This window comes from Neomonachus schauinslandi, chromosome 16 (genome assembly GCF_002201575.2).
Source record: "Neomonachus schauinslandi chromosome 16, ASM220157v2, whole genome shotgun sequence".
NCBI classification, from domain to species: Eukaryota; Metazoa; Chordata; class Mammalia; order Carnivora; family Phocidae; genus Neomonachus; species Neomonachus schauinslandi.
The window spans coordinates 32,241,543-32,308,360 of NC_058418.1; the positions used below are offsets into that span (position 1 = coordinate 32,241,543).

A 66,818-nucleotide genomic window follows, 5' to 3' on the forward strand; every position below is an offset into this window, starting at 1 on the left:
TAATGCCTACCACAGAGAATTAGGTACAAAGCTGGGTCAGGAATGCTAGTCTCCTAACTCTGGGGCTGAGGATCTTTCTTTCTTTCTTTTTTTTTTTTAAAGATTTTATTTATTTATTTGACAGAGAGAGACACAGCGAGAGAGGGAACACAAGCAGGGGAAGTGGGAGAGGGAGAAGCAGGCTCCCCGCTGAGCAGGGACCCCCATGTGGGGCTCGATCCCAGGACCCTGGGATCATGACCTGAGCTGAAGGCAGACACTTAACCGACTGAGCCACCCAGGCGCCCCGCTGAGGATCTTTCTACTATTATCCTCTGTCTCCAAGGCTCTTTTCTGTAGAAGCCTCAATGACCAATAATAATGTAATGTGCTTTTCTCCCACGGATGGTTATCCTTAAAGAGCGTAATGCCTTACCCCAAGGGGACCGAGCATTTATGGCAGAAACAAAGGCATTGTGTCAGACTGACAGGGTGGACACATTTGAGGGCGAAGGACTTCCCCAGAATTATACCACCTAGACAGTCCTCACTTCCACCTAACACCTTGCTGTCCTGGCTGATTTCTTTATGGGCATCATGGACTTTGAACACCACAGCCCAGAAAAGAAGCTGTGCCCTAGGCCATAACCACACCCTCTGACCAAGATAACACCAAGTCCAGGGACTTAGTCCTTGTCTGGTGCCATCTAGGGCTCCAGGGCCTCAGAAATTTACTGACCTGACAGGCAAGGAATCTCAGTTCTGAGCCTGGCTCTGCCATGGACTTGCAGTATGACCTTGGGTACAGCCTCGGCCTTAGTCTTCGTATCTGTTCAGTGGGGATGGTGATCCCTGCCTACCCCATGGATGTGAGCATGTTTCATGAATTCTAAAGCTCTGTGGCTGAGCGAAGAGCTATTGCTTTGAGTAGAGTTGCCAAGGTGTGGCCAGAGGGGACTGGGGACACATGCCTTTGTTGGGAGTCAAGGGAAGCAGCTGCAGTCTGAACCTCAGGACATACAGTCCTGCACCCCAGCCTCTGAGAGTTGGTAAGACTGCTCCTCCTGGGTGAGCCTCCCACTCTTTTCAGAGTTGGACGTGGGGTCTCTGCAGTCATGAGGATTCTATGAGACACATAAAGCACTTAGAACAATGCCTCACCCATAGTCTGTGCTTTCTAAGTGTTTGCTACTATTCTTAAGGAAATAATACCAGAAAGTAGATTTGGAAATGTTACAGCATATTCCACCATGTGATGGACCACCAGTTAGTTAACAAATCCCCAATTTTTAGACATTTAGGTTGCTTCCAGTTTTTATCTATTATACATAAACTTGCAGTGAAACAGCTTTGTAATTAAAATTTTTATGTACACCCATAATTATTTCCTAAGGCTAGAGTGCTAGAAAAATAATTGCCGAATCAATTTTTTCAAAATTTTTTTAAGCTTTGGGGTGCCTGGGTGGCTCAGTCGTTAAGCGTCTGCCTTCGGCTCAGGTCGTGATCCCAGGGTCCTGGGATCGAGACCCGCGTCGGGCTCCCTGCCCGGCAGGAGGCCTGCTTCTCCCTCTCCCACTCCCCCTGCTTGTGTTCGGGCTCTCGCTGTCTCTCTCTCTGTCAAATAAATAAATAAAATCTTTAAAAAAAAAAAATTTTAAGCTTTGCTATGTAAGTACCCCTTGCCTTATATTGGTATTCCTACCGGCAGGTGGTTTGAGAGTGCCAGTTTAGAAGGGGAAAATTTGCTGAGAGAGATAGTTTGTATTAGCTAGCGTTTAATTTCACTGTAAGTAGCAGAAAGCCCTAAGCAATAGTGCTTTGAATAGAAACGTATTTCCTTGTCGTGTCAGAGAAGTTCAGGACAGGTGGAACGCCTTCCCCATTGCCTTCTTCCGCACTGGCTTCCACCTCATGATCCAGCATGGCTGCCCAAGGTGCAACCATTCAGTTTGACATCCCAACCAACAGGAGGAAGCAAAGAAGGATATACAACACTTCTACCTTTATCCCGTTGGCCAAAACTTAGTAAGATGGCCTATTCTAACTGCAAGGGAGGCTGGGAAATAGAGCTTATTCCAGAAGACCAGGAAATATTCAGGAATTCCAATACTAAGGAAGAAGTGGAGAACAGATTAGGGCTGTGGGGACAACTAGTTGTCTCTGCTATGAGATTAGCTCAGATAGAGAGCAGCACAAATAGGTCCATGGAAATGAGAAAAAATAAAGCATTCTCAGGGGACCATCCACAGGGATGAACTGGACCCTTCCAGAGCCAGGACACAGGCACAAATAAGCAGGGAGTTAAGGAGTACAAAAGAAGCGGACTATTCTCTGGGACTGATCCCTGGGCACAGGCAGGGAGACTAGACAAAGAAACCACTTGTCTGCCTATCTACTGCCCCCCAGATGCGGGAGGTAGTTCTTGACTACCCCTTTGCCTTCCTACCAGCTGACTTGTCCCCCTGCTCACCTACCCCGCAGCTCACCTGTCCTCCAACTCACCTGCCTCCCGGCTCACCTGTCTCCCAACTTCTCTGCTCCCCAGCTCACCTGCCCACCTTGTCCCTGCAGGGCCAGCTCCTCATGGACCTCGTTAGCCTCCAGCTGGGCACTGAGCACCTGTGGAGCTGGCTCGTGAGGCTGCTCAGCAAAGACCCAGAATGGCTGAATGCCAAGATGAAGTTCTTCCTCACCGAGATGGAGCTGAGCTCCGGGGACAAGGCCCAGGATGCCACACAGGGGGTCATCCTACAACTCAGAAGACTGCACGCTCACGGCCAGGCCACTTGGCAGGCTTTCATCCATTGCGTGTGCATGGAGCTGGACGTACCACTGGACCTGGAGGTGCCGCTGCTGAGCACCTGGGGCCACGGAGACGGTAAGGGCAGGCGGGAGAGGCACAGAGCAGCCGGCTGGCCCCCCTGTCATGGGGAGCCAGGGAGGCCCAGGGAAGGCTGGGACCCACCTGAGTCACACAAAGATGACATGGTCAAGCCAGGAACCAAATTCTGTGTTTTGGAGTACTTCCCAGAGTAAATTCCTAAGTTTCTCCAAATCGGCTAGGGACCTGGAAGACCCCTTCTTTCCACCTGGCCTCACCCTAGTTGCCCAGGAAGGCTGGATACAAGGAGAGAAAGGACCAGTGACTCCTTCCAGCCAAGAAATTGCAAATGACCCCATCATACTTAGAGGTTTCTTTCTGCAGCGTGGTCAGGAGAGCCACGGGCAGAGCCCCCCGACCCCTGCTGATGGGCAGGTGTGTTGAACTCTGTTCAGTTCCGTGCGTGTTTCCTGGCACCTTCTACTTACGCAGCATCATGGGGAAACAGAACGCTGAGGGGTAACAGTGTTCTTGGAGAGGAAGTGAGACCCCACTCAAGAGCTCTAGCACAGGGCAGAGTGTAGGGAATGCATGGGGTTCACAGTGCACATGTGTGTGTGTAATCACACCCGCATGTGCACAAATACATGTACACACACGCCTAAACACACGTGCACATGCAGACGTGCACACACAGACCTGTCCATGTACAGACCTGCATATATGCACACATTTGTGCTCACAGCTGCTTTCCCCAGTTGGGACCTCCACAGATGGCTGAGTGTCGACCTTATTTTCTCTCCTGATGGGGACCCGCCCTGACGGATGAGCCCTGAGCCAGACATGGGGCCAGAGTTGGGCCCAGAGCCTCCCACCACATCCCCATAGCCTCTTACATTCCCCCGTCTCTTTCAGGGTTCCCCAGCCAGCTGGAGGCTGGTGAAGAAAGCCAGCCTACCTCTCAGCTCCACCATGGTGAGGCCTGGGGGTGTGGAGTAGGAGGGGGGTGGTGAGCATGCTAAGTCTCTACCTCGAGCCCAGAGGAGGCTGATGGTGGCTGGGCATGGACATTTCCCTTAAACCAGCCTCCTTATCCCCCAACACATCTGTACATATCCCCTGCCCCCCTGCATGGCTCCTAGCCCCACCTCCTCCCCTTCTGTGCCCCTGAAGCCTTTGGTCTGTCCTGATACCTGTTCCCAGAGATCTAAGCTGGAGCTTTCTGCGTGAGTGGAAAGTTGGCAGCCCTTGGGCAGTGCCTCAATCCCGTCTACTTCAGCGTGTTCTCACCCTGTCCCCAACCCTCAGGCCTCGTCCTCCAGACCCACAGACTCAGGCCCCTCATCATTCAGATGCCCTGGGGCCTGATACTGACCCATGGACTGCTGTCCACGCCCTGGCAACCTCTAACTGATTTTCGGATAGAACACAGAGAGGTCAGCGATCAAGTGGTGACCACCTCATGATTCATGGGCCACGCTCTAGTCTCTGAACCTTTATTCCTTTTTCTTTTTTTTTTTTAATTGTGGCAAAAATACATATAACCATTTTTTTAAAGATGTTATTTATTTATTTGAAAGAGAGAGTGAACCCAAGCGGTGGAGAGGGGGAGAGGGAGAAGCAAACTCCCCACTGAGCAGGGAGCCTGATGTGGGGCTTGATCCCAGGACCCTGAGATCATGACCTGAGCCACAGGCAGATGCCCAACCAACTGAGCCCCCCAGGCGCCCCTATCTTAACCATTTTTTTTAAAGATTTTTATTTATTTATTGAGAGAGATAGTGATAGAGAGAGAGCATGAGAGGGGGAGAGTCAGAGGGAGAAGCAGACTCCCCGCCGAGCAGGGAGCCCGATGTGGGACTCAATCCCAGGACTCCAGGATCATGACCTGAGCCGAAGGCAGTCGCTTAACCAACTGAGCCACCCAGGCGCCCCCTATCTTAACCATTTTAAGTGCATAGTTCAGTGGTATTAAATTCACTCTTGTGCGACCATCACCACCATCCATCTCCAGAACCCTTTTCATCTTGGAAAACTGAAACTCTGTCCCCATTGAACAATAGCTCCCCAGTCTCCTCTCCCCTAGCCCCTAGGAACCACCATTTTACTTTCTGTCTTTATGATTTGACTACTCTCAGTAGCTTTTATAAGTGGAATCATTTTGTGACGGGCTCCTTTCACTCGGCATCATGTCCCTAAGGTATCTCCATGTTGTAGCAGGTGTCAGGATTTCCTTCCTTTGTGAGGCTGACGAAAGTTCCATTGTCTGTGTACACCACCCTTGGCTTGTCCATCCATCCATTGATAAACTCTTGGATTGCTGCCATAATTTAGCTATTGTGAATAATGCTGCTCTGAACATGGGTGAACAAATATTTCTTTAAAATCCTGCTTTCAGTTCTTTTTGAGTATATCTTTAGAATCCTAGGTCATATGGTAATTCTTTTTTAATTTTTGGGGCGCTTCATACTGTTTTCACATACGCAGTGCCATTTTGCATTCCCACCAACAGCGCACAAGGGTTGTGATTTCTCCATATCCTCACCAACACTTGTTGTTTCCTGTTTGTTTTTTTTTTAAATAGTAGCTCTTGTGATGGGTGTGAGATGGTATTGATCTCATTGTAGTTTTGATTTGCATTTCCCTAATGATTGGTGGTGCTGAGCACCTTTCATGTGCTTATTGCCCATTCTTATGCCTTCTTTGGAGATATGTCTCTTCAAGTTCTTTGTCCATTTTTTTTAACCACCTTGTTTGTTTTGCTGTTGTTGAGTTTAGGGGTTCTCTATATATTCTGGATATTAATCCCTTTTCAGATCTTTGTTTTGCAGATGTCCCTCATTTTGTCCCTCCCAAAATGTGTTTCACTTTCATGAAGCCGTTTTGTCTGTTTTTTCTTGTGTTCTCTGTGCCTCGGCGCCATATCCAAGAAATCATTACCAAATCCAATGTCGTGAAGCTTTTGCCCTATGTTTTCTTCTAAGAGTTTTATTGCTAGAGGTCTTATATCTAGGTCCTTGATCCATTTTGAGTTAATTTTTGTATGTGATGTTAGATAAGGGTCCTTCTTCATTCTTTTGTGTGTGGGCGTCCAGTTTTCCCAGCACCATTTTTTTAAAAGATTGTCCATTCTCCATTAAATGGACTTGGCACTCTCGTTAAAAATTATTTGACTGTATATGTGAAGTTTTCTTTCTGGGCTCTCTATTCTATTCCATCAGTCTGTATATCTGTCTTTATGCCAGTGCCACACTGTTTTGATTACTGTAGCTTTGTAGTAAGCTTTGAAATCAGGAAGTGCGAGTCCTCCAACTTTGTTCTTTTTTCAAGAGTTTTTTTAGAATTTTGTCAGCCTCACAAATTTTGGGATTGGTTTTCCTATATCTGCAGAAAAAGTCATTGGGATTTGATGGGAATTGTGTTGAATCTGTAGATTGTTTGGGGTAAGATTGCCATCTTAGCAATCTGAAGTCTTCCAGGCCATGTGCCTGGGATGCATTTGCATTTATTTACACCTTCTTTAATTTCTTTCAACAATGTTTTGTAGTTTTCATTTCAAGAAGCTGTTTTCCACCTTCTTGGTTAATGTTTAAGCATTTTATTTTTTCAGTGCTTTCGTAAATGGAATTGGTTTCGTAATTTCCCTTTTAGGTTGTTCATTGTGTGTAGAAACGCAGCTCATTTGTGTGTGTTGACTTTGTATCCTGCTACTTTGCTGAATTCATTTATCAGTTCCAAAGAACCTTTTCATGGAGTTTTTAAGGTTTTCTACATATAAGACCCTATCTTCTGCAAACAGGTTTTACTTCTTCCTTTCCAATTTAGATGCCTTTTATTTCTTTTTCTTGCCCAATTGCTCTGGCTAGGACTTTCTACTACTATGTTTGCATAGAGGTGGTGGAAGCAGTCATCGTTGCCTTGTTCCTGATCTTTTTTTTTTTTTTTTTAAGATTTTATTTATTTATTTGGCAGAGAGAGCAGGAGACACAAGCAGTGGAAGCAGCAGAGGGAGAGGGAGAAGCAGGCCCCTGTCAGCAAGGAGCCCGATGCAGGCTCAATCCCAGGACCCTGGGATCATGACCTGATCCGAAGGCAGTCGCTTAACCAACTGAGCCACCCAGGCGCCCCAGCCTTGTTTCTGATCTTAAAGGGAAAGCTTTCTGTCTTTCACCATTGTGTCTGACGATGGCTGTGCACTCAGAACCTTTATTTCTATAGAAGTATGGGCTTTTTACTTATAGCTGTGCATGGCAGTAACATCCAACAGGCTTTAACAGAAAACATCCACCCCATAATCCCAGCAGATCAAAACCGTTCAGTCCTGTCCCTTCTGGCCCGTGTCATTGAGGTGGCATAATTATCACATGGCTGTGACCAGACCTGAATGATATTTAGCCAGTGGGCCCCTTATTGATAGAGGACTTGACAGAACATTAAAATACCCTCAAACTGGTCCCAGTCCCTCTCTGGGATCCCTCAGTCTCCCTGCAGTCCAGCACCGAGAAACCTCACACCTAGCAGGGCGAGGGGCCTGCTCAGGGGCTGCTCTGACCCATCATCGATGCCTGGCTGTGGGAGTATCCCGCTTTACTTCTTCACGTTCTTCCCTAAGTCCTCTTGCCTTTCCTCCTCCCCTCCCTTCTCTCTCCCGTTCCTTCTTTTTTTCCTTCTTCCTGTCTTCCTTTTCCAGCCTCTTCAGAAAGGCATTAAAGTGACTCTTGACAATCCACAACCAGACAAGAATTCGAGAAACCAGTAAGGGAAGTGAGGAAGTGTGGGAGATGTGACGTAAGGGTGATAAAACACCCTGACCCCAGAGGGAGGCCACAGGCCCAGCCAAGCACATTGGAAAGTCCACTTTTCTAACCAGCAGTAGCCTCGACAGACCTGAGTCTATCCCAGGCCATTCAGTGCTCTGGGCTGAGTGTTTCTGAGGCTGCTGGCTGTGGGCCCAGCTCCCCGCATCCTGGACTGGGGGATCCCCCAGCCCAGAACCTCTGGGCCTCTCACCCAGGCCTGGGACCCACTTCTGCAAACAGAGCTGGTATTGGTGCAGCCTCTGCCCGCTGCCTGCCTTCACTCAGTCCCTGGGTGCAGCGACATTTGTCTGCCTACTGCCTGTTTGTGGCCTGGAGCTCCCCAAAGGTGCTCGGTGCCCCCTCAGCCCAGGCCCCCAAACTTCACACTTTACTCCTCTCTCATTCTTTCCAGGCCTCAAGCGGCCTTATCAGAGCTGTGGGTCCTCACCCCGCCCGAAGCAGTGCAAGAAGCAGCAGCTAGGTGGGTATCAAGGCTGGGAAGGACCCAGACATAAGGACCTGCCTTGGGGCCAGGACACAGATCCTGGACTCTGTGCCCTGCTGATAAGCCTCCAGGAGCCCAGCGACTCTTGTCTTCCTTCCAACAGAGATGGATTGGAGGTCCTGGGTGGGCAGAGCAGAGGTGACCAGTATGACCTCAGACCTGGGCCCTCACTGGCCAGTTTAGAGATGGGCAGAATACCAGGGAGAGCCCTCACCGCCACCACAAGGCATGGGGGCTGCTGAGGACCGGCCAGGCAGGAGGGAGTAGAGAAGACAGAATTTTTCTCATTCTCCACCAGTTGTCCAGAAGAATCCTGTTCTCAACCACCTGTCCCCAGCATCCCCTGACCGCGGCCCTGGTTCTTCCCCTGGGCCACCCAAGCTCTCCCAGGGATCCAGCAATTAGAAAGTCAATGCCCGACATAGTAAGGGCCCAGCTCCAGTTCTGATTGGCCAGTGCCTAGGCCTACAGGTTGTTAGTACTCACCCCTGGGCATCACAAAACTGAAATATTGGGAGGAGAACAGGGTACTCAGATACACAGTTAAGAAGTTGTTCTAAGAAGATGTTGCAAAGGAACCTCCCCGCCCCGCCCCCGTCTCACTGACAACTTTACAGCATTTATATTGTTGCAAAACAAACAGAGCCATGATCTACGCTCCCCCAGCCAGACTTCCCCATTTAAATGGCCCCCAGAACCAGTGCTTCTGTGGAACGAGTTCCTTCTAGGAATTGTGTGTTCTTGCCAGTCCCCACCCCCTTGCACACACAGCTGAGGCTGCAGGCTCCCAACGGCCAGTACTGGGGTGAGGGGATCTAGGGGTGGGAGGTCCCCCGCCCTCATGCCTCTCCCTGTGCCCTGCAGAGCTGGCCAGGAGGTACCTGCAGCTGCTGAAGACTTCCGCCCAGCGGCGCTATGGCAGCCGGATCCCGGGGCCAGGGCAACCCCTTGCCTTCCACCAGGCCTACATCCCCCCGATCCTGCAGTGGAGCCGGACCTCGGCACCCTTCAACACCCAGGAGGGGGCCACCCTGGGGGACCCCAAGGCAGAAGACGGCACTGATGTGAGCATCCGAGACCTCTTCAACACCAGGGCCGACAAGGGCCCGAGGGTGACGGTGCTCCTGGGCAAGGCGGGCATGGGCAAGACCACCCTGGCCCACCGGCTCTGCCAGAGGTGGGCCGACGGCCAGCTGGACCGCTTCCAGGCCCTGTTCCTTTTCGAGTTCCGCCAGCTCAACCTGATCACACATCTCCTGACGCTGCCCCAGCTCCTTTTTGACCTGTACCTGAGCCCCGAGGCGGGCCCTGACTCGGTCTTCCAGTACCTGGAGGAGAACGCTAACGGAGTCCTGCTGATCTTTGATGGGCTGGACCAGGCCCTCCACCCCCATTCCAGCAGGGAGAGGGAAGGTCCTGAGGAGCCAAGTCCGGCCCTTGCCCTCTTCTCTGGCCTCTGCCGGGGGACCCTGCTGCCTGGCTGCTGGGTACTGACCACCTCCCGTCCAGGGAAGCTGCCCGACTGCCTGCCCACAGAGGCAGCCACGGTCCACATGTGGGGCTTTGACAGGCCGCGGGTGGAGGAGTACATGGTCCGCTTCTTCACGGACCAGCTGTGTCAGGAGGCGGCCCTGGCAGAGCTGCGGAAAAGCAGACACCTCCAGAGCATGTGCGCGGTGCCCGCGCTCTGCCAGGTCACCTGCCTGTGCCTCCACCGTCTGCTCCCGCGCAGCTGTCCAGGCCAGTCTGCGGCCCTCCTGCCCACCGTGACTCAGAACTACGTGCAGATGGTGTCCACCCTCGGCCCCCGAGGCTACCCGCCTCCCGAGTCCCTGCTGGACCTCAGTGAGGTGGCCCTGAGGGGCCTGGAGACCGGCAAGGTTATCTTTTCCGTAGGAGACATCCACCCATCCACGATGGCCTTCGGGGCTGCCCTCAGCCTGTTGACCTCCTTCTGCGTCTGCACGGGCCCTGGGCACCAGGGTACAGGCTATGCCTTCGCCCACCTCAACCTACAGGAGTTTTTTGCTGCCTTGTACCTGATGGTCAGCCCCAAGGTGGACAAAAATGCGCTTGCCGGCCACGTCACCCTCAATTCTCGCTGGGTGCTGCGGACCAAAGCTAAGCCGGGCCTCTTGGACCACCTCCCCTCCTTCCTGGCAGGGCTGGCGTCCCACGCCTGCCGACCCTTCCTCAGCCACGTGGCCCGGCGGGATGAGACGTGGGTGAGTGCCAGGCAGGCTGTCGTGATGCAGGCCCTGAGGAAGTTGGCCCCCCGCAGGCTCACGGGGCCGAAGGTGGTAGCATTCTGTCACTGCGTGGGAGAGACCCAGGAGCCTGAGCTGGCCAGCCTCGTGGCCCAAAGTCTCCCCTGCCACCTGTCTTTCCACAATTTCCCACTGACCTTTGCTGACCTGGCTGCCCTGACCAACATCTTGGGGCACAGGAATGCCCCTATCCACCTGGATTTTGAGGGCTGCCCCCTGGAGCCCCACTGCCCTGAGGCCCTGGCAGGCTGTAAGCAGGTAGAGAATCTCAGGTGAGAGTAGGGTCAGGGGAGGACTGGGGAGGACTGGGGAGGACCTGGGAGGGAACTGGGCTTCGGGAGGGTGGAGTCGGTCAGACCCTTCCTGCAGGAGCCTGGGTGCAAATCTCAAACATCAGAACAGATAGACCGAACTGTCTGTCCCTCAGCCTGAGAGCTGGTGCCGAAGCTCCCTTCCTCCCAAGACCTTAGGGTCCAGTTGGCTCTCAACTGGACATTGCTCTTGTGGTTGCTGGGCTTTCAGTCTCTCTCCCTCTCAGCCGTGGGCTGGAGCCTCTGACTCCAGACGTGGTTTAACTTTGGGCAGGCTATTTAACCTCTCAGCCTGAGTTTCTTCTTCCCTAAAATGAATCAGTAATAATCCTCACTACATGAGGTTGTTGTGAGAGCCAGATAAGAGAATGCCAGGAAAACCCTCCTTGGGGAGTGCCTGGCGCACAGTGAAGGCTTAGTATGTGCAATAGTAGCGAGAGAAAAGGTGAGGCTGAGAGAACCCACCCCCACCCCCAAATACAGTGGATTAAATAATGTTGAATTTTGTTTCACTGCCATGGAGCACTCAGAAGTAAGTGGTCCGGGTCTCTGAGATGGCTAGCTCCATGTGGTCGTGCAGGGACCCAGGTCCCTTCCACTGATGTTCCATCATCTCCTTGGGCACCTGGATCTGCATGGTCAAAGCTGGGTCATGGGCATATCGTGCTCTGGCTTAGGGGAAGGGAAGCGGAGCACGCCTTAGATGTACTCCGTGTGTTAAAGCCCACACACACCGAGATGGGGCACATCCCTTCTGCTCACATTCCAGTGGTGCGAACGTAGCTGCATAGCTGCTCTGAGCTGCACGGGAGGCTGGAAATGCTGCCTATAACTGGGAAACCGTGTTCCCGGTTAGAGTTCTATCCACGGAGAATGGGTTTCAGTGGGCAGTTAGCAGTCTCTGCCATAATCCGTATTTGTTATTACTACAAACAAGAGCTACTACTACTACTATAACTATTAACATAACTACTCAGTTCCATCTGTCAGAGGAAGGGATGGGTGATGGCTTCTAAGCCCTGCTCAGCATTGAGCCTCTGCTACCTTGCCTCTTCCTGTGGCAGCTTTAAGAGCAGGAAATGTGGGGACGCCTTTGCAGAAGCCCTCTCCAGGAGCCTGCCGACAATGGGGAGCCTGAAGAAGCTGGGGTGAGCCAGGGCTTGGGTCTAAGAGGGATCCTCAGCTGGATATGCCTGGAACTCTCCCCTCTCCTTTTGACCCTGCACAGGGCAGATTCCTGGCCTGCCCCCTTTCCCACCCCCATTCCTTCCCACCACCTTTGCTTACCCTGTAGGTTAGCAGGAAGTAAGATCACTGCCCGAGGCATCAGCCACCTGGTGCAGGCTTTGCGCCTCTGTCCACAGCTGGAAGAGGTCAGGTGAGTGATCTCCAAGATGACCTGCTGGCTAAGGGGGACAAGTCACTTCCTAGGTCCCTGGGCTCTCCACCCCCACCCCAGAGCCTGTAATGAGTCCTGCATTTCCCATCAGGATCTGGCCAGTTTTTCAGTGAGACCCAGAGAGGGAAGGCATTGGTCCAAGAACTGGATGGGTCTGAATCCAAACACAAGGCTCCCAGAGACCCTCGAGCACCGCTTCCTTCATCTAATATTTTGGGCTGTCTTGAAGGACCTTGAACTTTGAGGCCCCTTCCCCATCTTTCTGTGACCTTGAGAGAAGGGATGGCAGCGTGTAGGCAGGTGTCAGGCACAGTGGGTACACATAAATGCATGAAACATATACCTTCACACTCGTGCACATGTGTGCACACTTGCACTCGCCTGCTCACTTAAATATGTTCCCCTCACTGGCACATTCATAGGTGTGTGCACACCTGTGCACACTTAGATCCACATACACATTTAGATGCAAGTACATGCTAACTGAGCACATGTCCGCAAATATATTCCTGCCCTGTGTTTGTGATGAGTAGCCTAAGAGGGGTGGGGCCGGGGAGCCTTCTCGGCAGCTCATTGGCAGAACCACTACTAGTTTATATGGCACCTTTATGAGATTTAGAAAGGCACCCTTTTGTCCAGAGACATGCAGCTTGGCACTAGGTCATCCTGCTTGTTGAGTGGAGTGTTAGCCCGACCACAGCTCCTATCCCCTCAGCTGGGTGCCTTTCTGTGGGATCACTGGCTGATAGGAGAAAAGACTAACGTCACTCTCTATGATCAGGGGGAAATAAGTGTCAACAAGTTCACATTTCCAAACCTCTGCACTAACCAGAGCAGTCTTGCACAAAGGTACCCTTGTACTTCTGTCCCTCCGGCTAGGAACTCAGGCAAGGCTGGGTTGTGGACCCCATTTGACAGATGAAGAATGTGAGGTCAGAAGAAATGTGCTTGGCCTAAGGTTCTGGGTGAGTCAAGGCCAGAGCTGGGGCTGGAAGCAGCATCTCTTGTATCCCAGTCTAGACTCTGCTCATCACCCAAGAGCCAAGAGGCCATAATAAACTAGATGGCCTCAGGCACATCCCGGACGTAGCCCTGAGAGCAGTGTGCTGGGTGTTCTCATTCCACCTCATGAGGCCTTCACAGCCCATCATCTTGGGCCACTAGGTAGGAACTCCCCCACTGGGGCTGAATAGGGACAGAAGTGAGGCCAGCAGAGGTACTCTCCTCCTAGCTGGGCCTGTTGGATACTGTGGAGCAGGTTACCAACCCATTGTGGGCCTATGACTTGTGTCTCCTCCATGAGGGCAGCCATGTCACCTGCCAACTGGGGCTCCCAAGGCCCCCAACTCCATGGCTGAGGGACTGGACCTCGGTCTCTTGCAGCTTTCAGGACAACCAGCTCAAGGACTGGGCTGTGCTGAACATCGTGGAGGTACTTCCTTGTTTGCCACGGCTCCAGAAGCTTGAGTAAGCCGTCTTTCCACACACCCCCACCCCTGCCTGAGCTACCCACCTCCCCTGGAGAGCAAAAAAAGTCTGGGGCCCATGGGATACAGGATTCACTCCTGATACCCTTGCCACAATCTTGCAGCCTGAGCCGCAACAATGTCTCCGTGTCAACCTTACTCTGCTTGACAAAGGTGGCAGTCTCTTGCCCTACTGTCAAGACCCTGCAGGTCAGGTGAGCCGAAGGAGTGGAATCTGGGCCTTCAGAGGCTTGAGAAAAGGGGAGGGGAAGGTAGGGAGTGGGAAATGGAGCACTGCGTCTGCAATAGCTACGCTTGTGTGCCTGAATCTGTTTTATTCACATGGGTATCTCCAGAGCCTAGCTCAGGCCTGGCACCTGGCACTCAGTAGATAGTGCTGAGTAGAATGATGGATGGGTAGATGGGCGGAGGGTTGAAGGAATGAGTCAACGCATCTAGGAAGCATAGCAAAAGAATCATTAGCCGCGAGTTGCTCTCCGTGGTGCTGAACTGGGGTCACCTGTTTGGATTACGGAGTGGGTCAAGTGCCATGCCTCTTAACCCTAAAATACTGTAACTCCCACAAAAACTCTTTGCATTCCTAACTTTTTAAAGTCCTCTCTGTAAATATTGTTTTCCTGACTTTTAAAGAATACTCTCTCGGGATTCATCGAGCAACGACATAGTCACAGATTTTACTTGTCTGATTTGGGGCATTTCTGCCCGTTGTTTCTTTGTTGGTTATAATAAAATCAGCTTTCTCTGGATGTTTGGAGCTGCAGGGGGTGTGCAGGCAGCGGGTGATGTGCTGGTTTCCAGACCACTGGTCTCACGGCTCGGTGTCTGACTTTTGCAGGGAGGCGGAGCTCATCTTCCTTCTTTCCCCGCCCGCAGAGACTGCTGCAGAGCTGCAAGGGTAAGAACCTAGGGAGGGGGTGGGTCTGGGCTCATTCTGAGGAGCAGTCTGGGCTCAAGCAGTAGCAAAGTAAGGTAGCCAAGAGAGCCTATGAAGAGCTGGAATGTGGGGATTCTTCTTGCTATGGCTGCCTGAGAAATGGCTTTCTTTTCAGAGTTGGCAAGGACTTTACCTTCTTCTAGCATATCTGGACCACGTCTGGTTCCTGTGGTGGGGGAGCATCCCCAGAAATCTCAGAGCAAGTCAGACCCTTAGGGAAGGCATGAATATACTGTTAGATTGGTGTTAATATGTGGGGAAAGCTCCAGAAAACTCTTCCATCTAAAAAAAAGTGGGAGGGAGGCAATGATGATACCCACATCTCAGAGTTACTCTGAGGATTAAATGAATTAATACATTGCAGGTGCTTAAAACACTGCTGACATCCAGGTGGTACTCAGATGCTGGCTAATCCAGCTGTGCATGGATTCCAGCTTGGCTTGTCCTGCATGGGCAAAGAAAGGGAAGCAGCCTTTCCATGAGAGAACATTCCAGCTGGACTTATTCACACTCCTCCCGGCTGAGACTCACAGACAGATGATGTTATATGTCCTTGGGCAAGTTCTTTCCCTGCTCTGAACTTCAGTTTCCTCCCCCATACAACGATCTAGTAGGACCAAAGTCTTTTTCCCCTCCAGCTGTACAGAGCTATGATGCCCAATATGGTAGCCACTAGCCACATGTGGCTATTTAAAGGCATATTAGTTAGAATTAAGTAAAATGAACATTTAAGTTTACCAGCCACATTAGCTGTATTTTAGGTACTCAGTGGCCATGGGAGACTAGTGTCTCCCACAGTGGATGGCACAGATACAAAACATTCTCATCATTGCGGAAAGTTCCGTTGGACAGCACCAGTCTAGAGGTCTGTGAAAACCCGGGTAATGACGTTCCAGCTTCTCTGCAGCCCCAACCCCTCCCCTGGCCCAGCGGGAGAGAGCCTGGAGGTGCCGTGGCTCCCACAGCCTGGACCCACACACAGTCCATGCTCCCAGGCTTTTGAACCACAGGTGGCACGTATACAAATGGAGAGCTTCACAACATAGAAATAGCAGCTTCTTTTTACTAAGCTTCAATGTTGTGCCCGTGCTGGGCGCTTGACCGTACATCGTTTCATTTTAATCCTTCAGTCACTCTGTGTTAGATATTGTCATCCCATCTTGGAAAAGAGACCATGGAGGGCGCCTGGGTGGCTCAGTTGGTTAAGCGACTGCCTTCGGCTCAGGTCATGATCCTGGAGTCCCTGGATCGAGTCCCGCATCGGGCTCCCTGCTCGGCAGGGAGTCTGCCTCTCCCTCTGACCCTCCCCCCTCTCATGTGCTCTCTCTCATTCTCTCTCTCTCAAATAAATAAATAAAATCTTTAAAAAAAAAAGAAAAGAGACCATGGAAGCTCAGATAGGTGAAGTGACTTGCCCAAGGCCAGAATTTGGAATAAAGCCTATTTGCCCTCAAACGTTTTGCTCTTGCTGCTGTTCTGAAATGCACCTTTAGCACCTCCAAACATTCAGGCCCTGGAATCTAGGACAAGGCCAATGTTGGATTTGTTCTTGCCAGAGTGCCAGACCTACAGGGAAATGCTGGCCAGAGGAAAGAGGCTGAGAGCAGAAGCCTGACACTCAGGTACCTCAGTGGGCTCAATTGCCTTAAGGGGAGGGATGTGATATGGGGGTAGGGCACCTTCCGAGGAGAGGTAGAGCAGGGGTAAGGAGGATAAAAGGAAAAACAGGCATGGAGCAGAGAAAGGACTTTAACCCATCCTGGCCTGAATAAGGAGCATCGGCCATAACAACAGTAATTACAACTAATTTAATGGGCCCTTGCTACATACTGGGCACAGTAGTATTTTATATCCATTACCTCACTGTAATTCTTTCAAAAACCCTGCCAAGTACACTTTATTATTCCTATTTGATAGAGGAGGACACTGAGGCCAAGGGCCTTGTCCAAGATTGTCCAGGTACTAAGAAGCAGGGCCAGGATGAGACCCCAGGTTTGTCTGCTTCCTGACTCCCCCGGCTCCCACACCTGGCGGTGGCCCTTCGGGCTGGAGGAGGTCTGGTCTAGCTTCTTGCCCTGAGCCCCTCTGCCTCACTCCAGGCTCCAGCAGTGTCAGCTCAGGGTCCATGATGTGCAGGAACTCATAGCCCAGCTCCAGGAAGGCCCCTGCCTGGATGAAGTAGAGTGAGTATCACGGGAAGTGCTGGGATGGGAGATGGGTGGGGGGCAGGGCAGTGTCTGAAGGGCCTCCACTTTGGGTGCATGGTGTAAGGAAGGGCATGCTGCCTCATTAAGAATTTGGGGAACTCAGACCATCATGACAGCTACCACTGTTTAGCACTTGCCCTGGACCAGGCTTTTTTGCATACATCCTCTCACTTAATCTTCCCATCTCTGTGATGTAAGTATTATTACTATGCACACTTCATAGAGGAGGAAATTAAGCAACACAGAGGTTAAGTTTGCTCAAGGTCACACGTCTAGGAAGAGTCCAGGCCAGGGTTCAAGCTCAGACAGTCTGAGTCTTACCGGCCTCATCCTTGTAACCAGTGTTATTGAGAGCTGAAAAGTGGAGACCTCATCACACCTGTCTTCCAAACCACAGCCCTCAGAGTCCCCTCCCCTGTCTTCCTCCCAGAGTAGAGTGAGACCGCCTTCTCTTTTGGGGCTGGAGAAATTCCATTAACGCCCAGCTCTTTTGTGAGTAGGGCTTGGGGATTGGTAGAGGTCCTGTCATGTCCCCAGGAGGGGATCCCTGCTAGGACTTTCCCAGGAAATCAGATGGGTGTGAGGGTCGAGTGATGGAATGCCATAAGGTGTTGTGAGGTGAGTGGCCTCGCCCTAGGGAAAGATGAATGGGTGAGGGCCTTGGTGACCAAAGCTTGAGCCTTGACATTGTCCCATTGGGAGAACCAAGACAGGATTAGAAGGTGTTTTTACAAAACACACGCTTCCACCCAGCTGGGTATCACCAAGCCTGACCACCCCCTACCTGCCCCAGGTGCACTCACCCACAGTATGGCCCCATCACCCATCTGCCTACACAGACCAGACATCTCTCAGCTCCCTTACCCTCCCCCCATAGCCAGCCCATCCCAAGTCCACCTACCACTTACATAGTTCTCAACACCACCCTCTTTTCGCCCAGCTCCCCAGTCCAAACCACTCTCACTCCTCACCTGGATGACCCCATCAGCCTCCTCACTGGGTTTCCTGCTTCCACACTGGCCATTTCCACGTGGCACAGAGTGAACTACATTTCACTGCTGCCTGCCCCCCCTTTACTCCTTCCCATTGCTCATAGTGAAGGCCGAATCCTAAAACCCTGTGTGATCTAGGGCGCCTGGGTGGCTCAGTTGGTTAAGCGACTGCCTTCGGCTCAGGTCATGATCCCGGAGTCCCTGGATCGAGTCCCGCATCGGGCTCCCTGCTCGGCAGGGAGTCTGCTTCTCCCTCTGACCCTCCCCCCTCTCATGTGCTCTCTCCCTCATTCTCTCTCTCTCAAATAAATAAATAAAAAATCTTTAAAAAAAAAAAAAAAAAAACCCTGTGTGATCTAAAACGCTGCCTCCAACCCACCAAGGTCCATCTGACCCTGTCCTGCCACTGAAATCTTCGATCCTGACACGCTGTCTCCCTTTCAGCTCCGCCAGTGAGCTATGCCCCAGGGCCTTTGAATGAGCCGTTCCCAATACCAGGAACACCCTCCCCCATTTCTCTCCCACCCCTTACCTACTGAGCTCCTAGTTTTTCAAGCAAGTAGTTCAAACATCAGGGAAACCTTCCCTGATCCCCATGGTAGATCTGATGCCCCTATAACCATGGAGTTTATCATAAGAAGCAATTATGCAGGTTGAAGCATAAAAAAGCAGCTGAGGGTGGAGCCTTGAAATCAGGCTGCCTGGGTTCAAATCCCAAGTCTGCCTTTCAGGAGGTGCTTTAACCGCTCTAAACCTTGGTTTGCTCATCAGTGAGATGAGGATAATAATAGTGCCTGCTCCACAGGGTCCTTACGAGGATTAAATGCCCGGTAATGGTAGAAGCAGCTGGCACAGTGCAGGCCACGTCATACACAGCCTTGCAGCATCCATCATTATTAGGGCTCATTTACCGGAGGGCTGCTTTGGCTAAAGTCAAGGAGGGACTGTGTGAGTGCAGAGGCTAGGGGGGACCCCACCCCACCAGCACAAGGCATCGGGCCCCTCTGTCTCAGCCTTTCAGGAAACCAGCTGGACGATGAAGGCTGTCGACTGATGGCAGAGGCCGCATCTCAGCTGCACATCACCAGGATTCTGGAGTGAGTTGCCAGCGTCACTATTGGGTGATGGGGGGGAGCCCTGGAGAGAGCCCCAGCTGGTCCTTGCCACCACCAGGTCCTGCAGTGGCCTAGTGCTTCTCCACTGACCTGCTCGCCCCAACACCAGCAAAGTTGGAGCAGTCTGCCCATGACTTGCCTTTGCCTCTGTCTCAGTTCCAGTTACTAAAACCCCTTGGGTGTGTAGAGCATGTTCCTCGTACATCAGTGGCTTGTGTTCCAGTTCATCCTTGCAACAGCCCTGGGGTGTGGTGGGATGTTGCACTGGGTGTTTCGTTAGGGTTTGGGGTGGGTGGGTTTTGTGGTGTTGGAGTGGGAAGAGGCATGTTAGGGTGGGGGCACAGTGCCCCGGGGTAGAGGGGTGGGTTGTTGGGGTGGTGGGATGGAAAGAAAGGGTAGTAGGCTGCTGGACGTGCTATGGTGTTACACGGTACCGGGTGGGGTGGTGTTTGGGTGGGATGCGTTGAGGTCTTAGCATCAAGCGTGGGTCGGGTAGGGGAATGTTGAGGTTGAGTAACAGTGGTTTGGGGCCTTGCCTTGGGAGTTCAGTCCTGACTCTGTCACTTAGTAGCCTTAATATCATTTAATGTCTCTGGGCCTCAGTTTCTCCATTTGTAAAATGGGATTAAAATGATGGTGATTTGACAGACCAGGAAACAGGCTCAGAGAGGTGAAAACGGTGAGTCAGTTCTTCTCACTCAAGCTGTAGAACCTTATTCTCTGAGTGGGGCAGCGAGGTCATGCAGCTCTTGGCTCATCCACGTGGGCCAGAATCCTTCGAGACACCCTGGTTAAGGACCCAGGACATCCACAGAGTGACAGCCAGCAAGCTACTGTGTGCCAGGAGAAGGGGACTGGAGCTGTCCAGGCCTGGGGACTTGAGCTGCCTGACCGCCACCCCCCTCCCCCACAGCCTCAGCAACAACCAGCTCTCTCTGGACGGGGTGCCTTGTGTGCTGAGGGCGGTGAGCACGTGCCAGACCCTGGCCGAGCTGCACATCAGGTAGGACCTCCCAGTGGACCACTGTTACCCCCTCCTGCCTCCAGCCTGGAGTTCCGGGGCTCTCCCACCATTCTCTCCAAGACCTTAGCATTCTTTCTGGGCCAGGCCTTTGGGACCTGAAGATGCTGCTGGAGCCCTGCCCACACCCTCTTTTCCCAGCTGCTCTCAGCTTATACCTTCTCCAGGAAACTACCGTGGGGCGATAGGAGCCAGTGGCGCCTGGGTGGTTACCCTCCCAATTCCCCCAACCAGGAGTGGCCCATGACCGAGGCAGAGGCATCACTCTCCAGCCCTCTGGCCTCGGGTAGGACAAACTTTTGGTGCCCTTCATGCTCCAGAGCTCCCTGTGGGATCAGGCCGAAGACCTGCTCTGTTCTGCTTCCCTTGGTCCCTTACCAGCTTCTCCCAAGAGCAGGCCCTCAGTACATCCCATACACAAGTGATCAAGTGAAACTTGGCCCTCTGCCCCATTCAGAGGCTCAGGCTCTGCTTCTAGGGAACCTGACCCGAGACAGGGCCCAACCTTATTTCTGTTAAGTCTCAGGATTCAGTCTGGGGAGCTGAGGGCAGATGCTAATTAATGTCAACACAGTCCCCACCCAGAGGGGCTCTTAACCAAGTAGGGCAGTCCCTCCTTTAGACACCCCTCAAAGGAGGAGAGAGACACTGGTTAACCCAAAAGAGAGATTAGGGGACCTTGATTCACTGTATATAATGATCCAATAAAGGATCCTTAGCTCATTCCAAATGGTGCTCCATTCATTTCTAGGGATTTACACTAAAGAAGTCAGCGTGCTGGTGCAAACACATTTAGATACAGGAATGTTCACCTCAGTATTAGTTATAATAGGGAAAAATGAACATACCTTAAATATATAGCAGTTGAATATTAGGTAAGTAAACTGAGTTACCTTCAGAGAGAAAAACTCAATGAAAAGTGATGATATAGGTACAATTTTAGTCTAGAGCGATGACTGTAGTATAATTTTAATTCACCATTTTTATAGTAAAGCTTCCCAAACATACTCAAAGGGGAGGGAGAATGGTGAACACCCCAGTTCCCACCAATAATTATCAACATTTTGTCACCCTTGTTTCACCTATCCCTTGAAAACCTAATTTTTAAACAAGAATCTGTCCTTTAATCCCATTTTTTAAGAAGAAGGAAAAAAGAAAGAACATTAGTTGCATTTTAAAAACAAAAGACCTAAAGAACCCATTCCCAAATGTTATCAGCCGTCATTGACAGATGGAAGAGGTGGTGGGTGATTTTTCTTTATTTTCTTCTTACTTTACTATAATTTCTAAGTTCTCCACATGGAAGAAGTATGAACTCTGCGATGAGAAATGTATATTAGGGGGCGCCTGGGTGGCTCAGTCTGTTAAGCCGCTGCCTTCGGCTCAGGTCATGATCCCGGGTTCCTGGGATCGAGCCCCACATCGGGCTCCCTGCTCAGTGGGGAGCCTGCTTCTCCCTCTGCCCCTCCCCCTGCTTGTGCTCTCTCTCTCTCACTCTCTCTCAAATAAATACGTAAAATCTTTAAAAAGGAAGGAAGGAAGGAAGAAAGGAAAGAGAGAGAGGGAGAGAGAGAAAGAAAGAAAGGAAAGAGACAGAGAGAGAGAGAAAGAAGAAAAGAAGGAAGAAAGAGTGTTTAATATTCAGTTTACACCGGCAAGGTTAAGGATGCTCCTGCTGTAAGTTAAAGCCCCGTGTAGACTGTCGGCACCTGTCCTGGAGCTGGCAGTGACCTCTGGCAGTGACCTTGGCAGTGACCTCCCTGAACTGGGTGAGCACACAGCAGAGGCCTCAAGGAGGGTTTCAGCCTGAGAGAGAAAAGGCAGAACTGAAGTTTTCTTTCAAGGGCTTTCCAGGAAATGAGGGTTGATAAGTTTGCAAAGTCTCTGTGGTAGAAAGATTTCAGGTGCCCAAAAACTCAGGAAGTCACAGCAGAGTCGGAGGAAGTAGCCACAGCTAGAGGCAGGGGATGGTACTTCTGCGGTCCCTCCAGTCCAAGTTAGAAAATGGCCCCCAGAACCCCGTAAGCGTCTTGTCTCCTTCTTCTTCTCTTCTCTCTCTGCAGCGTGCTGCACAAAACTGTGGTCTTCACGTTTGCCCCAGAGCAGGAGCAGCTGAAGGAGATCCGGAAGGGGTAGGGCCCACCATCATCCGGGCCCTGTGCTGAGCCAGGCCCAGACCCTCCCTGACCTCCACGGCTGGACAGCATCACTCAACTCTCAGGGGACCTAGACAAATTCACAAAGGAGCAGGAAGCCAGCAGGCTTGGCAAGGGATGAAGCCCAGAGGGGCAGTGTCACAGGACAGACTGCCTCCCCATTTCCCTGTGATGCAGAATGGCCGACTGGGGTGGGGGGCGGGGTAGCCAGGAGCCACGTGCCAGACACTGAGGTCCTTCGGCATAAACCCCAAGGATTTGCAGAGCGCTTGGCCTGTAGCTCTGATTTTGGTTAGAACCTTCTGGCTTCCTCAGGCACGCACCACACTAAAGCAGTTCACATACCTTGTCCCGGTGAGAGGCCCCGTGATTTGTCCCAGGTCACACAGCCAGGAAGCCAAGAAGCCCAGGTGGAACCAGGGTCTGGCCGTCTCCAGGCCTCATGTAGAGACTGAAGGGCGGGAGGTAAGGCTGAGGGTGGACTCGGAGACAGTGGCTGGGGAGTGTGCTCAGCCTGGCCATGGTATGTGTCCCTCCAGGGCTGCGCTTCGGGTCAGCCTGACGTGCCGGATGCCCTCTGAGCTGCCCCTGCGCCCCACGAGAATCAGGTGCAGAGATGGCCTGCCGGCCCTGTGTGGTTCCTACCTCTTCCCTTCCTCTGCTCAAAGCCTCTCCCCAGGCCTCCAGCCCCAGGGGCTCCCTGGAGGACACAACCTGCCGTATCCAGGAGTTGTGGCCTGGCTTCCCTGCCTCCCACCTCCCCTGCTCAGCCCACCAGAGACAGGGCTCACAGGGCAGCCCCCTCAGTGACCTTCCCCACCCAGGGGGCCCCCACTCCTGTTAGCTCCCCTGGCCTCCAGCAGCTGATGGGTCGTGGGGACTCTGGATGGAGAGACTGGGGACATGTGGCACCTTCTTCCCTCATCCTGGGGCTGGGTTCAGCCCCCGCAGGCCTCCCGTCGATGTTCTGCTGGCCTTCTCTCTTGTTCTGTGTCCATCTGAATCTCCCTGTCTGTCTGTCTCTGTTGTTCCTTGTTTTTCTCATATTTTCTGTTTCTCTGGCTTTGCTGCCCTTTCTGTCATTGTCTATTTGTCCTTCCATGGCACTGTGTGTGTATGTGCGCGTGCATGTGTAAGTGCATGCACGTGCGTGCGTAGGCCCATATGCGTGCGTGCGCGTGCGTGTGTGTCTCTGCAACCGTCTCCTCTGCCTCTCATCTCAGTGTCTCTCCATCTTGGTCTCCCTGTGTCTCTGACTCTCTCTAGCTCTTGACTGCCTGTGCAGGAGGTCTTATGTGCATGCTGTGTGTCGGTGCGTCCCTGTGTGCCTGGGGGCAGTGGCTGCTGTGGCCTCTGTCCTGAGGGGCTGTGTTTCCTCCTCCGCAGGCTGACACACTGCGGCTTGCAAGCCAAGCACCTCGAGCAGCTCTGCAGGGCGCTGAGAGGAAGCTGCCGCCTCGGCCACCTGGAGTGAGTGGTTGCTGGTGGAGGGTGGGTGGGTGGAGCCCAGCGGGCTGTGGGTGTTGGTGTGGGGGGTTTTGTTTTGACTTTTTTTAAGATTGCGATCAGCGGTGTTTCCCTGCTGCAATCAGAAACGCCTTAGGGGCGCCTGGGTGGCTCAGTCGTTAAGCGTCTGCCTGCAGCTCAGGTCATGATCCCAGGGTCCTGGGATCGAGCCCCACATCGGGCTCCCTGCTCCACGGGAAGCCTGCTTCTCCCTCTCCCATTCCACCTGCTTGTATTCCCTCTCTCACTGTGTCTCTCTCTGTCAAATAAATAAATAAAATCTTTAAAAAAAAAAAGAAAAAGAAACCCCTGAGAGAGTCCGGGGAGGGTTGTGACCCTTCCCCCTAAAATGCACGTCCCCACATATGACCCCCTCTGAAACCCCTCCCCGACCCCCAAAGGTCACAAACCTCAGGATAGAAAGCGTGGGGGAAACTCCAGCGGACCCATGTGAGATCTGCTGAGATCTGGTCTGGTAGCCCAGGGCCGGGTGCCAGTTTCAGGAGAAGCTGTCTCCCAGGGGTGGAGACACAGAGTTCCTACAGGCCCCACGCCCACCCTCCACTAACCTGTTCTCCCCCTTCACCCCTCCCAGCCTCTCAGGCAATGCTCTGGGGGACGAAGGCGCAGCCCAGCTGGCCCAGCTGCTCCCAGGGCTGGGACCTCTGCAGTCCTTGGAGTGAGTAGCCAACTAGACAAAGCCTCTGAAGCTTGTTCTCATCAGGACGACGGGTGGGGGCGGTGAGGAGGGGGTGTTCTGTGTCCTGTCTCATTCCTTCCTGGGTTATTGTAAAGATTAAATCAAAAAACGCATGTCCGTCGCCTGGTCCAGTCCCTGGCACGTGGTAAGTGCTCACAAAGGGTAGTTAGCTGCTGTGAGTCTCATTGAGAGAGCCTCTGGGACTCAGTGATCCAGCTGCTAACCTAAGGTTTTACTTCTTGAACCTGACTTTGTGGCTCTGCATGGGCTCTCTGGGAGGCCCAGGCCACCTGGGGCGGGGCAAGCATGGACGGGAAGCGTTAGCTAACGGTCAGTTACCCTAATGACTGGCAGCCCTTCTGGCCCTGGGTTGCAGGGAGGGGCTGTTGCTAGGATACAGGCTGGCTAGGGAGGATGTGTACCAGACAAGATGCCCGAGCAGGGTGCCCAGGGCAGCTGGAGAGCAGAGAGCGGGGAGATGTTCAGTGCGGGAGGGAGGCCCTGGGAGGAGACCAGGAGCCTCCAGACTTTGCCTGCAACAGACCAGAGTTTCCGGGTGCTAGAAGGCCCCTGTGTTTTGGGCTCCCACATATTCTTGTTCTCCTGAGCTCTTCGGGGCTAAAGTGAGAGGAGCCCTGGAGAGAGCTCACAACTGTTAGGTTCTCTGTGTGACCTTAGGCAAGTTCCATCACCTCTCTGGGCCCCGGCTTCCCAGGGAACACCTAAAATATAAGGGGGAGGGGGCTTTGGTTTGGGCTACAGCTATAGAATGAGTGCTGGAGCCAGAGGGCCCTTCCTGCTCAGTCTTCGTGGGGCATCTAGGAAGAAGGGGTTACCTCTGTTCCTGTTCTGGGCCTGCTTGTGGGTAGGGAGGAAAGCCTCACCACTGTAGGCAAATCATATGTAGATTGGTGCTTGGCGGCAAATACCCATGTGACCTTCTCAATACTGTGAAGTAGTCTGAGCCCCCCAACCTGTGAGATCCTCGCTCACCTACCCATACCTGGGCCAGAGGACTGCAGCATTACATGGTGAATAGGAAACACTATGACAGATTGACAGGCCCGAAAGAAAGGCAAAGCTTTGTCCCTGCCTTTTGAACAGGAGCCCCTGCATTTTCATTTTGCACTGGGCACTGCCCTTCTTTTTATCAGGTGGGGAAACTGAGGCACAACTCCATCCTGAAAGCACTCTCCAGATTCATCACAGACCCAGAGAACCAGAGTTCTAATCTCACCTCTGTCGTCAGCATGTCTCATAACCTTGGGCAAGACCTTGCTGCTTTTTTGGGCCTCAGTTTCCCCATCTGTACAATGGGGAGTTAGAAGAGGTGCCCTCTGGCCATTTGGGGTTCAGTGAGCTCTGTCATCTGGACTCAGGAACAGCCCTCCCCTGCCCTGGGCTCTGACCACAAAGAGGGCGTTTCTGAGTTGGGTGAGTTCCATCAGTGTCACCCCTGTGATTGTCCAGCCTCAGTGAGAACAGTTTGTCCCTGGATGCGGTGTTCATGTTGACCCCGTGCTTCTCAACTCTGCAGTGGCTTCTCCACTTGGACATCAGGTGAGTGTGCCTCTGGGCCCCTGCCCTGCCCTCTGACCCCACGGGCCATCGGCTCCCACCACCTTCCTCATCTGTCCTGTTCAGTGTCACCTCCTCGGGGCCCTGCATGGCACCAGGCCCCGTGAGCGTGTGACAGGTGTCTGCTGAATGAATGAATGGACGGATGAATGAAAGTAGCCCCAGGACACTCCCATCTCTCCAAGTTTGACATGGGACACGATCCAGCGACTCTCCCTTGCTCACTCTGTGGATCGTCCTGGGAGACCTTTACGGAAACCGGAAGCTCCCTGCTGGTGGCTGAGTGCTCGGGGACCAGTCTCGATCATGGGGTCTCTGGAGCTGATGGGAATTTAGAAGGGAAGCCACCTGGCCAGGCAGCCTGGGGCCAAGCCGGGCAGATGAGCCGTGGTTTCAGTGGGGTCTGCCCATTCCCCCCACTTTCCCCTTCCAAGAGTGGGAGGTGTGGGCACAGACAGACCAGGTTCAAATCCAGGCGCACCACTTAGCTGCTGTGCAGCTTTGAGCAGGTCACTGAGCCTCTCTGTACCCATTTCCTCATCTGTTAAGGAGGAGTAAGAACAGTTCTTACCTCACACCATTATCGTGAGCATAAAAGGAGGTCCCGGCAGTGCTGTGCTTTGTATGTGCTTCAATCCATGTCATTATGCTTAGTATGAATATTGTTATATTTGCTGAGGAAGTGGGCCGCCCTCCGGGCCCTCCATGACCAGGCTGTCTGTCTGTCTGTCTCAGACTGCTGCTTCCTCTCTGTTTGCAGCTCTGAGAGCCAGCACGTCGTCCTGAGAGGTGACAGAACAGGCAGGTGAGGAGGGAGAGCTCCGAGGGGGGAAGGATGGGCTCCCCTCTCCCCTGGCCTCCATTTTCTGTAGCTCCCCCCAACCCCAGCCCTGTGCTGACCACTGTTAGCCCTAGAGTAGCCCACCCAGGTCTGGCTCCCCTTCTGCAGATGTACCCCTGTGTCCCTCCATTCGCAGTAATCAGCCGCTTAGCTCTGGAAAGGAGGCAGGGCAGCCGGGGAGGGAGATGGGGGGGGGGCAGTGCGGCGGAACAGGTGCCCGCTCAGGGCTGCTGAGTAGGAGGGAGGGCGGCTAGGCTTCTGCCCCTCAGGACTTCTGCAGACCTCTGCAGACTCCCGACTTCATAAGAGTCACCGCCCTTCACACTCAGAGTGTACGGCGTTCGAGAAGCCAAGGACCGTTTGTGTTCTGAAAAAGTTTCCACACCTTTGCAGTAAACAACAGATTGTTAGTTCTGCACAGATGTTCCCAGCTGCCCCCTAGTGGGGCCACTAGCTAAGGTATCAGAGAAAAGCATTGCCAGACCAGCCGGGCTGTGTGGAGCTGGAGTGGCCCAAGGCCAGGGTGGTCTTGCATCCTGGGCCAGGGTCTCCATTTCTGGGAACTCTCTGGGTTCTCAAAGCCTAGAGAATGTAAGCCTGGGGATGATGAGAGAGAGGAAGGGCTCTGTCCTGGCTCCCCCGGTCCTAGCCAGGTGCTGCCACCCGGACAGGTGTAAGTTGCTGGCTTTTCTCACTCTGACTTCCCTTCCATGGGCCTCAGTTTCCCCATCTGTACAGGGAGGGACTGGATCGTCCCTAGGCCCCCTTCAGCCCTGACTTCTGTGTCTTGTCTTCCCATGTGCGTGATGTGAACGTTCCTCTCAAAAATGGTCTCCCCACTCCAAGGGATCAATTGGCTGGTGGATCTTTGCCAGAATTCCCGGCTGGAGCCCAATTCTTGGCCTTTCGTCAGCCCCGCGTCCCCAGGAGCCTCTGGTACTGTCTTATCCACTTCTCTTTGGGGGGTAACCACAATACAGGTGAAGAGTCAGGGAGTGAGGAGAGCCTGGGGGCTAGGCCTGGGGGAAAGAGGGTTGGAGAGAAGGAAAAGAAAGGGGGCCAGTATGAGGGCTGGTGAGGGGGGCTGCCGGGCCCAGCGTTCTCCCCAGAGAAAAGATTCCATGCTGTTTTCTCAGAAGACTTCCCAGCTCTGCCATGTCTGTGTGACCATGGCTGGGCCTCTCCCCTCTCTGGGCCTTGATTTCCTTACCTAGGAAGAAAGACTCCTCGGCTGGGGCCCAAACAGGCTTATCCAGAGGAGGAGTGGGAGGATTGTCCCAGGCAGGTGGGTCAGCTGAGGAGGGAAAGCTTAGCTCTTGAGAAGCATGTCAGCGTGGCTGGGGCATGTACAGGGCCAGTGGAGGTGAGCGAGGCCATGGAAAAGGCCTTTCGCTTTTAGCCTGAGAGTAATAGGGAGCCACAGGGGGCTTAAGCGCCTAAGAGGCGTGGTCAGACTGCACTGTTAAAAGATAAGCCACTGGCAGGCGGAGAAGGATCGCAGGGAGGCAGGAGGGGAGTTGAAGGGTGTTAAAGTGGTCCAGGCAAGTGACAGTGGTGGCCCAGACTCAGGCAGGGGTAGTGGGGAGGTGTTGGAATGGAGCGAGGGCAGCTGCGCACTGGGGGTCCTTTATTGTCACTGAGTGGTGGGGATCAGGCTGTAGGGGAGACTTGGGGTGCAGAGTGTGCCCTGTGAGGGGAGGATCCTGCAGCCTGGAGGTTGAGGAGGAGGGGTGGAGAGAGAAGGGGAGAGTCCCTGGGGCTGCACAAGGGCCCTGGGCCCTCCCTCTCTGACCCTCTGCCCGGCCTACTGCCCCCTTTCAGCCTCAGGCAGTGTCAGCTGGAGCCCCTGAGCCTCACCCACCTCTGTGAGACTCTGGAGAAGTGCCCGGGGCCTCTGGAAGTCAAGTAAGTAAGGAGGGCACAGCCTGAGGGGGCACAGTGTGGGCATCTGCCTGGTGACCTGGGGTGGGGGTGTCCTGGTTAGAGGCCAGGTGAGTCCTTCCTGGTCCCCAGCCCCTGTAGCCCTACCCCACCCCTCAGCTATTGGTAGCAGCCTCCTTGCGTCCCGATAGGGCACCTTGCCCTTCTACCAGGAGAGGCTACGCTGGGCCCGGGGCTTCCCCTTTGCCATCTGCTCAACTCAGGGCAACTGGGAGCCCCGGTCTGCTCCCTCCACCCCTGGAGCCCCACCCTGGCGCCCCCTGTGCCTGCCTCCCTAGCTGGGGCATGTCACTTCTGAGGGCCCCCCCTCAGGGCCTCCGTTTCCTGGTTCCCCACTCACCCAGCCCAGAAGCCCCGGGTCTGTGACCGGAGACTGGACCTGGAATGAGGAGTCCCGGCTCAGCCACCCACAGGCTGGGTGACTTTGGGCACGTGGCTCTACCTCCTTGCGTCTCCGCTTTGTCATCTGCAGAAATGGGCAGCCTTTTTCCTTTGTCCTCATTGCTACCATTTTATTACAGCAATTACCTTACAATAGAGAAACCCAAGGCAAGCCTGCCTCACCTAAATCAACCCTTCTCCACATCCAGTCAGTGCTGTCGTGGGTCCCTGTGACCCACCTTGTCTGTGCGCATGTTTAGTCTTTGCTTATTAGAGCCACAGACGGGCTGCATTCTCCGTGGTTTTCCCGACGGTCTTTGGTCTTGCTTTCCCGCTCCCATCTCTGATGCCCTCCTGGCCCTTGTGAGCAGCTCGTCCACGGTCACCTGGTGTCCGTCCTTCCGTGCCCCTCTCCTTGTGCACGCACATACAGACCCGGATCAAGGGGATTTTGACATCGTTAACAGACACGGGATTTTACCGTGTCAGATCTCCACAACGAGGTTTTGTCTCGGGACAGTACGTCGTGACTTCCCTGGGATGTGGAGTCCATGAACTTTTTAGTAAAGCGTTTATTTTAGAATAGGTTAAGGCTTGATTTACAGAAGAGTTGCAAAGCTAGTCCAGAGAGTTCCTCCGCCCTGGTGCCTGGTGGTTAATATCACCCGTCATGGTCCATTTGTCACGACTGAGAAACCAACCTTGTTGCTATGTTCACCACCACACTCCAGGCTTTGTTCAGATGCCCCTAGTTTTTCTCCTAAGACCCTTTCTCTGACCCAGCATCCCGTCCAGGATCCCACATGGCATTTAGGAATCATGTTCTTCTCAGCCTCTCTGGTCTGTGACGATTTCTCAGCCTCTGTTTTTCATGACTTTGGCAGCTTTGAGAAGTCTTCAATAGATATTTTGTGAAATGTCCCTCAATGTGGGTGTGTCTGATGTTTTTCTGTTGGGTAAACTGGGGTTCTGGGTCTGGGGGAAGAAGACCGCAGAAGTGAAGTACCCTTCTCGTCCCATCTCAGAGGTGCATGCTGTGGACTTAGCGCTGTTGATGTTGACCTTGACCACCTGGCTGAGGGAGTTTTTGTCAGATTTCCCCACTGTGAAGTTACTTTCTAATTAAAAAAAAAAAAAACCCAACTATTATGGCTACTTTGGAGCATATATGAAAGCAGAGCGAGTAGTGGGATGGACCCTCAGGTCCCCGTCTACCTTCTTCAGTAATTACCATGCCATGGCCCCAACACACATGCACACATGGTATTTTGAAGCAAGTCCCAGACACCTCTTAACTTCATCTGTAGTTACTGTAGTGTGTGTAGCTAAAAAGGAAGTACCCTTTTTTAAAAAGATTTTATTTATTTATTTGAGAGGGAGTGAGGTGGAGGAGAGGGAGAAGGAGAGAGAATCTGAAGCAGATTCAGGGCTGAGCACAGAGCCCGATGTGGGGCTCGATCTCACGACCCTGAGATCATGACCTGAGCTGAAACCAAGAGCTGGCCACTTAACTGAGCCACCCAGGCGTCCCTATTTATTTTTTTAGTATAACCACAAAACCGTTATCAGACTTAAAATATTTGGGGGGGGGTCTGTTGTTTCTCTTTTTCTATATTTTTATTTAAATTCAATTAATTAACATATAATGTATTATTGGTTTCAGCGGCAGAGGTCAGTGATTCATCAGTTGCATATAACACCGAGTGCTCATTACATCATGCGCCTTCCTTCATGGCCGTCACCCAGTGACCCCATCCCCTCTCCCCTCTGATCAGACCTAAAATATTAGCATGATTATATGACATACTAGAATCATCAAGTAGCCTGTGGATTTTTAATTGTCCTTGATTGCCTCTGATGTATTTTTACACAACATTTGAATGTTTGTGCCTTGTATTTTTTTATATTTGTGCCTTTTAATAGTAACCCTCCACAGTTTAGATGTGCCACGGGCCCTTCAGCCACCCCTCTGTAGAGTCTAGATGGATGCCCAGGCTGCTTCCAGTAATGCGGGAGCCAGTGCTGCAGAAAGCACTCTTCTATCGTGTAACTGCTAAGCACCACCTGTATACCAGGCACTGGGCCAGGCCCTGGGGGGGGGCACAAGGGTGTAGCTGGACATCACCGCCTGCTTTCATTCAGCTACCGAAGCGGGAGGCTTTGTGCAAGCTGCCCCAGGCGGTGCTGGGTGCTCTGAGCACAGATGGGGGGTCTGAGGGCCCCCCTCCCTCAGCTGTGGCTAGAAAAAGTGGGATAATAGCATGAAAGTACTTTGCCAACTGTAGAGTGCTAGGATTGTGTATCCAAATATCGTAATCAACGTACTTCATGCCGAACTCCAATAATTAGATGCTAAGGAGGGTGATGGAGCTCCGGCCCCCTCCCCAAATTCTACCACTGCAGGTCTGCTTTGCCTGGGCACATCCTGGAGTTCCATGTGAGATGTGATGGGTAAAGTTGCTATTGTCTTAAAAAAAAAACAGCAAGTGTGTAAAGCCCACACTGACCCAACCAGAGCACCGTGTACTGGGGGCCCAGAGGGAAACCATGTGGAAGGTGTTGCGGACGGACCACCCCTCAGCGAAGGCCCCCTGTTCTGCCAGCGCTTGGAGCCCGGGGCCCAGTCCTGGGACAGAGGGTATAGAGGTTCCTGGGCATAGAGGTTCCGCCGTGAGGCTCGCAGCTCCGGAATCCTAGGCTGACCTTCCCACAGTCGCTCCCAACCAGCAGACAACACGGTAGAGGTGGGCCAGGCCCCTGGAGGGCCCAGTGAGGGGGAAAGACAGCCTGCAGGGGACAGGAACAGGGACAGCAAAGGGCAAAGGGGGAGAAGGCATAAGGAAAACACAGCCCAAAGGCCTCTGGGAGTGGGGAAGTTGCTCCAGACACCTGCAAATGCTCTGTAAATCCCAGGGCGGTTAGGCACTCTGCTTGTCCCAGGCCTGCAGCCCAGGCGGGCCCCAAAGGGCCAGTATCTGGAGTTTCTCCCAAGTGGACTGGGTTCTGACGGATTATCCAGACAAGTGATCAGCTGGTAGGTCTGGCTTTGACGGACAACCAGAGACCCAAGCTAACTCGCACCTCGGATCCTTTGCTGACGGGCTGTGGCCCTGAACGGCCACTGTTTATCTCACCGTGGGTCAAGGTGGCCTGCTCTTCCTAACAAGTGTCTTCTGCAGAGCATCCATCTCCAGGGCCCTCGAAATAATACTCCTGCGAGTCTGTGACATTTGGGGAAAAGTGTTAGAGCTCCGGGGGAAGTCACAATGCCCAGCAGCGTGCTCAAACTCTGAGAAGTCCTGCTGCAAAGGAAACTATATTTCATTTGGTTTAAGCAGCACTTTCCAAACTTGTATGCCCTTCCTTTCCCTTCAGCCTCAATGATAACTCAAGGGCCCGGCATTTGGAGGGAATGTGTTGGGCCACCCGTGTCCAGAGGGCTCTGGCTGTGAGGGTGCAGTCCTAGCTTTCCTCAAGGCTGCCCTGCCTCATTCGGATGCTTTGTTTCACAGATTGTCCTGTGAGGTCCTGAGTGACCAGAGCCTGGAGACCCTGCTGCACCACTTACCCCAGCTCCCCCAGCTAAGCCTGCTGCAGTAAGACCGGTTTCGCCATCTCCCTGTGCTGGGCTGAGGCTCTTGGCTTGCAAACCCATCCCTTCCTTCCCAGTTACTCCTCTCTCTTGGGCTCTTTTATCTGGCACAGCTGGGAGCTCTTCCCTAATACCTTACTAACCTTGAAGGGGGGTGGGGTGCTATGGGATCAGTTTCCTCATCTGACAAATGGGACTCCTATTCCCCAACCCCTCCGCCAGGGTTGGGGCTCCAAAGACAGGTGTTGTCCAGGCACCTTGAAGAATGGAGGGTCTCTGGCAAATGGGCTGTGGTACTTCTCCTCGCCCACGGAAAGGTCACCATCTAACTCCGCCAAAGGGGAACTGAAGCAGCATCCTCCGAAGTATTTAAAACTCCGCTTTCTAATTTCAGCGCAGACTGGTTAGAATTTAAAAAGGATTTACTTTAAATACTCTTCCAGCAGGGGGAAAGCAGCTGCAGCTGGGATGGAAAAATACAACGGGAAATTAAATCATACCGTTAATAACAGCAACATAAGTACTAATGCTGAGGCTCTCTGGGACGCCCGAGGCAGCTCACTCCACAGCCAGGATCTTGCTTATCCCCGCGTCCTACTGGGAAGGGAAGGAACAGCAGGGTGACGTTCCAGAGGTGGGCAGATGCAACAGACCTCGCGTCCACGCACGGCCCCCACGACGGGAAGGGCATCTTTGGACGCACAAAGTGGCAGGCTAAAATGAGCAGGTGGGAAACCCCAGACCAGGGAGAGACTTCTCCGTGCCCACGTCACACAGCACGAACCCCTAAATCTCCTCGGTCTTTGGAATGAGGTGTCCAGCCTGCCCCACACCAGGGCTAACGCTTTGTACTACTTAGTCCATACGCTGGAGGGCTGGAGACACAGCAGAGAGCGGGGAGAAAAGACCGGGTCCTTGTCTTCTTGGAGCTTACCTTGTAGTAGTAGGCAGTTGGACAATAAGCAAGACGAATTCAGACAGTGATGAGGTATTTTTCTAGGTAATGTAATCAAGAGTGCCACAAAGGTGAGGGCGGTCAGGGGATGCCTCTGAGGAGGGATACTAAGGTTCGACCCAAAGGACGAAAGGGACCCAGCCTTGTGAAGAGCAGGGAACAGCATTCCAAACAGAGGGAAGAGCATGTAGGAGGCCCTGAGGCAAGATTGAACTTGGTGGGCTCAAGGAACAGCCAGAAGGGCACTGTGGCAGGAGGGTAGGTGGAGAGAGGAGAGAGGTGAAGAGAGCCATGAGGAGGAGTTTGGGGTTTTTGTCCAAGGGGACTTGAAAGACAGAGGTGTGATGTGTGTGTGTGTGTGTGGTTTTTTTTTTTTTTTAAGATTTCATTTATTTATTTGACAGAGAGCACGAGCAGGGTGAGCAGCAGGCAGAGGGAGAGGGAGAAGCGGGCTCGATCCCAGAACCCTGGGATCATGACCTGAGCCGAAGGCAGACGCTTAACCGACTGAGCCCCCCAGGCGCCCCTGTGATGTATGTTTTCAAAAGCTCAGCCTGGCTGCTGGGTAGAGAAGGGGTTGGGGGACAAGAGTGGAAATGAGAGTAGGGAAGAGGCTGTGTAGGGTCGAAGATGGTGGGGCCGGGGCTTGGTGGGGCTGGGGCGGAAGCAGGTCGATTCAGGGTTCATCTTGAGAGTGGAACGGACGAGACAAGCTGAGGGAGGGTTTAGGGGGCGAGGGAAGTGGGGGTGCCCAGGTCGCCTCCGAGGGCAAGATGCGGCCGCCTCACCTTCTCGAAGACAGCGGTTCCCAGCCAAGGCGGGGATTTTGCTCCCCAGTGATACGTGGCCGTGGAGACATTTTTAGTTGTCATGGCAGGGGGAGGAGGATGGGGAGAGGGAGGGCGATGAATGGGATTTAGTGAGTAGAGGTCTACGATGCCGCGGAACACCCTACAGGACAGCCCCAACAGCAACGAGTTATTTAGCCCCAAATCACAGAAACTACTCCAAGGACCTAAAGTTTCCCACTTCCTTTCAGCAGGACTCACCTGTTAAGTCTGTGCTTGAGGGCAGAAACAATATAATAATAAAACTAGCATGGGTATGGCGCCAGGCAGTGCACCAGCTTGATGTAATTTAAGTCCTCGAGACACCCCAGCGGAAGGTATACCATGAGTAATCCTGTTTTCCCAGTAAGGAGGCTGAGGCTCAGAGAAGTTAAGTGACTGCCAAGGACACACAGTCGATAAGCAGAACTGGAGCTCAAACCCAAGTCCCTATTTGTCCCTCTTGAGTCCCTGCCTTCCTCCTATTGCTTTGCTGACCCGCCTGCCTTCCCTCTCCTCTCTTGCCTTCCCTTCCAGCCCATCCAGGCTGCCTGTCCACTCTAGCCTGGCTCCAACTTGCCTACATAAGGCCCCGCTCCTTTCCTTCTCAGGCTAAGCGAGACGAGGCTGTCCCCGAAGAGCCCCCTCCTGCTGGCCGATCTCTTCAGCCTGTGCCCACGGATTCAGAAGGTGGATCTCAGGTGGGCATTGCCCTAGGACAACCGGGTCTAGTCTTGGAGGGTTTTGCCCTGTCTGGCAGGTGTAAAAGGATAGGATGGAGGCAGTAGGACCCGAGTCAGGGGCATCCTGAGACTGTGGCCAAGGGTGGCTGACTCAGGTGCTGTCTGTTCCAGGTCCCTGTATCACATGACCCTGCACTTCAGGTCTAGCAAGGAGCGGGAAGGCGAATGCTGTGGGTAAGTCCCCAAAACTATGCCCTGGCACCTGGTCGATATTGGGGACAAGTAGACCCACCTCCTGGATGCCTAGAACAGAGTACAGATTGCCTGCCGTGGGGCATTTCCTTGAAAGGACCCAGCAAGCAGACTTGTTTCCTCTAACATAAAGAAGCAGAGGTCCAGAGGGGGCCGGGCTTTGGCAAAGGCAAATAAGGAGTTCCTGTCAGGCTTGACCAGAGTTCAGGGGCCTGGTTCAAGGAAAAGGACTTCATAAGTGGCCCACCAGGCCTTAAATCCCAGCTCCACGGGGCCTGACGCCTTGGACGAGCTCCTTAACGTTCTGTGATCCTCAGCTTCCACAGGTGAAGGGGGAGCCATCATATTGCAGGATGTTTGCAAGGATTAACTGAGACGATGTGTAAAGCATGAAGCACTCCCAGATACAGGTGTCCTTGCCCTGCTGGCTCCTGGACCCGTGCTCCGCGGTTATCCCCAGAGGCAGGATGACAGGGCAGAGGGCAACCTTTGCACACAGAGATGATGTTTCTAATAACTGATGCCGCTGGCTTGCGCCGGACCCTTCTCCTGTCGGCCTCAGCCTCCTCAGCTGTGAAGTAACCATAAATAGAATCAAGATATGTTGAATATCTGCAGGGCGCCATTCTAGAGCCTTCTGCACATTACGTCCTGTAAGCTTCACAGCTGCGATCACATGGCAGGAAGGGGGCAGCTGGAACTTGAACCCAGGCCGTTCTGCAGTGCTCCTCGCCCCAGGGCAGACAGACTGTGGGTGGCTATGTATTTATTGATTCATTTTTGTTAGAATAGAGCTGACCTACAACAGAGTACTAGTTGCAGGTGTACAAGCTAGTGATTGGGCAGCTCTGTGCACTGGGCAGTGCTCCCCGCAGTGGGGACCGTCACCATCTGTCACCATACAATAGTGTTACAGTATTATTGACTATATTCCCTATGCTGTACTTTCCATCTCCTTGACTTCTTTTATAACTGGAAGTCTGTGCCTCTGAATCTCCTTCATCTCAATTCCAGTATCAAAGGCAAGAGCAGGCGTCACCCTTCTTCTCTCCCTCCCACCCTGCTTGTCCAACTTGAGCTTGAATCAACCACCTAGAGATCCTGTGGTTTCTGATTCAGTGGGTCTGGGCAGGGTTCCTAGAGTTTGCATCTGAATGAGTTCCCAAGTGATGCAGGTGTGGCTGGTCGGGGATCACCGGCTGATGGAGCCTGGGGGTGGCGGGTGGGATCTGTGCGGGAGGTTGTAAGTGGTGGATGACTGGTGGATGACGGATGGTTCCAGAGAATCCAACCTTGGGTGAGGCCCCCTGGGAGCTGGAGGCCACACCCAGGACAAGCCAGGGCAGAGCAGGTCTGAGTGGCTCAGTGCCCCCTCCTTGGGCGTGGTGCCCCTCCTCCAGCAGGTTCACGGGCTGTGGCCTCAGTCAGGAGCACGTGGAGCCGCTGTGCTGGTTGCTGAGCAAATGTGAAGACCTCAACCAGCTGGAGTAAGTTGGCGGGGGAGGAGGGAGAGGAGCACGGGAGCACGTGCCTGGGTGGCACTGGAAGGGTGGATGTGTGTGCGTGTGCATGTGCGCGTGTGTGCATGCCCTCAGCACCTGTCAGGGCCAGCTAACAGGGATGCCTGGGACACGTCCTGGGTCACATCCATAAAATTTCCCTGTACCCATTTCATCCCTTCCACTCCCGACTCTTGCCATGATGGGGCCAGTTCAGGGTGTGTCCCTTGATCTACTTTGGGGAGCTCACAAAAGGGCTATGGGAGCCCCTGGGCCTCATGATGATCAAGACGTTGGAGCTCTGCTGGCAGATGGGAACCAAAATGGAGAATCCCATGGTCTGCCCGGCAGGGGGTTAAAAGTACCCAGTGGCTCAGCCTGAGGAGGGTCTCGGAGCCAGCTGGGGTGGGGCCTCGTGGGCTCTCGGGTTGTTGAGAGGTGGTATCTGTGTGACCTGTCTTGGGTGCCCAAATAGCACAACCCCCTCATGGGTAGAAAAATAAAAACAGGCAACACTTCCTGAGCACCTTCTCCACTGTGCTAAGTGCTTTATGTAGTCTTTTTATTCTTCCAAAACTCTAGGTACTGTTGTCCCCATTTTATAGATGAGAGTGCTGAGGGACAGAGAGGATTTAAAAACTTGCCCAAGGGGGGCGCCTGGGTGGCTCAGTCGTTAAGCGTCTGCCTTCGGCTCAGGTCATGATCCCGGGGTCCTGGGATCGAGCCCCGCATCGGGCTCCCTGCTCCGCGGGAAGCCTGCTTCTCCCTCCCCCACTCCCTCTGCTTGTGTTCCCTCTGTCGCTGTGTCTCTCTCTGTCAAATAAATAAATAAAATCTTAAAAAAAAAAAAAAAACTTGCCCAAGGTCACACAGCTAGGATGATGATGCAGTCTGTGCCCACAACCACTAGGCGTCCAGCGTAGGACCAGTGGGACATTAAGAGAGCTGTGTACAAAACACACACACACACACACACACACTAAATTCCCGTTGTGATGTGGCCAAAAAGAGCAATGGGGCCGATGGAAATCACACATTAGAAAGATAAATAAGCAGTATGTCTTTGGGTTTTTCTGCTTTCAATTGTAAAGGGAAGCTTTTCTCTTTTTTTTTTTTTTTTTAGATTTTTTTTTTTTACTCTTATGTTAATCCCCATACATTACCTCATTAGTTTTAGCTGAAGTGTTCCATGATTCATTGTTTGTGCATAACACCCAGTGCTCCATGCAGAACGTGCCCTCCTCAATACCCATCACCGGGCTAACTAATCCCCCCTCCCCCCTCCCCTCTAGAACCCTGTTTGTTTTTCAGAGTCCATCGTCTCTCATGGTTCGTGTAAAGGGAAGTTTTTCTGATTGTAAACATTACTTTATCAAAAGGCTTTATGAGACAAACCAATTTTTAATTTTTAAAGCCTCTCCCAAAAACGCAAACAAAGCCTCAAAAGTGTCATCATCGGGGACAAAATGAGGTCAGAGATGCAGGACAAAAATCAGACATTCCAGGGCACGCTGATTATATTATTCTGAAAGCGTGGCACAACCGTAGAAAGCCACAAGGAAGGGAAAGAAAGCATTCAAGTACAATTTCCGTCCAATATTGCATTCCTGAATTAAAAGAAGGAAATCTCCTGGGGAAACCCAGCCTCCAAACCTCTTTCTTTTTTCGGGGATTTATTCTTGTTCAAAGTTGCCGTTCTCACCTGTTGTGAGCCAAGGGCGTGGTAAAGGCAGATGGGTTTTTCTCTGAGGCCGGAAGCCTGCGGGAGGCATGGGGGCCCTGGGCATGGGCAGCAGGCACTGCAGGGAAAGGGGGGGACCGCTCACCTGTGGTGCTGGGCGGGGGCAGCACAGGAGCTGTTGTGTGCCAGGCGATCATTCTGGGGGTGCCGGAGATGCCGGTGAAGTGGGAGTGAGCATGGTGCGGTCCGGTCACGGCGACAGTGGCACGGCGACAGTGACTAGTCCTGTGTGGGTCGAGAGGCAGTGATGGTACCTGTGGAGAGCGGGCTCCGGCTGAGTGGCATGTCGGACTGCCAACCCCTTCTTGCCTCTCGTAGCCTCTCCGCAAACATGCTGGGTGATGACGGGCTCAGGTGCCTCCTGGAATGTCTGCCTCAGTTGCCCATCTCCGGTTCGCTTGAGTAAGTGATGAGGAGCCCAGGGGACAGCCAGGAGGAGGATCCCCCGCCCCTGCGCTAGGCAGAGCCCCCACCAGACATCCAGGAGAGGCTGTGACTAAAGCGTGGTGACCCAAGCTGACTTTGGGACAGGAAAGTGACAGTTTCTCTCTAACCAGCTGACGCAGGACCTCAGCTGTCCTGACTCCTAGTCCATCCTGTCCCTGAAGCCCCTCTAAAGACTAAATCTATGGGACACAGATTTGGAGATGTTCCCACAGCAGGGAGGGTCCCTAGGAAGTCACCCACACTCTCAGCCAGTCTCCCCAGTGATCTGGGAGACTAGCGACCTGAGCCCGGATACAGCGGGTTGCTAGGCAACTGAGCTTTGGGCTCTGGGTGTCCCTGAGCCCCTGGGGCTGGAACTGTCAGCCTGGCCCCATCGACCCTGTCTCAGCCCCAGTGGGTGCAACTCCTGAGGACGCAGGACTGGGTGCCTGTCCTGCCTGTGTGGGGAGAGTGCCCCTCTGGCCTCTCTCTGGACCTCGGTGTCTGCACCTGGAGAGTGGACACTTGGACATTGAGGACAGTCCTCCCAGAGGGGACAGACAGCTGGAGGAGAGGAGACAAGGGGGGGCTGGGCAGGGCTGCCCTAAGGTGCTGTCCCTCCCCCCATCCTGAACCTCATTTCTCTTCCAGCCTGAGTCACAACAACATCTCCCTAGAAAGTGCCCTGGGCCTAGTGAAGACACTCCCCTCCTGCCCACGCATCCGGGAGGCCTCCATGAAGTAAGACGTTGGTGCCACTTGCTGACGGTGGGGAGAAGCAAGATTCCCACGCTTAGCAACCCCCTCTGTGTGACTTGGGGCAACTTGCCCCCCTTTCTCAGTCTCAGGGTTCCCTGAACGGGGGATCATGGTTTCCATCCTCCAAGGCCTGCATGACGTGGGGACCAGGGAGGTCACAGGGTGGGGAAGGCGAGGATTCAGTGTCCTCACAGAATGTGCTGGGGGTCCCCTGTGGTCTCTCCTTCTGTGGCTTTCACCCTCCCTTGTCCCTGCGGGCCTAGCCCCCTTCCCTCCTGCAGCCCCTGGTGTCTGGGGCTCAGGATGCTGGGCCTCCGGCTTCCCCACACCCTTCTCTCCTCAGCCTGGGCTCTGAGCAGAGCTTCTGGATCCACTTCTCCAGACAGGAGGCCGGGAAGACACTGAGGTAAGGCCTGGTCTGGGGGAGAGGGTTCAAGGGGAGGGAATGGGGAAGAGGAAGCTGACCCTGGGGCAGCTTCCATGCCTCCTCCTTCTCTCGGCCCTTTCCTCCTTCAGACACCCTGCTTCACGCTCACTGCCTGGGTTTGCCGCCCCCAGATCTGCCCCCAACACCCCCGCACCTCCAGTCCTGAGGCCAGGCCTTTGCATTGATGGGTGCCTCTTAGCCATGCCTTAACTATAAGCCTGGAGGCTTCTGAGTATCATGGTTAAGAGCTCAGACTCTGGAGCCACCTGGGGGTAAATCCCAGCCCTACCATTTGCCAGCTGTGTGACCTCGAACAAGTGACTTAACCTCTCTGTGTTTCAGTTCCTCATCTGTAAAATGGGAATAATAGTAAGACCTACCCCTTAGGGTTCTTATGAGGCTTAAAGGAGTTGATATGTATAAAGTGCCTGGCAAGGGCCTGGCTCACTTGAGCTTCACCACCACTGCCTCGGGTCACTTCCTCTGTATGTCTTTCTTCAGCTGTGATCATGGCCTCTGAACTGGGCCACTGCCTCTGGCCAGGCCTCCCCCAATCCATTCACTTCACAGCCCCCAGAGGGATCTTCCCAGAACACATTGGACTGTGGCACTCCACTGTGCTAAGCCCTTCCGTGGCTCCCCATTGCCCCCAGGATCAGGTTCAAATTCCTTAGTTTGGTCTTCTCCCTCAGTCTGATCTGGCTGCCACTTCCCATCGTGTTCCTCCTCACCTCCCCAAAGCCGTACACAGATAAACCACACCCACACCACGCACACACTCCACATACATACACATACAACACACACATATGCACACACATCATACAAGCACACGCCACCCATACACATCCACACAACACACACACGTGCATCCATACCTAGCCCCCACACATACAACACACCCACAACATACATGCACACACACACTCAGCCCAAGGGCCCTTCACTCCTTACTAAACACACACTGCCCGATGAAGCTTCCTTCCCGCCAGGCACTCAACCCAACAGTCTCTTCCCTGTAGTTTCCAAGATAAAATTCTCCCAGTCCTTTCATACCCAGCTGAAATGTCGGCCTCTCGTGGAATCCTCCAGGGGTCCCTGTCCCGTGACCGTGAACGGCCCTGTGGGGCCCGTCTGCTGGCCACCCAGGGCCACAAGAGCCAGGAGGATGGGGCCCTAACAGGAATCCCAGGCCTCCTCCCTCCAAGGGAGCCTGGAGTAAAGGGGTACTGGGGAGGAGAGCCACGGTGTAGGTTTGGGGTCTGGAGTCAGGCTGACTTGGACTGAAACCCGATTCGGCACTTACTTCTCACCAGCTGTGTGTCCTTGGGTTAGTCAGTTTCTCTGCCTGTAAATGATGTGGTTGGAATTGCATGAGATGCTGCATATAAGGTAGGCTCATCCGGAGCACCCAGATGCTGGCCCAGGGCCTGGCATAGAGTCAGGGCTCAATAAGGGACACTCCCGGCCCTTTCTTGGCAGGGGGTGGGGTGATCTCTCTCAAGAGATAGGAAGCTCCCAGAGCAGGAGCTGCATCTTTGGCCTGTTCTCAGGCCCTGAATCCAGGCCTTTGCCCTCAGGGTGGGGCACCCCACAGGCCCTGGGGGAGATGGGAGGAAGCAGGACAGCAGCCCCAGCAGGCCTCACTCCAGCTCTGCTCCTTCCCGTCTGCCCTCAGGCTGAGCCAGTGCAGCTTTGGGCCGGAGCATGTGCCCAGACTGGCCACCAACCTGAACCAGGCCCTGCACCTGACCGCGCTCACGTGAGTCACCAGGCCCACCCACAGGGGCAGGGGAGGGGCGGGGGCTCCCGGTGAGGGCCACCCCTGTAACAGACCTCTGTCCCCAGGCTGACCCAGTGCTGCCTGGGCCTGGAACAGCTGACGCTTCTCCTGAGTCTGCTGAGGTGGCCGGTGGGGCTGTTCAGTCTCAGGTACTGTCTTGCTCGGTGCCCCTGGGAGGGGCCAGGGTGGGCCCTGGAGAATGGGTCTCCCCCAGGACCGTGGCCCCAGCCACGTCCTGCACCCAAACCCTGCCACTTGGACCCTGCCTTTAGCCCCAGAAACCCCCTCAGGCATACGGAGAAGCCACCGTCCTTGAGGTGGGGCCTCTGCTTGGGCACTTAAGAAAAAAAAGGAAACCCCAAAGGACACCCAGATGAGGTCAACAGTAACATACAACAGATACCATGCGTGTATGCTCACGATGATCATTTTGAAACTTTCAGAAAAGGGTTGCTGGAGGGGAGGGCGGTGGGGGGGATGGGGTAACGGGGTGATGAGCATGAAGGAGGGCACGTGATGGAATGAGCACTGGGTGTTATACGCAACTGATGAATCACTGACCTCTATCTCTGAAACTAATAATACACTATATGTTAACTACCTTGAATTTAAATTATAAAACAGAAAAAAAAACTTTCAGAAAAGCAGAGAAGATACCAACAAGTAGAGAGACTGATGTTGAAGACTCATATCCTTAGCGCCTGGGCTTGACAGTTCTTCACGGTTCTCCATATTTGCTTCGTCTTTTAATTTTTTTTGGCTAAATTGTTCTCAAGCTATAGATCTCATAAAACATGGCTCCTAGACATTTCACCATAAATTTAAAAAAATGAGGACATTTCCTACACAATTGCGGTTGAATGAGGACACCCAGGAGGATCGGTGGCAATTCTGAGTGTTGTGATGGCCCAGTCCAATCTAAAAGTTCCCACTGTCCCCAGATGGGGCAGCTGGCTCATCGGACCCAGGATCCAGTCAAGGCCCACACTGGTATGGGGTGGCGATGGCTCTTAGGACTCTTAATCTGTGTCACCCACCCTCCCTGGTTTCTTGTGGACAAAACCGCCCGCTGGGCTGTGTCTACACTCGCTGGCTCTGTCTGGTGCCTTCCTCCTGAAGTCACTGCGTTTGTTCCTCTAAACCCCTGACATTCCCAGAATGGAAGTTAGATCCGAAGGCTACAGGAGACTCAGTTACATAAATTTGTCCAAAACCCTGACTCCGTGGGCAGTGCTGGGCACGTGTCAGCACAGCCAATGACGAGGCACATGAAGCCTGGTTGTTCTCCAAAATACCATTCTTTTTTTTTTTTTTTAAAGATTTTATTTATTTATTTGACAGAGACAGAGACAGCGAGAGCAGGAACACAAGCAGGGGGAGTGGGAGAGGGAGAAGCAGGCTTCCCGCTGAGCAGGGAGCCCGATGCGGGGCTCGATCCCAGGACCCCGGGATCATGACCTGAGCCGAAGGCAGACGCTTAACGACTGAGCCACCCAGGCGCCCCCCAAATACCATTCTTGTTCAATTGTGGTACAATAGACATAAAATCTACCATCTTAACCATCCTTAAGGGTACAGTTCAGGAGTGTTAAATACATTCTTATTGTTCTGCAGCCGCAACTCTTTTCTTGGAAAACTGAAACTTTGTCCCCATGACATGCATCCCTGTTTCCCCCTACCCCAGCCCCTGGCAGCCACCACTCTCCTTCTCAATCCACGGATCTGACTGCTCTAGGGACCTCCTGTAAGTGGGATTGCGCAGGATTTATCTTCTCTGTGACTGGCTTGTGTCCCTCAGCATCACGGCCTCAGGGTTCATCCACACTGCAGCAGGTGTCAGAGTTTCCTTCCTTTTCAAGGCTGACTGATGTCGCATTGTAGGTAGCCACCGCGTTTTGTTGATCCGTTCATCCGTCCGTGGACCCTTGGGTGGTTCCACCTTTTGGCTGAGGTGCTTAATGCTGTTGCGACCATGGGTGTGCAAATACCTCTTTGTGTCTCTGCTGTCAGTTCTTTTGGGTGTATACCCAGAATTGCTGGATCGCCCAAAATAACACTTTAAAATAAAACTTTTCATACTCTAAAAATAATCCGTACTCGTTGTAGAGATTTGTGGAAAATCCAGATGAACATAAGAAAATAGTACTTCAAAAAAAAAAAACCTCAACATAACTTCAAAAGCAGAAATATTTTAAACAGCTCTCTTTTTTCCTGCTTCTAAATTAATGCATGCACATTGTAGAAAGTCCAGAAAAATATTGGAAACTGTGGAAGAAAGGAAAAAACCACTTGTGAGAATTCTACCATCTAAACAACCATCATTAGCTTTTAATATATTTTCCTCGTATCTCCGTCTCCCTGTTTCTGTCCATGTTTTCTTCTCTCTCCATACATATTTTTCCTTTTTTAAATACAAAATGGGAATGTTTTATATATGTTTTATTTCCTTATCTTTGCCATGCAACACTATATGGCCCTTTCCTTAAGTCTAAAACTATTGTTTAAAAAAGGACTATTTTCTGTTTGGATTGTTGCAGTAACTGTCAGAACAAAGATGATGTTAATTTCCCGTTTTACGCTTGTGCTTAGTTGTGTAATTTTATAGTTTTTAAACCAGCAAAACCAAAAAGCCTCTGAGCCCCACACTTGCCCCCCACCCCCGGCTCACCCTGGGGGACCTTCATCTCCTTCTGCTTCTGCAACAGGGTGGAGGAGCCGTGGGTAGGCAAAGCCGGGGTGCTCACCCTGCTAGAAGTCTGCACGCAGGCCTCAGGCAACATCACTGAAATAAGGTGAGTGGAGGGAGAAGGCCCCTCAGAAGTCTTCATCTTTTCATGACTATTGGGACCATCCCTCACCTAGACATCAGTCTCTTGCCCTGTGGGGTAATAGCTGTGTCACTAGCAAATTCTCTAGATCCCCAAGATGGCAGGGGATACACATTTGTTGGGACCTGTGCAGTAATCAAGCTACAGAGCCAGAGAGAGGAAGGCAGCCACAGAATTAAGACAAAGAGCTGGTGGATCCCAGGTAGACACAGGTGGGAGTCCACACTGATTGTCTGGAAGTGGCCCCTGGATTACAGTAAACACACATTGTGGTTCTAGGACTAGAGGTGACAGAATGACGTGGAGTAGCTAAGAGCAAAGGCTTTGGAGTCCCACTGACCTATGTCCAGATCCCTGCTGGGTCTGGGAGCTCAGAGTCAGTAGACTGGCAGCCGAAGGCGGAGCTGCTTCGGACCTCATGCTGGCTACCCCTTCTCTCCTCAGCATTTCCGAGATCCAGCAGCAGCTCTGTCTCCAGTTGGAGTTTCCCCGTCAGGAGAACCCAGAGGCCGTGGCCCTCAGGTGGGACCTAGTACCTGGGCCCCCATGGGCATGCGTAGCTGGTGATGGGCTGGGGGTGGGGGTAACTGCTGCTTCTGATCAATAGTTCTCGTGCCTTGCTCAGTGTCCTTTGATGTCCAAAGTGTCTACCTGGCCAAAGAGTTCTGGCCCAACCTGCCCAGCCCCACCCCAAACCTCAGTCTCAGCTCCAGTCATCCCCACCACCTTTTAGTTCCCCCAACACCACCTTGCTCCGTTTGACCTCAGGGCCTTTGCACGGGCTGTTTGTGGACCAGAATGTTCTCTCCTCCCCTACCCTCTTTCTCCTTTTCTCCTTTCTCCTCTACCCTCCTGACTAACTCCCCCCTTATCCTTCAAGTCTCAACTTAAATGCCGCCACCTCAGGAAAGCCCCTCTGAACCCCCAGATGTAGTCAAGTTCTCCCATGATCCACCCTTATAGATGCCTGGATTCACAGCACCCCTGATCCATACAGCACATTTTGGAAATTAAAATGTCACCCCTTTTGAGTGAATGCAGCCCTGCATGTGTACATTCTGGGGAACAGACCACAGCCGGTTCTCAGCCCCAACTCACCTCTTTAGCTGAGTCCCCTTGTGCAGTGAACAACCTGCACAGCCATACCAGCTGCCCCATCTGGACTTCTTAAAAGCACTTCCCATAGGTGAATAGAAAACTGTGGGACTTTACTTCATTAGTGTTTATTTATTCCTAAAAGGTAATCTCCTTGTAGGCAAGGACTGCGTCCCCAATAGTGACCCAGGTGTTCAGAAACTCCTGCCTCCCTGTCTACCTCCAGGTTGGCTCACTGTGACCTTGGGACCCACCACAACCTTCTTGTCTGGCAGCTGATGGAGACATGTGCCAGGCTGCGGCAGCTCAGGTCAGAACCCCGAAACACGGGGCGCCTGGGTGGCTCAGTCGTTAAGCGTCTGCCTTCGGCTCAGGTTATGATCCCAGGGTCCTGGGATCGAGCCCCGCATCGGGCTCCCTGCTCCGCGGGAAGCCTGCTTCTCCCTCTCCCACTCCGCCTGCTTGTGTTCCCGCTCTCGCTGTGTCTCTCTCTGTCAAATGAATAAATAAAATCTTTAAAAAAAAAAAAAAGAACCCCGAAACACCATCTAGGGCCCTGAGTTCTCTGGTCATCCCCCAGTGCCCACACCAGACCACATGGAAGAGGCTGGCCAGTCCGGGATGGGAATGAGCAGAGCCCGGGGCAGCATTACTTCCTCTGGCCTTCTTGCTTCCCTAAGCAGGAGAGAATCCCACTTGGCCAGTGGGGGGAGAGCCCCAGGGTGGCATAGATGCCCCCACCGGGAGCTCTTGGGTGGTTCTTTCCCCTCTCTTGGGCTCCCCATCTCTGTGTGCTGGATGATCCTGGAGGTGCATCCAACCTGAAATCCTCTGGACTATGCTCGGGCCTTTTCAGCTTGTCCCAGGTGAACCTCTGCAACACTAGCTCCCTGCTTCTGCAAAGTCTCCTGGAGGCCCTCTCCGAGCTGAAGACATTCAGGTACGCAGATGAGTATGTTCACTCGCCCGCCCATGCTCTGCCCCACACTTCCTGCGCTCCCCAGCCCTGGGCTCAGAGGAACTCTGTGTCCACACCCCAGGGGCTGGGACCACTCTCGGCCCTGGTTATGATGGCAGAGTGTGTGGTCATCCACATGACCACGTGGCAAGAATGAGTTCCTCTTTAATGCTTTCTCTTTTCCTTTCTTCCCCCCTTTATTATTTGAAATAACTGCAAACGAACAGATAGACCTAGGAGCAGTTCCGTATACCATTTTCCCAAATTCACCCCTTGTCAATATTTTTTCCCATTTGCTCTTTCTCCCTCCCTCCCTCCTTCCTCGCCCTTCCCTTCTGTTCTTCTCCTCTCTCCCTCTTTTTCTGAGCCATTTGAAAGTAGTTGCATAAACACACCCCTTCACCCCTTACTATTTCAGTGAATTTCCTAAGAACGAGAACATTCCTTCCCACAATCCAGTAAACGTGTAAGATGCAGGAAATTTAACATTGGTACGCTATCGTTATCAAAACTACCATTCATATTCCAATTTTGCCAAATGTCCCGGTCATGTTGTTTGTTGCATTTTTTTTTTTTTCCAGTCCTGGATTCCACCTAGGATCACACACTGCACTTAATTGTCATTTGCCTTTTGTCTCCAATTTGGAATGGTCCTCAGCCCCTCTTTGTCTTGCATGATATTGTCATGACATTTACATCTCAGTGATTTTGTCAGACGTCCTTCAGTTTGGCTTCAGTGTTTCTTCAGGTTAGATTTAGGTTCTGCAGTGGGGCAGAAATCTCACAGAGGTGATGTTACATTCTCCTCGGGAGGCACACATTGTCTCTTTGTCCCCTGACTGATAGTAACTGTGATCACCCCGTGAAGGTGGGGGTGTCTGCCAGCTTCCTTCCCCTGCAAAACTACTGTTTCCCCCTTTCTAATTAACCCATATCTTGTAGGGAGACACTTTAAGACGCTGTAGATATCCTGTCCTTCCTCACGTTATCACCTACTAATTTCAACCTCCGTTGATAATTCTTGCCTGATTCAAATGTCAGTAGGATGGTTGCAAAATGGAGCTTTTCTCACTTTTAGTTCTCTTTTAATCTAGCTGATTGCATCAAGGGGAAGGTGTCCTTTTGGTGCTAGTGTATCTTTAACACCTCTCTCATAACTGCTACTCATTTTGGTGGTTTAAGTAAAGATGCAGAGCTTGTGGTAAAAGCCAATTAGCTAGCTAGACTTCCAGGGATGCCCAGGAATCCCTGGCAAGGGGGATTGTTGCTACCTGACTGTGGTTTAGGGAAATATTCAACTAGTCCAAGCTGTATCTAAGCTTAATGATTCCATGGTGGGGGAGATTTATGAAGGGAAGGAGGGTGCCATCCCCCTGCCCCAGCCCTCCTCCTTGCCCTCTGCTATCAGCATTCTGAGCTCTCAAGACCCAGAGCCCCTGCCCGACCTGCTGCCCTTTGACCCCCACCAGGCTGACCTCCAGCCATGTGAGCTCCGAGGGCCTGGCCCACCTGACATCTGGTCTGAGCCACTGCCACCACCTGGAGGGGCTGGAGTGAGTCGCAGGGTTGGGGGGGGGCGGTACGGGAAGGGATGGCCCAGCCCAGGGCAGGGGTGAAGAGGACAGCTGGGCCTTTGGTAAGGTGGGTGGTGGGACTTCAGCCTCTCGCTTGGCTCCCTGATGAAGCCCAGCAGCCTTGGGTGTGGCCCGGGAAGGCTGAGCACTGTCTTCTTGGTCCCAACTTATCAGTAGCTCAGAGTGACCCAGGACGAATAACGGTGCCTGTCTGGGCTTGGGCTGGCTCACGTAAAATGTAAAGTGGGGGTCATCACCCTTCTCTGCCAGGGGTGGCTATGGGTGTCAGGGTACAGGGAGGGCTGTGGGGCCGAAGGCATCACTGCACGTGTGTGTGTGTGTGTGTGTGTGTCCCCTGTCCCTGGCTTCCTCTTTCTCAGCCCTCATCCAGGACATCCTTTCTCAGCTGGGTCAGCTGAGATGGCCATGCCCCCTCCTCAGGGACCCCAAAGCCCGGCCCTTGGAGCCAGCAGTGCCCCCGAGAGGCCTGGACAAAGAGGGTGGGCCAGGATCTGCAGAGCCCCAGCTGCCCCCCACAGGGAGCTAGTGAGACTGCTCAGCTGCAGGAGCCGGGCAGGCTTGTCTAACACTCACCTCGTACTTGGTCCCCTCCAGCTTGTCCAACAATCAGTTTGGTGAGGAGGACGCCGAAGTGCTGATGGGGGTCCTTGAGGGGATGTGCCGGCTGAAGAGGCTCGAGTAAGTGGTGGTGGTGTGAAGGGAGGTGGGGCGGGGAGGTGGGGAGGAGCTGGGAGTAGGCCTAGGAAATTCTGCATCTCTTGTAACACCAACTGTGACATACCTGAATGGATACGGGATAGGTAACAGGTGAGCCAGTTGCCCTCCCTTTTACTCCCTTACCTGGCTCTGAGTGCCATCAAAATGCTTGATCCCTGGAAATAAAATACTCACTCACACTGACCCAAGCCAGACATTGACTGGCTTGTGTCACAGAAAATTACAAGGCAGCTAACTTCAGGCATGGCTGTATCCAGGGGTTCTGTATTTGTTCTCTCTCTCTCCGCCCCATCCCCACCCCCATCCCCATCTTGACTTCATTCTCAGGCAGGTCATCCCTGCAGTGGCAGGCTTCCTTTCTACCAGCTTCGCAAAAAGGGAGCACCTTTCTCTCTGTAGTTACAACACAAGGCTCTAGATGATTCTCACTGGACTAGCTCAGGTCACATGCCCACCCCTAAGCCAAGCACTGTGGATCTAAGCACACAGTCTTCTGAGTGGCTGGATCTGGGTCACATGCCCACCCAACTGTCTGGGCTTGGGGGGCCAGTGGTGTTTCAGGGTGCTGTTGTCAGAAGGAGGGGAAACGAACTGGGGGCAGGTAAGACTGGCAACGTTTTTACTCTCACCTATAATTTGGAAGTCACCAAGTTCCAGCAAGAGCAGAATCAGTCTCAGTGTGAAGGACAGGTTCCCCGCCCCCGCCGACCCCGTGCCCAGACATAACAGCATCTAGATGGAACCTTTTACATGGTATCGTCTGCCGTTAATCTCTAAGTTTCTCTGATGACCAAAAATACACCCTAGTTATTATAAAAAGTTCTGTAATTACAGAAATATGTAACAAAGGACACGAAATCCTCTGGCAGTGACACCCCCTGGGGAAACCGCTGTGAATGAGCAGTTTGTGAATTTTCCTCCAGATATTTTTCAACATATGTGTTGAATACAGTTTAAAAGTAGCCTTCTGACTTTTTGCCCCTTAACAATAAAATTCTCCTTTGTCCCTTTTTGCTTGTCCTGGGGACTGGGGTGTGGATGGTATCGGAGAGACCTTTGGCCAGAGGACCCACATGTCTTTCTCACAAGCTGTTTCTTTGGCCTCCCTCCCATGTGCCTTCACCTCTGCTCAGCCTCCCTTCGTTCTGGAAGCTTTTGTTGCTGGAGGGGGTGGGGGTGGGAGGGAGTGTTGGAGGCCCAGTGAGATCATTGATTGGCTCATGCATGCATTTGACAGGTGTTTACCTGGGCACCTGGGCCAGGGCCTGGGGCTGGAGGTACTGCAGAGAACAGGACAGATGTGTGACCCTTTTCTGCTTCCTAGGCTACTAGGACGGCTCCTTACCTCTCACCTCCTTGGCCGCCCCAACTCTGAAGTGGGCATAATGAAGAACGGGGATGGATCCCCACTGCCCAGATACCTCTGCCCATTTCAGATCTGTCATTTCTGAGTGTTTCCTCCCTGCCACCAGCTGGCTTCTTCTACCTGTCCATCTGTGGCCAAATGGTCCGGGGCATGGACCCTGGTTAGGAGCCACACCCCCTGGGTTCAACTCTTGGGTTGACGGCTGTCCCAGTTTCCCTGGGGCCCAGAGTCCCACATCCTGGAGCCCCCCTCAATTCTAGGCAGACCAGGACACCTCTGAATGTGTGAGCCTGGGCAAATTACTTAACTTCTCTGTGCTTTTCTCCCCGTCTTAACTTTGGGGATAATAGCTGTACCTACCTTCTAGGGTTGTGGCAAGGATTAAATGAGATAATACGTATGAAGTCCTTAGAACAGAGCCTGACACGGAATTCACACTCTGCAAGTATTGGCGGCGGCGGCGGCTGCTGCTACTACTACTACTACTACTACTATTATTATTATTATTCCCCTCTCCTGCCCAGGCTGAGGGCCTGAAGGAGTGTGATCTCATGGGTGATGCATGGTAGGGGTCCAGGAACAGGAGTCCTGTGGCCTTGGGTTCTGTTCCTGATGCTTCTACTTTCCATGTGGCCTTGAACAAGCTCTCTGATAATGCTCGGAGCCTCAGTGTGCCTCATCTGCAAAATGGGGACGAGAGAGTTCTGTCTCTCAGGACGGCCCCGAACTCAGTGCTCGGCCTCGAGTGTATGCCCACTCTGTGGTCGCTAGGTTGCCTGGTCAGCCGTCCGGGTCCCGTGTGATTCGGAACACAGACCTGCTGCCTGGGTAGCCTTACTCGTGCAGAGAAACAGCCTCTGGGTGTCTCGTGCAGTTTCGTTTTTGTACACTGTGTCTACTCAGTGTGGATGTAAGTGGCTATCTTGGAGGTCCCTGGGGATTACTGAGCACCGAGGCCTCAAGACTGGATGGGGCCTCGGTCTGCACCTGGGAACCAACCCCAGTGATGCCGAGTCCTCCTCTGGCCTCCTTTCCTCCAGCCTCAGCCATCTCCCGCTCAGCAGCTCCGCCCTGGCCATGCTCACTCAACGACTAAGCCACATGACCCTCCTGCAGAGCCTCCGGTGAGTGGCCAAGGGACCCCATGGGAATGAGTGGGAGGACTTGCCCCAGCTCTGTGGTGACCACCCGCCCAGGGAAGCACTAGCGGCATTTCCCTGAAGACCCTCCGTGGCTCCCATCCTGGGGACGTTGCTGCCCTCTCAGGTCGGTGCCCATCGCTCTTGCCTTCCGGTGCCACCAGCTCCCTCCAGCTACAGAAGTGACCGGAAGGGGTTGAGCCCGAGTCCTGGAATAGCCCTTAATGTGCACACATTCCTCTGTGTGCTTGTTCGCATGTCTGATTCCACGCACCAGTGTTGCCTAGATTCTGCATTTCTAACAAGCTCCCAAGTGATACCAATCCTGGGGGCCGTAGACCAGTAATGAGGGTCTAGACTCCAATCTGGTGATCTTGACATTCTCCCTGTGGGCCCCTGGCCACCTTGATTAACAGATATAACACTTTCTTTTCTTGGGATTTTGCGAAATACAAAATGCAGTGACTACAGATAAACCCAAGAGACAACACAAAGCATCGCTTTGTGTCTCCCCAAGTCCCCACCCCCATACTGGCCGAGTAGAGTCCACGACGGAAGAGGTCAGAGAGTTCTGGGAAGCATATCAGATGGGACTAGGTCATTTCGTCCAAAATTAATTTTTAGAAAGGCACTTCCCTAAAGTTTAATTTGTGAAATGAAAGAAAACAAAACAATCTTCAAATTCTCAACACAGGGCTGAGACAGTTGGACTCCGCAGGCTTGTTGGGTTTTGTTTTCGCCATTCAAGGGGGCAGGGCAAGGTCAGGGTGCAGAAAGGGCAATAAAGTGGCTTTATGGAAAAGCCCAGCATTTGCACCGATCAGAACACCTATGCCGTGGAGAAATGATTTGCCTGGATTGCGGAGCCCTGTGAAATTAGCTTTCAGCCAGGGTGGCCCGGTGCTTCCTGACACAGAGGCTGTGGCAAAGCCTGGCCAGACCAAAAACTATGGCCACGGCTCCCGGGCAGGGGACAGGGGCGTTCTGGGCTTGCATTTCCACCTTGCCTGGGAGTCACGAGCGGTCCTGGGCCAGTCATGGCTCTTCCCTGGGCTCAGTTTTCTCATCTGGACTCTGGGTCCAGTGCTTCCTACCTTGCCTGTCCCCCTCCCCAGCCCCTGAAGTTTAGTGATTGGCATATGGGTTCCTGGATGTATAAAAGCTTTGCAAACTGTAGAGTTCTTAGCACAGCACCTGCAAAGGCCTAGGCCCCTGCTCCTGACCAAGGCCTCTGCTCCTCCAGCCTGAGCAGGAACGGTATTTGTGATGTCGGCTGCTACCAGCTTTTCGAGGCTCTCAGAGCGGCCAGCTGCTTGCAGGAGCTGGGGTGAGTTGCCTAGCCCTCCCCCAACCCAAGACAACTTTGGCAGGGTCAGATGACAAAAACAAGGGGCTCCCTGATGGAGTATGCCCTGCCCAGCTTAGTCCCACTTCCCACTGCATGACCCCGGGCCTAGACCTTCAAGAGACCCCAAGATAGGGTGTGAGAGTGTGGACTGCAGCAAGAGGGATTCAGGTCAGACATCGGGGAGAAGATCCTAAACAGAAGACAAGGGTTTGAAGTCCTCACCTAACACAGGGTGAGGGGACTCGCTCAGTGTGAGCGGGGGCCTCCCTCCAGATTTCAGCCTGCTCTTCTGTTCGGGGAGGAGGATGTGGACAAAATGACCTGGGTGGCAGGCGGATGGTTCCAGTTCTACTGTTCTCTCCCCAAGCTTGAGCCACAACCAGATCAGAGACATCGGTGCCCAGCACTTAGCTGCCGTCCTGCCAGGGCTGCCCGAGCTCAGGAAGATCGAGTGAGTGGTCAGTCCTACTGTCGGGGGCCCTCAGTAGCCACACGGCGGTCGGGAGTGACACTGACCCTGGCTCAGGCTGACATTCCTCCCCCACCCTCAGTGTCCAAGTGGTGGGGCTGGCTTACGTGTAACTGCCCTGCCAACTTTGAGACCTTCAGCCAGCGCAGGCCCTGCTCCTCTCTGGCCCTTTCTGCCCCATCAGGCAGAGAAGGTGTGTGGCAGGGCTGTGGTCTCTTGAGCCCTAGCAGGGGCGGTGGGGCGGTGGGGTGGGGGGACCTGGGTGTCCAAGGGTCAAATGTCTGCCCCGCCCTCAGCCTCTCAGGGAATGGCATTGGCCCAGATGGGGGAGTGCGGTTGGCAGAGTCTCTCGCCCTTTGCAAGCACTTGGAGGAGCTGATGTGAGTGTGTCCCCACTGCCCTCTGCCCTTTGTGTCCCCACCGCCCTCCTGGCCTTTGTGGTCCCCAGGGGGCCCAGGGTAGTGCAGGGGTCTGGAGCCAGCCTGCCCGGTGCTCAGCCTCATCCCTCTCGTCTTCCAGGCTTGGCTACAATGTCCTGGGGAATATCACAGCCCTGGAGCTGGCCCAGAGACTGCCCCAGCACCTGAGAGTCCTGCAGTGAGTGTCCCTCCGCTGGGGGGGGCTTCTGCTGGGCTGGCTGGGTGGGGTTCCCCGGGAGCGCTGGGTTATCAAGGCCCCCACTGACTGAGCTGCCCGGCCTTAGGTCAAACCGTGGTACGTGGTTGTAGGCCTGCCTGCCTGCACCCTGCCCACTCCCTTGATTCTGGAGTCTGGAAGGCTCCCAATCCCCACACCCGGTCCCCCCCCCAACTCCCCTCACCCACCCACTCCCCTTTCCCCAGCCTGCCATCTAGCGGTCTGAGTCAAGAGGGGGCGCTGATCCTGAGCCAGGCCCTGGATGGACGCCCATATGTGGAGGAGATCAAGTGAGTGGGGGCCATGGAGCCCGGGCAGAGGAGCAGCCAGGGAGGGTCTGGGGGCTCCTCTCACAAGTCTCTTCCTGCCCTACAGCTTGGCAGAGAACAGTCTGGCCAGAGAGGTCCCACATTTCCATCAGGGGCTCCCCCTGCTCAGGCAGATAGAGTAAGTAACCTCTGCTGACTACCTGGGGAGCTGGGCTGGGGAGGGGGGCAGCCCTTCTCTGACACCTGGGAAGGCCTTTGAAGTGACAGAGGCCTCAGGTATAAGGGAGCCTGGGGCAAAAAGGGGCACCTTCCTAAGTCTCCCCCCCCTTCCCCCCCCCCCCCCCCGCCACTCCTCTCCCTCCTACTCTGACTGCACGGTGGGGCAGAAGCAAGCCGGCTGGCTGGAGATGCCCCTGACTCAGATACCCTTTCATCCCATCCTCTTGTTTGTCCCCAGCCTGGTTTCGTGTGAGATTGACAACCACGCTGCCAAGCCCCTTGCCGCCAGCCTGGCTCTCTGCCCAGCCCTGGAGGAAATCCTGTGAGTGCTTGGACGAAGCCTGAGCTGGGAAAAGCAGGTGTCTGGGGGCCTGGCCTGGCTGCCCACCACTGTCCAGCCTAAAACTGGTCACCTTCCTCCCCAACCGGCCCCCCATCTGTAAATGGGGAAGGTCATTCTTACTTAAACCTCCTTTCGAGGAAGTTTGAACCTTTTGGCCATTGAGCGATGTTGGGCAAATCCATTCAGCCCCTCCTGCCTGTTTCCTCACCTGTGGAGTGGCAGAGGGGAGGCGGGGAGGTAGACTAGCCGGTCTCTAAAAGCTCTTTGCCCCTGACCTTCCCTTTGGGAGGTGGCTGGATGGATCACCTCACCTGGTTTATGGAGCCTCAATTTATAAACCACCTGCTCGTAGTGAAACATGGCTGAAACCAGCATGCCCCCCACCTGCCTGCTGGCCATACCCACCTCCCTCTTGGCAATCAGAGGCGCTCTGACCTTGGGCAGCCACAGGGGCGAACCACACTGCCAGGACTAGCCTGCAACCCTGACCACGCGATGGAAGAAAATACTGTTTCCTAGGGTACAGGATGCAGGGGATTCTAAGGGGATATTAGGTTTGCATCTTAAAGGGCTTTTTAAAAACATTTTTATTTAAATTCAAATAACATAAAATGTATTATCGGTTTCGGAGGTACAGGCTTGTGATTCATCAGGTTTATATAACACCCAGTGCTCGTTACATTACATGCCCTCCTTCATGTCCGTCACCCAGTTACCCCCTCCCTCCATGCCCCTTCCTCTCCAGCAACCTCAGTTTGTTTCCTATGATTAAGAGTCTCTTATGGTTTGTCCATCTTAAAGGTTTTAATCTTTCTCATTACATGACACCAAAGAGAAAGTCTCAGATCCATGCTAAGGCATCTTTAACACCTAACAGTGGTGATTCTCCTTATTTATTTATTTTTTGCTTGAAAAGCCAAGAAATATTGTATATGACCATGGAGCAGATAATTATTTCATACCAAAGATAAATTAGAGATTAGCCAGTGCAACCTAATTGTCATGGTCTTGAAATACTCCCGCGCCAGAGAGGGCTTGAATTTTTTCCGCTTCAGTTTTTCTTTGCGAGTCTCCCTTTTTAACCAGCAGGGGGCAGGCCACAGGCTCAGCACCTTTGGAAGGACATAGGTTCCAACTAGAAGTTAATACTGTTGTCTGTGCTGTGTTTATCCTTGTAACTACCTTCTATTTAGGGTTGTCAACACAGGTTTCCCACTGATAGTAGTGACAAGTATTTCCTAAGATTAATTTCTTAAAGTAAAAAAAAAAAGCAGGGGGGAGGACTGCTTTAAAGAAAAATGGGGTGCATGGATAGGGCAAACATTATGATGGAGGCACATGCAAGGTAGAAGTTTGGATCAGGACATTGTTGCTGCAGACCATGTGCTCTGAATTCTCTGGACAGCCAGCTCTCAAGCTGTCTGGGTTCTTGAGAGATGACCAGCTCAAAAATGCAGTTGGGGGGAGGAAGGGAACACCTCCGTCCTGAAAAGTCTTCAGGGAGGGCACACAAGCTCCCAATCAAGTGGCCTTTCTTGCACCTGCGTGGCAACCTCCGCCATTGGCCCCCAGCCCTCCCTACCTGCCACCTTGTCTCTGCCCCTCGACCTCACTGTTCTGCCACCACTGACCTCAGGACCCCTCCCCTGCAGGCTGTCCTGGAATCTGCTCGGGGATGAGGCGGCTGCGGAGCTGGCCCAGGTCCTGCCGCAGATGAGCCGGCTGAAGAGAATGGAGTATGAGGGGCACATCCTGGGAAACCAGAACTGGGGGAGGACATGAAGGGGGACCTGCATCCTTGGGGACAGCCAAGAGGCCACTGGGTCAGGCCCCTGCCAACCTTAGCTCTCCCTGGGTCCCAGCCTTCAGCCTTCCTGCTGCACTGTTGTCTGTTGGGTTCTGTAAGCATCTTGGCCTGGGGGCGGGGCATATAGGGGAGCCCATCTCCCACACTCATGCCAGTTTCTCTTTCCCCTTTCTCTGCTATCTGTTGAGAAGCCTGGAGAAGAACCAGATCACAGCTTGTGGAGCCTGGCTCCTGGTCGAAGGGCTGGCACAAGGGTCTGGCATCCAAGTCATTCGGTAAAAGGGGCTCACAGGGGCAGGGATGATGGGTGGGAGGCCACACCGACCTCTACAATGGAAGGGGACTCCCTGTAGGAGGGGCAAGACCTGGCTTGGGGATTATCAGAAGAGACTTAAGTTTCTCCACCAAGAATTTGGCAGCACACGGACCTGGATCAAATCCCAGCTCTGCCATTTGCCAGTTACGGAACTTTATGTCAGTAACTCAATCTCTCTTGACCTCAATTTCCTCATCTGTAAAGTGGGCTCAGCGATAGTATCTACCTCAGAAAGTTGCTGTGAGGACTAAACGATTATATAAAGCACTGAACCCAATACCTAGCACATAGTAAGCACTTAAAAATGGTATAATCAGAGCCACCACATACAGCCGTATAGGTTGTGCACTGCACAAAGTCATTGCCTCTACAGGCCATCATTCACATAGTAGATATGTTGGATTTCTAATAAATGTAGTGAAGTGGCTTGTTTAATAGAAATCAATATTTCATGACAATTTCAAATGATGGAAGTAAAGTGTTGTGAAGAAGGGGAGCGTTTTCCTTATTTGCACAAATATGTCATACGAGCATGGTCCTGGCTGCGATCACGAGCTCCTAGGGATGAAGACTGAGTGGGAGAAGTCAGGAGCTGGGTGTGGAGGACACCATCCCCCTAGGGGGGCCATGCTGGTTTAAGCTTCCTCTGCCAGGTAGCTCTGGGCACGCATGGTTCTTCCCCTCTTGAGCCTGGGTCTCCGCATCTGTAGATGGGACAGGGGATGGAGACAAGAGGATGAGCAAGCCGCTCCTAGAGCTGAGTGCCTGTCTCTGTGCCCTGCAGCCTCTGGAACAACCCCATCTCCCCCGACATGGCCCAGTGTCTGCAGAGCCAGGAGCCCAGGCTGGACTTTGCTTTCTTCGACAAGCAGCCCCAGCCCCTCGGGGTAGTTGATGGCCCCCCTCGAGATCCTTCGAATTGAGCCAAGTGAAGCCAACTTCCACTCACCAGGACAGAGGGCTCAGGAAAAGAGCCTCAGCTGGGTGCCCCTGCGTGCTGCCCCAAGAAGGAGGGGCATATTTGTCTTGCCACGGTCTTCAGGAAGCGACCAGGAACCTTACATGGCCAAAAGACTACCCTGTATTGCATGGGACAGGCATGACCAGTTGGGGACATGTCACACAATGAAAGTGTCATGATGTGATATGTGACACGGGTCACACACGGCAGAATTCTATGCGACGTTCTGTGGAACTTGCAGCGTGGCCTTGGGGTCAGTGGCATGGGTCCTGGCACCACACCGTGGCAGGCCACATGATCTGTGGTTCGCACAGGACATGTGACAGATGCTCCTATCATACAACATGTGGCTGGCCAGATCCCCTCAGGCTGGTATAAAATCTAATTTATTACTTTTTAAAGCCAAGGATGTATTTATACATTGCATTTTCAGAGCAGTATGGCCAGGGAGTGTTCTCCATCCAGAAATGGGATGGGGAGAGTGTCCAAGCACTGACTAGCCCAGAGGCCTGAGGGCCAAGCCAGGACTCAGCCACGAGGCTTTTGGATGAGTCCTGTCTTGCCTCAAGCCTCAGTTTTCCCATTTGTAAATGGGATGGCTCCCTCCTCTTGAACCCTAGCTTCCAAAGACTTTGGGCCCAGATCTAGGTATGGTCTTCGGGAATGGTGTACAGGCCCAGTCTGACCTACGTCACGGAAAAAGCCAGGTCTAAGGGTGTGGAGGTAGGCACTACCAAGATAATCAGGGATGGCCACTGGGTCTAGATACTACCTCAGCAGGATCCGGGTGAGCTCCCAGCAGGGGCTGCACGTGCTACCTGATGTTCTTGTTCTTTCCAAAAGGGCCCGAGGATGGCCCTGCCACACTTGAAGCAAAATTTGACCAATAAATGTGGATGGTGTCCCAGCCTCTACCCTGAGTCTGATGTGTCCTGCTAACTCACCAAGGTCAGGAGTGTTTCACCCCCTGCCCCAGGGCCTGGAGAGCAGGACAGACCACAGAGAGATGACCTGAGAGGAAAACTGGCCTCGGAGTCAGGAGACACGGGGTCAAGTCCAGACCCTGTCTCTGCATGGTCACGGGCTCGTGGGCAAGTTGCCTCCCCGCTCCGGAGTCAGCAGCACCATGAGGGTATTATAGAAGCTCAAAGTGTTAGAAACATTCTTTGTTTGACTTGCATGATATTTAAACTCTTTTCTGAATCAATCGTCAATGTTTAAGATTTATTTATTTATTTATTAGAGAGAGAGAGCATTAGAGGGGGGAAGGGCAGAGGGAGAAGCAGACTCCCCGCCGAGCAAGGAGCCCGATGTGGGACTCGATCCCAGGACTCCAGGATCATGACCTGAGCCGAAGGCAGTCGCTTAACCAACTGAGCCACCCAGGCGCCCAATCGTCAGTGTTTAAAAGTGAGAGCTTTTACATGAAAATCCAGATTTTCAGCTTTCATTAGGTGTTAGGGAATCGGGGAATCTGTGGAGTGGTTTGACCGTGTAGCACACACCTCTGTTTGCCCCAGTCCCCATCACTCCCCGACGTGCTCCCCTCCCTTTTGCTGCTTGCCTGGTCCTTGTGAAGGCCTGGAAATCTCCTGACCTGGAGGGGGCCACTGGTGGGTGGTACGTAAAAAAACATGGCTTGGGAAGTCAGATGGGCATGGAGTGGACTGTGACTTGACTCCTTGCTGCCTGTCTTCGAAGACAGAAACTATTTCTGGACATGGGTTAGTAATATCCCTTGGCCCCCAGGACCTTCGGAGGCGTCCAGGAAGCACAGTATACAAAGTCCCTAGTAGGCAGCAGGTACCGGTTCCATGCTAGCTCCCTTCCCCTTTCAGGGATGAGTATCATATGAGGTGAAGAGATGCTTGAAATGGTGGGAGAACAGCACCCACTGCCTGTCACCCGCCTGTGGGCTGAACAAGTAGATCACCGGAGAAGCTTTCTTCCAGAGCCACACCCCATTGTGAAAAGCAGGCCGGCGGGGTGCAGTTCCGGCCTACCACCACTAGAGGGCAGGTTGCCCCACTGGTGATTCCTGAGATGGCTTCCTTGGCCACTGAGCCCAGATTGAGGTTAAGAGGTGATGCTGGGAGCTGTTCCCGCCTGGCCCAGGAGCCTGGGATGTCCTGCCTGCTGGTGGCTTACCTGGATGGCTCAGCCCTGACCTTTGCAGCCCTCCACATTGTCGCCGGTCCCCTGGCAAGCACAAGGAGAAAGTCCTCCGGCCAAGTGCCAAGCACCCACACCCCGCGGGAGGACACTCTTATCAGGCCCAGGTCAGGGCACACCTGGCACCGAATGGTGTCATCCGCCTGGTTGTGGGGGAGGGGAGAGGCAGGCAGAGGTTCTAACAAGTGTTCCCGGAAAACTCGAGCTCCAGATTCTGTCTCGCCTGCCCAGGAAATGATGCTGAGGTGACCATGGGCCCTCGGGGTGCACCTTCCTACCCAGGGGGCCCTGTGCTGTCTTCTCTCTTTATCCAGCACTGGAGTATGAGTCCCTCCAAGCCCGAAGATGACTTGCCCAAGGAAGTCATGGCTGAGGAAGGAACAGAGCACCAAGCAGAAGCTCTAGGCCAGGTGAAATGCACACGGGGAGAGCCTCAAGCTCAGGAACACTCTCCATTTGCTGTTTATTCGTTTACTTGTTCCCCTTTCTTTCCCCTTCTGCTCTGCCCAGGTTCTAAAGCCCAAAAAACTTTCAGCAGCTGCCTTGAGATGAACGGTTTCTTCAGCACTGCAGAGTTGGCTGGGCTCAGTCACCCTGCTCGTTTTATTCATCTTCCTCTTCGGCCACCTGCTTGCTGGGAGGCCTGGACAGTTTCTCTCCAACACGGATGAGGTCCAGTGTCCCCGCCCCCTTCCTCTGAAGAGTAAGCTGTTTAAATATCTACATGAAACAAACGCAATTCAAAGAAAGTAAGGCTGTGGCCAAGTGAGCAGTGTAATGGAAATGGCACTCCCAGGTTCTGGACAAGAGTCTTCTCCCCGGGAATGTGATTGGGCTAGTAAGTGCCCGTGTCTGTCTGCAAGGCTGGGAGAAGCTCATTTTGCTACTTTGTCAGTTAGCCTCTGTCCCTTATGATGGGAGTCACAGTCTCCCTTCTTGTCGCCACAGGCCTCAAATCCTCCCAGATTGCCCCTTCCATCTTGTCCCCAAACACACCCATCTGAAATCCACTGCCCAGGCCGATACTTCTTGAACTATAAAATCACAGTTACGGAAACTGTCACATGCATGGAATCATCCGGGCATCTTGTTAACATGCGGATGCAGGTTCAGCAGGTGTCGGGCAGGGCCTAGGATTCTGCATTTCTAAGAAGCGCCACCCCGCCCAAGTGATATCTATCCTGCTGGGCCACACTTAGCTTCACAAGGCTGTTGACCAGGGAGTGGGGCTCACCCCTGCCTGCAGGTTAGAATCACCTGGGGAGCTTTTTTAAATGCCTTTTTAAAAAGCAGAGTATTTTGACCCCCCCCCCACCACCACCACCCGCAGGCAAAGCGGATGAGCAGCCTTAGGTGGAGACTCCCAGGTGTGGAGTATGAGGCCTCTTGAGAAAGCTCGGCAAATCTCTACCCCTGTCCCCCTTTTGTCCCCAGGATCCTGGTGACCCTCTCTTTCCAGAGGAGGACACTGAGACCCAGAGATTTTTCCCAACTTGTCCAAAGGCACATAGCTAGCTAGTAAGGGGTCGCACCAGGAAGCAAGCCTGTGTTTCGTGACTTTTTATTTTCACTCATTTTTCTCTCCAGTTTCAGTGAGATTTACCTGACATACTGCACTGTAGGCGTTCAAGTGTACAGAGTAAGGACTTGACTCGTACATATCGTGAAATGATGGCCACAATAAGTTAATTAACATCCAGGATCTCCTAGAGTTACCAAAAAAAGAAAAGTGAGAAAGAAAAAATGTTTTTTTCCTTGAGATGAAAGCTCTTAGGATCTACCCTCGTAACCACTTTCAAATTTTGCGACTCAGTCCCACAGGGGAAGACCCAGTTTTCTCATCTGTACAGTGAGGGGATGAGCAAACTGAAACAAGGCACAAGGACCCATTTTTATCAGCGCTGCAAAGGTGACCTTCTGGTTAATTCTCCCTCGGGGAGGGTTTTGAATCCTCTGTCACCTGCCTTGCCTGGTGATTGTTCTGTAGGGCTTCCACCATCCGTGACCTCCTCTAGACCCATAGCCATCATCGGGGCAAGAATCTACTCCTGTTTTTACAAAGGAGAAAACAGAGGCCCAGAGAGGAACAAGACTTGCTAAGGTCACACAGCCAGTATTCCGTGGAGCTTCAATTCCAATCATGGAACAGGAAGGAAGTTGAGGTGGTCCTGGCTGGGGATTTAACTGGTCTGCAGGTCTGTGCGTTCTTCAGAGAGCCCCCCGCACCAAGTCTGGAGGGCTGTGCATTCTACCTAGCACTGCTCCTGCCCCAAACCCCCCTGCAAAGGCCAAGGCCAGACCAGAGGGCGGTGGCCTCACCCCAGCCAGAGCTGGACACACCCTCTGGACACATCCCCGAGCTTGCAGGAAAAGACCTTGCACGGCTGCCTTGGTAAAGATCCTCCCAGGGCTGGTCTCAGGAAGTTCTGGGGACAACTGGTCTGCCTCCCGGCCCGGGCGGGCAGCCTCCCCAGCCAGTGAAGCACCCTGCCCCCAGCCCGAGTGTCTCCCAGCCTCTAGAACTGGAGTCCTCCCTGGCCCTGGCCCTGGCCCTGGCCCTGGCCCTGGGAAACTGTACCTTGTTGCTCATCCCGCACAAATTCCAGCCCTGCCCTGGCTGCCCAGAAAGTGACCTTTGCCCTGAGGAAGAGGCGACAGAAAAGGCACTTTCACTAGAGAACAAAGGCCAACTGGGGTCCCCAGGTTGAGTGCCTAGGACAGAAGCATCCAGTTTCCTGGGCTGCAACTGCGGTCCCCACCGCCCCACGAATATTTCAGCACAAGGTTGGGGCCGATGGAGGTGTCTGGGGCTGAGTGGAAGGGCAGGGGGTGCCTGGGCATCCTGACCCTAGAAGGGGGCATCCCTGCATTACAGCGACCACAACTCTGGAACTGAAAGATAGTCCTAGTGTCTAGGTGTGCTTGGTACTATTCCAACCACATAAGGGTCTCGCTGAATTCCCACAAGCATCCCAAGAAGCAGATACTAAACCTATCCTTCCATTTTACTGAGGAGGAGACTGAGGCCCAGAGGATTGAGTGATCTCACCCAGGCAGTAACTAGAGCGACTGGGATTCAAACCCAGAGGCACGACTCCATGCCTGAAATCTGGAGATTCTTTTTTTTTTTTTTTTTTTAATTTTTTTTTTATTCTTATGTTAATCCCCATACATTACATCATTAGTTTTAGATGAAGTGTTCCATGATTCATTGTTTGTGCATAACACCCAGTGCTCCATGCAGAACGTGCCCTCCTCAGTACCCACCACCAGGCTAACCCATCCTCCCACCCCCCTCCCCTCTAGAACCCTGTTTGTTTTTCAGAGTCCATCGTCTCTCATGGTTCGTCTACCCCTCCGATGAAATCTGGAGATTCTTGAGGGGATGTCTCCATCATGGGTATATCTCCATATCAACTCCCTGAGGCAGACAGTATTCTCCGAAGATGGCCACCACCATATCTCCCATGCCCATGACAGTGACAGTCCTCTCACTGAGGGGCGGGCCCATGGAGTGAGCTGGTAACTACAGAAGTGACAGCTTATGACTTCCAAGGCTAAGGTTCTATAAAAGATAAGGCTTCCACGTGGTTCTCTTGGGATGCTGCTCACTCTTGGAAACCAGCTGCCATATTCTGAGGAAGCCCAAGCCACCTGAATGGTCATGGATAGGTGTTCCAGTGGACAACTCCAGCTGAGGTCCCAGCTGACAGCATCAACGGCCAGACCGTAGGCCTTCTAGAGAACTCCAGCCTCTGTTAGGGTCTGACTGCAACTGTTTGAGAAATCCTAAACAAGAACCATCCCAGCTGAGCTCAGGTGACCCGCCCCCAGAGCCTTGAGAGATAGATAATAAGATTTGGGGTGATTTGTGGGATGCAGCATCAATAACCAGGACCCTCTCCATCCTCAACCCCCTCATGCATGCCTGAGGCCAGCCAGGGCCTGGTACACCACGCTCTTTTGGAGTGTCTTTTAATTCACAAGCACACTGAAGTATATAGGCGACCCTGGTTATTCTCATCTGTCTGTCCAGACAGCCTGAACTGTGGACACAAACACCCAGATGGCAGTTGCTTTATACACACACACACACACACACACACACACAATATAGACCTATTTCAGGAAATCGAGGCCTTCTGGTTTTGCAGAGAGATCTCTACCAGGGCGAGGAAAGACTCCCTTCAACATTTTGCTGTAACAGCCTTGCATTGTGTGTGGATCAAGGACAGAGTGTAGAATCAACACATGGTGGACACTTGGCCTTCATCAATTGACCTCTGGCCTCTCCTGATCCCTGACTTTGTTTTAGACAGCTTTCTTGAGATAGAATATTCACCCCTTTAAAGTATACAAGTCAATGGGCTGAGTGTACCTACAGTCTGCAAACACTGCTATCGTCTACTTGCAGGACATTTTTAATCATCTCCCAAGAAACCCCTTATTTTTTTTTAAAGATTTTATTTATTTTTGTGAGAAAGAGAACATGAGCAGCGGGGAGGGCAGAGGGAGAAGCAGACTTCCCACTGAGCAGGGAGCCCGACTGCAGGGCTCCATCCCGGGACCGTGGGATCATGACCTGAGCCGAAGGCAGACGCTTAACTGACTGAGCCCCCCAGGCGCTCAAAACCCCACATTAATAGCAATCACTCCCCAATCTCTCCTCCCAGGCCAAGAGAGCCACTAAGCTGCCGTCTGTGTCTGTGGACTTGTCTACTGTGGACATTTCATAGAAATGGAATCACACAATATGTGGTCTTTTGTAACTGGCTCCTTTCACTTAGCATCATGGTTTCAAAATTCGTCCAGATCGTATGCACGCCACACCTTTCCATGACTGAATAATATTCCATGGTATGGATAGACCACATTTTGTTTATCCATTCATTGCTTAATGGGCATTTGAGTTGTCTCCAGTTTTTGGCTATTCTGAACCATGCTACAGTGAACAAACATTTGTGTAGGAGTTTTCGTTTGGACATAGGCTTTCATTTCCCTTGGGCAGCTACTTAGAAGTGGAATTGCTCTGATCCCTGACCTTTATTATATTCTGTCCCTTTGGCCAGGGATCCAGGATCTTCTTCACCCTGGGCAGGCCCAACTACCTCATCCTTCAGGGCTCCTGGAGGAAGTCTGACTTCCATGGCTGAGTTGGGTCTTCTGTGCCACCCCACCTCCAACTTTTTCACTTTTCACAAAATAATACAATTACCTGGGACATGGGCTTGCTCCAGAGAGGTGTGAACTTGAGGGGAGGGACTGTGCTTGGGTTCACCATTGTTCATGCCAGGACCTGCCCCTCCTGTGGTTCTGAAGCAAGGAGAGGAAAGGGATGCTGGGGGCCAGATCAATCAGGAAAGCTTCCTGGAGGAGGTGGGGCTGGAGCTGGGTCTAAGTATGCCTATAGATTGATTTGCACCACAGCTGGGCTGAGGGCTTTGAAGACTTCGGTGGAGGAAAGGTGAGGAGAGCTTGGAGAAAGGAAGGATGGATGGGGGACAGGCAGGCAAAGAACAAAGCTCAGAGCCCTGGGGTTTCTTAGTGGCCGCCCCTCTAAGGCTGCAAAGTGCTTGTGACTCAGACTGGAGGGAGGTTCACAGGCTGCCGAGTGAGTCTCCTAGTTAACCCTCTCCTACCTGGAATGGAAAACCCACAACCCAAGCGCCCGGTCCTTGAGCCGCAGGGTCAAGGGCTTTGGACGTGGCCGCGAGATCTCCCACAATCTGGTTAAATGAGGCTCAGCCGTCGGAGGCCATGAATTGGGGGTGGGGGGTGCACATAAATACCAATGAGTGGTCTGCAGCAGGAGCGCCCGGCGACAGATGCATTTCTGAAGAATTGGTGCTTCTTCTAGGGTAAAAGAAGGCCTTCTCAGAAAGGGGGGGGGGGGGGCTCGGTGCCAGGGCCTCAAGACCCCCTTAATTATGCTCCCGCTAATTAGCCCCAGGCACTGTTGAAACTGTCTTTATCTTATCGTCTCTGCCAGAGAAATATGTGTCATCTTCCCAGTGTCTGGCGACAAGAAAATGCCGAGCTCTTTTACTACGGAAGGGGCGGGGGGGGGGGGAGAGACACTGCGGTCCTAGTGCTGCTCAATGCGGCCCAGAACCTAGCCCTGCGGTGTACCCCCCGAGGGCGCAGAGCGCAGCCCTGGGGGTCGAGGCCGCAGGCGGCGCGCTGGGGTCCCCGCAGGCCCCGGGCTGAGCCCACCCCTCGGTTCCCGCATCCGCGGCCCTGAGCGCACGGTGCTCGGAACTCGGAGGTGCCCGCGGCTCCGGCGAGGCCGGCCAGGGAGGGTGCGAACCAGCGGCGCTCCGATCCGCGGAGTCCCAGCCTCGAACGTTCGGACCCTCGGATTCCGGCCTCGAGCGTTCGGACCCTCGGGTTCCGACCCCGGGCGTTCGGCCCCCGCGGCGCCGAGAGCCCCGAGCGCTAGGGCGCGCCGGCCACGGACTCGGAGCCGCGGGCGGCGGCCGGGACAGCGCCCCCGCTCCGCCCGTGGGCAGCGCTAGCCCCTCCAGGAAGCGCCCGCCTCGCCTCCCCACCTCCCTCCCCACCCCCGCCCCCTCTCGGCCGGAGGGAGGAGCCCGAGCCGCCGCCGCCACCGCCCGCCCGCCCGCCCCGGAGGAGCGCCGGACCCCGAGCGGCTGCGAGCGCACGCGAGCTGGCGAGGGCCGCGCGGACAGCGCCCTG

The 66,818-nt window shown here is 53.3% G+C and overlaps 1 protein-coding gene across 10 annotated transcripts; it reads left to right on the plus strand.

The window, feature by feature from the left end:
• The first annotated feature begins 2,562 nt into the window (after positions 1-2,562).
• NLRC5 (NLR family CARD domain containing 5) lies at positions 2,563-58,483 on the plus strand. Of its 10 annotated transcripts, none has more exons than XM_021704485.2 (47): positions 2,563-2,857; positions 3,716-3,775; positions 8,012-8,080; positions 8,969-10,643; positions 11,747-11,830; positions 11,977-12,060; positions 13,465-13,548; positions 13,673-13,762; positions 14,404-14,463; positions 16,059-16,124; positions 16,602-16,685; positions 18,715-18,798; positions 19,730-19,819; positions 21,901-21,969; positions 22,533-22,601; positions 23,380-23,463; positions 24,095-24,178; positions 25,670-25,759; positions 26,538-26,582; positions 27,465-27,554; positions 28,440-28,523; positions 32,453-32,536; positions 34,926-35,015; positions 35,169-35,231; positions 36,650-36,736; positions 38,808-38,891; positions 39,567-39,656; positions 40,018-40,080; positions 41,780-41,863; positions 41,950-42,033; positions 44,590-44,676; positions 45,157-45,234; positions 46,034-46,117; positions 46,664-46,747; positions 48,235-48,318; positions 48,955-49,038; positions 51,484-51,567; positions 52,826-52,909; positions 53,298-53,381; positions 53,696-53,779; positions 53,919-53,996; positions 54,242-54,325; positions 54,411-54,482; positions 54,762-54,845; positions 56,519-56,602; positions 56,865-56,948; positions 57,774-58,483. In XM_021704485.2, exons 1-47 carry the CDS (start codon positions 2,563-2,565, stop codon positions 57,910-57,912), a joined length of 5,631 nt encoding a protein of 1,876 aa, XP_021560160.1. In that variant the 3' UTR covers positions 57,913-58,483. The 10 variants fall into 10 exon arrangements, with proteins under 10 accessions (XP_021560160.1, XP_044767360.1, XP_044767361.1 ...); XM_044911425.1 differs by having other exon boundaries at positions 36,653-36,736; XM_044911426.1 differs by lacking the exon at positions 44,590-44,676.
• The last annotated feature ends 8,335 nt before the right edge of the window (positions 58,484-66,818 follow it).

Bases quoted from the DNA above. Each gene is read 5' to 3' on its own strand.
- NLRC5 (XM_021704485.2), top strand. From the start codon at position 2,563: ATGGACCTCGTTAGCCTCCAGCTGGGCACTGAGCACCTGTGGAGCTGG. The intron at 32,537-34,925 runs GTAAGACCGGTT...TTTCCTTCTCAG, and splicing joins CCCCAGCTAAGCCTGCTGCA to GCTAAGCGAGACGAGGCTGT. The intron at 40,081-41,779 runs GTAAGGCCTGGT...GTCTGCCCTCAG, and splicing joins GAGGCCGGGAAGACACTGAG to GCTGAGCCAGTGCAGCTTTG.